Source organism: Brachycentrus maculatus, unplaced genomic scaffold, assembly GCF_059751285.1.
Source record: "Brachycentrus maculatus isolate JH-2025_06_01 unplaced genomic scaffold, ASM5975128v1 h1tg000495l, whole genome shotgun sequence".
In the NCBI taxonomy this organism is placed as follows: domain Eukaryota; kingdom Metazoa; phylum Arthropoda; class Insecta; order Trichoptera; family Brachycentridae; genus Brachycentrus; species Brachycentrus maculatus.
In genome coordinates, this window is record NW_028281242.1 from 378420 (window position 1) to 444781 (window position 66362).

Genomic DNA, 66362 nt, shown 5'->3' on the forward strand with positions numbered 1-66362 from the left:
TTTTTTATACTTTTAATTAAATTTTTTTTTCAAATACTTATACTAAATATTTTTCAAATGGAGAAAAAATATTCAGGTTTTACCTAAAAAGATTTGTTGCACAGTAAAAAGTTCAATAATTGGCTTGATATTTATTTTTAATACATTTCATTATATTTTTAAACCTTAAAAATGATCTGCAAAATCAAGTTTTTTGATTTATGACGTTGTTGAAAGGAGTGAGCGAAATGTGATAATTTCAACTAACAATCTTAATACCAAAAATGCAGTTCTCTCCAATGAAGAGACAGAGCTCTTATGCTTGGAGAGGGACTTACACTTGTTAGTTATGTTTGTTAGTAATACAATTTATTTTTCATTTACTTTTTTAAAAAAAAATAATTACAATATAAAACTGGTTCTAAGATATTACTTTTTAGCAATCCGCTAATGTACTTATTTATTTTCTTTACATGAAGTTTAATTTAAATAAATAAATAAAACAAAGCCATAGGGCGTTTGTCCACTACACGGAATTACATTCCGTCTGGCACGTCAGTTAGCGTTTTAAAACGACGATTGGCTTGGATTGGCATGTGCTTTTGTCCATATTTTTTCGGATCGGTGCTCTTGATCGATGCGTGAACACGTTGCATGTAAATTCGATCACGCTAAACTGTCGTAGTCGCAGTCATTTTTCAAAACCGGACTGCCGGATGGTCAAATTCCGGGTAGTAATCGTTTTTACCTAGTGCTGTCCACACGTGGTTTCTCAGTATGTGTACGTGTGCAATACAAGGCACTACTTGTTTCCATACAATTTCAAACCCTCATCGCGCCCAATGGTGCACAGGGCACTGCATCATATCGTATGCATCATAGCACATATTTATTTATATAGATCAATTAAAACATACGCATATTCAAATGCGTAACGTTGTGTCGAAATTTCAAATCAATCAGCGAAATCTTTAGGAGATTCAAGATTTTGAACAAATGACATTTTCATTTTTATTCAATATATGGTAATATTCACCAAATATGGACATGTGTGTTTTGGGTTTTTAAATTGTTGTTTCTCATTTAAGATTAACATTGAATTGACGAAGGTCCTTGACAATTTGCATAAAATACCTACCCATCTCAACCATAAACATAAAGATAAATATTTTTTATTATCCATGATTGCTTTAACATATCTCTCGAATCAATTAATACATATACTAAAAGTATTTTCCAAATTCTTTGTAATGAAAGTAATTTTATTATCACTGACTTAATTTTACACAATATTTTTTTATATAGCTACCAGTCAAGTTATTTGCATAAGTATTATGTTTCTTTAAACTCGTTAAATTTGATGACAAGGTCTTAAAATATAATTTGTATTTAAATTACAATATAATATTGACATTTAAAATTTTATTTGTCAACATTTTTATTTTATTCAAATCTCTTGAAGGCCCAGTATTCGTTAACCTTTCCGGGAGTACAAAAATTGGTCTCCGACTTTCTCTGGGGAGTGGGTTTTTTTACATAAAAATTTTTTTTTTCTTTAATCCGATGTATTATGAAAATAGAAATTATGTAAAAATAATTAAAAAAACACCTATTGGAAATATTTTTCAATTATGATAAAATTACACACAAATATCCACAGATGTCATTCCTATACAAGTTACATCATACTAACTGACAGATGGACTTCAACGTTCATTAACGTCGATACTACTTTAAGGAAAATTCGCACTGACGTTCATTTACGTGCATACTCCCGGACAGGTTAAGTCGCAACTTAATTTTCTCTAAATCCAGGTAACATTGTACGTAATTGATTTTTTTCTTAAAATAAAATATTCATATTAAAACATTAAATGATTCCTTCTTTCTGACTTTAAAATTAGCCCATCGCAGAAGGTAATAATACATTTCCCGTCCTTAAGCATCAATCGACCGAACGGGTAGAAATATCTTTCCCGTCCTTAGTGTGTTAATAACTATGTCATATTTTTTCTCTGCATTTTAATTTAACTTATCAGAAAAAAATCATTGTCAGACAACTTAGACCAATAGAAGAAATACTAGATTTTTTAAATAAGCTTCATTTAAATTATTGTCATTTTTCTTATTTTATGTATTGAATGTCAAATGAATAACTGATTTTTTGAGTCTACTAAGTTGTATTTTATTGTTAAAAAAAATTGCTAATAAAATATTTGCATTGATCATTCGACATTCGTTTGAAAATGCCCTAACTAGGCGAAAGATAGTCACAAAATTGAACAATGAAATACGACTTAGTATACTCAAAAATCAGTGTTTGATTTAAAATTTAACACATAAATTAAAATGGAGTTCTACAAATTAAATGCCAAATCTATAAATAAGTCATTTTTCTTTCTCAATAGAAGAGGATTCCGATGGTGACTTGCGAGAGACTGCAATGGGCGCGGCGGGCGGAGCGGCTCCAGTGGAAAACCCCACTATTGGTTCTCTAATCATCATGTTTATCCTTTACACCGTTCACAATACACTTCTACAGTAATGCCAATTTTGTGTGATTTAATTCAACTTGGGGACGCTACCAACCTAACAGAAATTCATCGTCTCATAAGATTTTCTCCATATGGTAACACAGGGTCACTGTAAATTTGAAAGTCTAAATGGATATGGAAATCCAAGGGCTTACCACTTTTTTCTTTAAAATCATCTGTTAAGTGATTTCTCAGTAGTATCATTCTGTTTGTAGAGGGCCATCAGCGTAAGAGGTCTAATGCTATGAAACAGGGTAAAGGGAATGGTGTTTTTAAAAATTAAAACATATAGGTGCCTCAAATATTTTTATTTTTATTTAAAAATTTTAATATTTTGTGTCGGGTTGTGGTCCGGTGGTTAGTGTTGCAGACTCTTGAGTCAGAATTTCTCGGTTCAAACCCACTCTACCACAATTTGATACCTATTTTCAATAATGAGCCGCTTAGGCTCACAGAAATAGTATAAAGTTGAAGTATTTTTGTAAATGATAAAATCACAAATACTTTTCTATTTTAAAAAAAAGTACGGTATTAAAAATATGATATAATATTTTGATAAAATTAAGAAAAGTATGTTGAGATGGTTTGGGCATGTGGAACGAATGAGTGAAGAAAGAATGGCAATACAAATTTAGTAGGCGAATTTAGTTGTAAATACATTGAATGATGAAGGATAATGATAGTGTTATATCGCTCACTCCTTTCAAGAACGTCATAAATCGAAAATCGTCAATTTTCAGTTGTGCGTGTTTTCGGAATGCCCAGAAAATGTACTATATCCCAGCAAAAGAGGCATATTTTAACTTAATATTTACTCGCTACAGGGCAGAAAGTGTTGTTTTTGCATTTTGAATAAAATGTATTGTTTAGTTATTTTTTTAAATATACTAAATATTTTTCAAATGGAGAAAAAACCTTCAGATTTTATCTAAAAAGATCTGTTGCACAGTAAAAAGTTCAAAAAGTGGCTTGATATTTATTTTTAATACGTTGTATTATATTTTTAAACTTTAAAAACGTTCTCCTGAAAAATCAAGTATTTTGATTTATGACGTTCTTGAAAGGAGTGCACGATATAACCATACCACAATGTTAACACATTTCGGACGGGTGTTTTTTACGCTTGCGGACTGCTGGCGATGGGATTTGATAACTACGATTTGATACCTTAAAGACATTGGTACGTAATGTTAATATATAAAAACATTAAATATGTAATTTCATATTTTCTGACTATGAAATGAGGCTGGTGCAGAAGGTAAAAATACCCTTCCCATTCTTAAACATCAATTGACTGAACGGGTAGAAATACCTTTCCCGTCTGAAGTGTGTTAACAATGCTTTTAATATAAAAAATATAACACAAATTACATATATGGGACACTAAACTAGAAGGTAATTACACCTCCTTCCTCGTTTGTCATAGATAAATTCTTATCCTGGTGGAACTCTATCATATATACATATTTATTTCCGGTATAATTAAAACATTCACGTTTGTACAGACATTTTTAATGAGGTATCATACTTAAATGTTCATAAAAACATCACACAATATTTGCAGTATCCAAATATATTCCATAAGAAGCATGTTTAAAAAAATTTATTACTTATTTTATCAGACTCTGATTTATTTACCCTACGGATGATATGTCAAAATATATTATTTTATCTGATAAAATAAATAATAAAGAATTCTCAATGATCAAACGGTATAATGGAAATATCTAAAATTGGAATATGATTTCAGACTCTCTCTTAAAAAATATATGTGAACTTATTTTGCATGAATTTCACTTATGTTCGATTGAAGTAAGTTATATACTTCACAAAACTCTTAACTGAAAGCGCCACATTAGCCTAAATTTAAATATCTACTAAATTACAATTAACATACGAAAGCAATCCAACAACGGTGCATACATCTTTGAAAAATTATTAAATCAATATTATAGCTGTCTCAACTGATGATGCCACAATTATCCATACTTCCAAATCTACTGAAATGGTACTAACATATGAATGGGATTCAAGACCACTGCATGTATGCAAGTTCCAAAAATCAATCATGGGCGGAATGGTGAATGTTACACAATCGTATAAAGTGATCATTCAATCCAGCCAAACGCCAGGTCGTAAGCCCTGGGATGCTGAGACATTATCTTCTTTCATTTCAAAATGATAGATGCTTCATATCAAGTTGAGACACCTGTAATATAAAAACATGTTTTCATTGTCATTTCTGAGAAATATAGATACATTTTTACTATTATTTTTATTTTTATTTTATTTACATAAATAATATACATTATTTAAAGAACAATTAAACATTATTTAAAGAACAATTAAAAACAAATTTAAAATATTTTTGTGCTGAGACCCACCAAGCCCGCTTGTGTGTTTTGTCGATGGAGTTCTTTATACATACATTTTTTATTGTTTTTATTGATTTTAACCTAATATGTACACACACAAAAAAGAGAGAGAAAATTAAGAATATAAACTATTTTACAATTTTCATAGAATTAACTCTTGATCATTTACCAAATCCATTCACTCTATACTTATTATTATTCCTTATTCGTATAAAATTCATCTTTCATAATTTAGACCAGTGGTTCTTAACCGTGTTAGAGGTACCGAACCCCACCAGTTTCATATGCGTGATCACCAAACCCTTTATTGGAAAAAAATATTACTAGATTGATATATTCCTTTCAAATAATATACTAGATCTATTGGATAAATGAATATATCGTATGTCATGTTGATATATTCCTTTCAAATAATATACACTTGGGTCTCTTTTTATGCGATAGATACGTTCCACGGGAAATCGCATAAAAAAAACTTGAAGTACATACAAAACTGGGAAAGGTTCCATTATTTTTAAAAACTGCATTACTTCAAATCAAAATGATAAAATGTATTAAAAATCGCATAAAAAAGTTTATAAAAAAAATCATAAAAATTAAAACAGAAGAGCTTTTAATTAAATATCCACATATGGGAAATCAATTTAGAGATAAATCTTCAATCCAAATTACAAGTGCTTTTTCTTTTTTTTTTCCAATAAAGCATCTTTTGAATACGATGTAAAATTTGAGCTTAACTTTGTGCCGGTGACTAATCACGTTTTAACGGTTGTAACCTGCACTAGTCTAAATTTCAGATTTTTTAAATGCGAATTCGCATAAAAAAGACTTGAACTACATACAAAAATAAGGGATAGGTTCTATAACATTTGAAAATCGCATAACATCAAAATCGCATAAAAAAGATCCGCATAAAAACAGACCCAAGTGTACTAGATCTATTGGATAAATTAATATATCGTATGTCATATTATTTTTCATAATATTTTATATATTCCTTTCAAATAATATACGAGATCTATCGGATAAATGAATATATCATATGTTGTATCATTTTTCGTAATATTGTACAGTAAATCGTGTATGTTTTGACCTCCGCCGAACCCAGTAGACAGACTCACCGAACCCCTGGGGTTCGATCAAACCGAGGTTAAGAACCACTGTTTTAGACACTCATCCTTAATTTTTTCTTTAAATTTAATATGGTTATTTTATGATCTTCAATGTGTGCAAATTTGCTTTAGACTATGTATGTATATATTAATTATTATTATTATTAGAGCTAATCCAATCTTCCTACCTCAGGTGTGGCATGGAATCTGTGAAGCACGGCATGAAATTGACTTTTTTTACTTACTCCTTTAGCCCTACCTTTGGGATTCAATAATTTGTTAAAAAATCCTCATTCTAAATGGTCTAAAGAACTGTTTGATATGAAATAAAGTTGTTCAACCATTATCGATAAAGTCATTAAAAAATAAACTAATTATATAAGTTCTATTCATAAATGGATAATGAAGTGGGCAGATTTGAAATTGATGGTATCATTTGGCCATGCCGTATTGGATTGCATGTCATAAACAATTTTCTTTAAAATAAATTCGTAAATAAGTTTTTAATTATGTATTACTTAGTAAATACCACTTTTTCTTAAAATCTACTGGGACATGTGTTTCGATGCATTCTGCATCATTTTCAAACACCGTGTTTATCATCATTTTCAATTACGGTGTTTGAAAATGATGCGGAATGCATCGAAACACATGCCAAATGAGATTTTAAGAAAAAGTGGTATTTCCTAAGTAATACATACATTAATTAAAAATGGAATGATTTTACCACAGAATGACTGCCGAATCAATGAATGAAATTGTAAATAAGTATTGTGTATTGTGCCCTCAGCATGGGAAAACTGAGTGAGGGGACATTATTATAATTTTTGATGATGTGTATGATGTAATATTTATATAAATATAATATAAACAAATTGGTCTATTTCATGCCCATGTGGTTTTATAATGAGAAATTATATGTTTTTAGGTGTAAATCGTCCTGCCTATATTTCTAACGGGGAATTCATTGGCGCTGAAGACTCTCATTTCTTTCTTTACTTCCTGTTTGCTTCTGCTGTCCTGATACTTGGTTACATCATATTTCACAATAAAAATAAGGTAAACTCATTTTAATTTCAATTTATTTACTTATGAAACGTGAAACATTAAATATCATGTCATTTGATATTTCACTCAATCTCTAATGCACAACGGAGTCCTGGTTCTAACTCTAATGTATGGAAGTGAAACATGGAGTTGTGCAAAAGAAGGATGAAAGTAGACTGAATGCGGTCAAAATGCGATCTCTCAGAAGAATGTGCGACAAAACGATGTATGATAGATGTTCGGATAGTGAAATAAGGAAGGAATGCAAAGCTGAGATAAGCATTATCGATAAAATTAAGAAAGGTATGTTGAGATGGTTTGGACATGTGGAACGAATGAGTGAGGAAAGAACTGAGAAATGAGGTGAATGTAATTGGAAAAAGGAGCAGAGGAAGACCTAGAAAAACATGGCACGATCAGATATGCCAAATACTTGAAAGTGGTCAGGTTAGGAGTCGTAATAATTGGCAGGTACGTATGAGGAGATGCATGAAGAATTTTTAGCAAAATACAGAGTGGTGTGGCGTTCTATTCTCTCTGCCTACCCCTGTCGTCGGAACAACTAATGGCGCTCAGGGTTGTCCAATAATCCCCGAGTTGCCATCACTGCCGAATCCGATGACAGTGATTTTAGTGTCGATTCTGATGATTTTTAATTTTTAATTTTTTTAAATCAAAGTGTGTCATTGTGTATACTTTTAATATTAAACTAACATAAACAATTACTTTTGACAAATAAATTTAGTTTTCATATTTTCTATGACAAATTTTGTGACAACTCTGCACCATGAACAATTAATTTTATGATTATGGATAAATGACTGAACGACTGGCGCGCTCTTCATTTATTTGACAAGTTTTATAAATAAACGTTAAAACACTTTTAATAGCAATATGTTTAGAAAGTTTTATTTTTGTCGTAAAATTCGCGGCGTGCTGGGTACCGCCATACATGTACCTGCCGGCAGTTAACCGGTTAATTTGTGTTTTTAATAATAAAATACAATTCAGTAGACTCTAAAAATCAGCGCTTGATTTTAACCGGATCCACGCGGCTCGCATAACCGTATGTGTTTTCACAAAACATTCCCTGTACGCGGCTGACATAACCGTTTGTGTTTTTACTTTGCTCCAAGTTTCGAACCTCAGTTCAACTTGGAGGGATTTTTTCATGGTGTGGAACTTTGGATAAAATAATACGTCAATCCTTGGCCTTATGACATCTGTTGAAATATTTGACTAATAATTTGTAACATCACAAGGATAAATAAAAGAACAGATCCCTGATTTTTCTTGCCGGTAATTAGTTCGCGCCATAATCATACCCTATATCTGTCTCACTCTCGACGCTACGCATCGCCAGTGGGTAAGAGTGACACACGATGCGTGCTTTGATTTATTTATGTTACGATCTTATTTGTTTATATTACGATATATTTCAAGAATAATGTGACACTAGTGTATTATAGAGTACCAAAAAGGCACAATGAATCCCATTGAACGTTTTTGTTTAAGAAAATAAATAGTTTCTTAACTAAATACATGATAAAAGTAATCATTTAAAAAACGGCGAAATAGCGCCGCGCACGGGCGTCTCTCAGGAACAAAGTTAACACGGTTAAAAGGTTAATATATATTCCGTAATTTTTTTTGATTTTTAGGTTCTGGGTCTACTGTTGGAAGGCAGGAAGGGTGAGGGGCGCAGGAGGTGTCCCGGGGGCGGACCGGCCTACAGGAAGTTGGACTGCACCCTGGAGGAAGCTGTCAACTCCGCGCCGCCTTCGCACACCCCCCATATCGTCTACTGATCGCCCAAGCTCCGCCGTTGCAATATTCGTGTTATATAAGAACATCGTCACACCGTGTTGATAAGCGAAGGTCTGTAATGAATTAAACCCCACTGGAAGCCAAACCCGGAACCTCGTGTCTAGTGTCCACACTTGCCAACCTCTACATTATGAGACAACACATTAAAATTAACTTTTTGGAATATCTTCCCTTGTTCCCTTCTAACCCTTATCCGCTTTCTCTCCCAAATAATGCATACCCGAAAGCACTAAAGCAAAAGTGCAAGAATCCCGTACCCGTAACATGACCTTGCATATATAAGCAGGGTGCAAAAAAATGTGACGGAAAAAAAAAATAAAAACCCTTATCCGCACCCAATGGTGCATAGGGCACCGCATCGTATAGGAGCAGTGCTATCTGGATCATTAAATACACGAAGGAAAGGTGATCAGCCTTCCGCTTCAGGTACCAGTTCAGGGTCATATTCAATAAATATTAGACTTAAAAATCACTAATATTTATTTTGACCCTCTTGGGAATCGAACCCGGGACCTCCAGCATGGTAGCCTAGCGCACTAACCACTACACTGTGGAGGTGAACTGATTTGGAATATCATGATGATTTAAATATTAAAATAAAACTTTTGTATAAGACGTCCGCCTCCGTACTGTAATGGTCAGTACGCTCGGCTACCGTTCTGGAGGTCCCGGGTTCGATTCCCAGGGGGGGTCAAATAAATATAAGTGATTTGTTTTCACTATAATATTTATTTAATAATACCCTGGACTGGTACCTGAAGCGGAGGGCTGATCACCTTTCCTTCATATGTAAACGATCAAGATAGCCCTGCGTTTATATGAAGCAGTGCCCTATGCACCGTTGGGGTGCAGATAAGGGTTTTTTGTATAAGACTACTTTTGATTTTGTTAAAGTAAACACATCTATTTTCGAGAACTACAAATACAGTTAAAAACCCTATTTTACGTTTCTTAAGGGACTGAAAAAACTAAACCTAAATGGAGGGAATGTATAATTTTGGGGTAGTGAAGAACACATTTTAAATTTGTTTTTTGCAAAAATTGTAATGACTTAAGGAATAATACAAATAAAAAACTAAAAAAACTATGTCAAAAAAAATAAGCATTATAAAACTAAAAAAAAAACTAACTAACTAACCATCACGCCGCTTCCCCGCAGGGGTAGGCAGAGAGAATAGAGCGCCACACCACTCTGTCCTTGCAAACATTCTTCGCCTCTTCCACGTTCATGCATCTCCTCATACATACCCGCCAATTGTTACGACTCCTAACCTGACCACTTTCAAGTATTTGGCATACCTGATCGTGCCATGTTTTTCTCGGTCTTCCTCTGCTTCTTTTCCCACTAACATTCGCCTCATAAATTTGTTTTACCGTTCTTTCGTCACTCATTCGTTCCACATGTCCAAACCATCTCAACACACCTTTCTTAATTTTATCGATAATGCTTATCTCAGCTTTGCATTCCTTCCTTATTTCACTATTCGCACATCTATCATACATCGTTTTGTCGCACATTCTTCTGAGAGATTGCATTTCGACTGCATTCAGTCTACTTTCATCCTTCTTTTGCCAACTCCATGTTTCACTTCCATACATTAGAGTTAGAACCAGGACTCCGTTGTGCATTAGAGATTGAGTGAAATATCAAATGACATGATATTTTCGACGTAAACTGGGGAAAAATGTTGTAAACGCTGCTAATAAATGTAAGAAAATATATCGGGACTGAAATAATAATATGCAATTGGCGGGAAAATTAAACAGCGATGTAAAATCCGGGTTTCATTGTATTATCATAATCAGGTGAGTTTGTATTTTCACCTGTTTATGAGAACATTTATAGTTCTCGAAACTAGTTGTGTTTACATTAATAAACTCACATGTGATCTTGTACAAGTGTTTTACTTGTAAGTTAAAATTATTATAATGGCATATTACTTATATTTACTCTACGGACCCAGACAGAAGGCAGACAACTTAATATAATTTATTACAGACCTTCAAATATTACACACATCGCTCACTCCTTTCAACAACGTCATATTTCAAAATACTTGATTTTTCAGGATATCGTTTTTTAAGTTTAAAAATATAATAAAATGTATTAAAAATAAATATCAAACTACTTATTGAATTTTTTACTGTGCAACAGATCTTTTTAGGTAAAACATTAATGTTTTTTCTACATTTGAAAAATATTTAGGATATTAAAAAAAAAAATTAAACAATACCTTTTCTTCAAAATGCAAAAACAATAGTTTCTGCCCTGTAGCGGGTAAATATTAAGTTAAAAATATGCCACTTTTGCTGGGATATAGTACATTTTCTGGGCATTCGGAAAACGTGCACAACTGAAAATTTACAATTTTTGATATATGATGTTGTTGAAAGGAGTGAGCGACTATTTAGTCGTGGAAAGTTGGACAAATGAAATTTTAAATGGGGAGTCAATAAGCGAGAGACATTGATGAAGAGTTTTCAGTGATTATAAGTGTGATATGTCAATGATATAAGAAAATATTGTTCTTTTCTAGGTTGTGTCACTTGTCACAATTTTTTCGTTTTGTTGCGGTGCAAAATAGACTTGGACATTATTAATAATTAAGTATGCAATCAATATCACAATATACATAAGATTGTTTTTCATTAGTTTGTACTTGAATATTTATTAAATAAACTATCTGTAAAGATGAAAAACTAGTTTTATTTGTTTTATTCAACATTGAAATAACCATCTCCTTATCATTAATCGTTCACTTTGTGTAATAGCACTTCAAATAGCAACTTTGTGTAATACCTCTTAATAGTATGAACGATTCATGATAAGGAGAGTGTTATATTACCATACCATAAAGTTAACAATGCTTTTAATATACAAAATATATTTAACATTGAGTTTCGAGCTAGGCGGACCGCGTTAAAAGAATGCGAGGTCACCATAACCTCTAAATAACCCAAAATATACTGGATGCATTAATAGCATCGTACCCATAATTTCTTACAGTATGAATTAATGGAAATTGATTAGCAAAATAAATATTTCATTTTATTGAGAGATATTCTTCAATTAAAGTCTACATAACCATTTTCTAATCCTGAAATGATAAAATGATCAACAAATGCAAAGAGAAGCAATGCATAAAATCAACTTTTTTTGGGGAATGGAAACGTCCATTATCAATGCAAATATGCACTCATATGCTGTATAAAGAGCGAGCATCTCAAGAAGAAAGAAAAGCAACGGCACATAAAATAAATTTAAGAAGATTTTTTGGTGAGTCTAGTTAGCTATTTTCACAACATTTGGAGTGTGTCCAAATACTTGTTCACAAAATCTGGATTATCTCATATTATTTTTTGACATCTCATTAAAGATGAAGAAGAATATGGAAGTCTGGGCATTTACAGTTATTTTCAGGCTACTTATACACCAGGATGAGTGATTAGGAGAAAAGTATTGAAAAAAAAACATTTCCTTTACCCCAATCCACAATGATCTCCAATAGAAAAATTCCCAACAGTAGAATAGAAACTTGATAAATTTTAATAACTTCAAGAAAACCTGGGCTCTGTATTGGTGAATGCTTTCACCATTATAATACTATGGAAAATTATGAAATATAGATAATTCGGCCATTACAATATATGTTACAGTAAAAGTATTGTTAGGGAGAGTTAACTCTGCCTAGGAAGAGTAAAATCTTATTAAGTATCAGTAGAGTTTATTGAAAATTAACAGATCCACTTTTTCTAGATGAAGTAAACTATGCCTGCTGTAGTTTAGTAAAAGTTGATTCAAAAGACATCAACAAAGGTTGGGTGAAGTCTTCTTAGTTGCTCTCCACATGAACCTGCGCGTGGTTAGGTTAGGTCATGGGTCGACATAATGTTCTTTGACTCATGAAGCATGATCCTAATTAAAAACAATATGAGAAATTGTATTATTAATGAGAACCTAAAAATGTGCTAAAAGTAACATATGACTTGACCAAACTTTCAATGGAGATTCAAAGATTGGCAATAAGTAGTGTTCTTATAAGTAATATTCATATTTAGCTCTTCGTCTTATAATGCTGACTACTGGGTTAGGTTAGTAATACAAAAAAGTATTCTTTTACTAACTCTAGCCAGTAATAGTACCGTAGAACAAGGCTACTTGAACTTTGATGTATTACTTGAGCCCAGTATAAAAAAATTTTTTAGATCTGTATTTGGTTTACAATAATGAACATATCGACATGTTCATTGTTTCCCTGACAGGTGACACTTATGCGTTCATTATTGTAGACCAAATATAGATTTCTTTTTTTTTTGTACTTGGCTCAAGTAACACATCAAAGTTCAAGTAGTTTCCCCAGGTCTAGTCATCTGACTAGAAAATGTTGATCAAAATTCATCACTTTTTGCTTCCAATTAATTTTTACCTAAGCAGATTCAACATTTACTTTAGTATCTAATTTTCCTGTAACAAGCATTTCAAAAATAAGTTTTTAGTTCACTTCAACAGGAGTTTGTATTTTTTTTTAAATAAAATAAAATACTGATTTATCTGTAAATTATACTGTAAATCTATTGCGGACCTGGTGGTTGTTTTTTTGTGGTCCAGAAAGAGTTATAAATATATTGTGTTGAATTTTTACTAATGCAGCGACACACTTATCTGAATACAAAAAGCAGCAAATAGATTATTTAAACAATTAATATCCAGGCATCAATAAACAATACATGCTTTAATATAACTTATAATTAACAATAGATGCTTCAATAAACAATAGATGAACAATAGATGTTTAGATAATATGTTCATTGTAACAACGGGAAAAATAAAATGCTTAGCGCTTATAAATACTTGAAATTTATTTTAACTATTCTGTTAGTTATACACTTTTAATGAGAAGTTACTGAAATTGTAATATTATAAATTTTAATTATATCGAAACGATTTTTTGGAAAATTTGAAAGTGAATAAAGTGATTTTTTTCTGTTTAATTTTTTTCCCAAGGAGAGTGTAAAAAAAAAAACAATGTCATACCGATTGATGAAGAAGGAAGATTTAGAAATTATTCCTAAAGACGAATTAGAAAGCACTCTAAGTGTAAAAATACATGAATTTAAAAATCAAAATAGTAGTCTTAAACATACCATTACTAAGGATGAAAATGATGTCAATGCGGATAAGAATATCTCCTCTGTAGACCCTTTTAAAAACTGTGGCACCGATCCAAATTTCAAAAGGGAAATCGTATGGAAAAATGTAATAGGTTTCTTGATATTGCACTTAGCTGCTGTTTACGGAATTTATTTGGCATTTTTCCAAGCCAAATTGTTAACTTTGGCTTGCGGTAAGTATGTTTTTATATATCATGTTTGAAAATAATTCAATGCTGTCATACCCTTGTTTTGATAGGCTCTGTAGCGGTCTGGGTGTGTTTGATATATTTTTTATAACTTCCATACCTATTCTTTCTTTGCAGAAAAACCTTTATATTAGAGATTACAGATCGCTCAAATAAATAAATAACAGATCTTTAAGTAATTTATTTTAAATAATTATATATTTTTTTTAACCCTTATCCGCACACAATGGTCCATAGGGCACTGAATCATAGCGACACAGTGTTATTTTGATTGTTATTTGCACGTAGGCAAGGTAATCGGCCCTGTGCTTCTTGTACCAGTAAAGAGTGATATTCAATAAATATGAGAGCAAAAATCACCCATATTTATTTTCACCCCCCTGGGAAGCGAACCCGGGACATCCAGCATGGTAGCCAAATGCGTTGACCACTACGCTACGGAGGTGGAATATTAGCACAACATGTATTTATTTTGACTACCATAGGAATCGAACCTCGGATCACCAGTGCTAACTACTATACCATAATGGTCACACAAAAATTTACAAATATAATTGTTTTTACAAATCAAAGTCGCAACGTTAATGGTTGAAACGTAAATCCCATAATAGGTTTAAATGAATTATAAAGGTACCGTAAAGTGGGTATACATTGCACCAGAATACTGCATTTCTTCAAAAAATTGTCTATTCAGATCAGGTTTTTTACTTTTTCTGAGGTTTCAACTATTGCAATGTAATAACACATATACCTGTAACATGTCTGATACATTTAAAATTTTTATGTATTTTGCCTGTATTTTTTAACTTATCTCAACTTCAAATGAAACAGCATTCTTCATTTATCTTATCATTTTTCCCTTTTTTATGAAAAAAGATGGATGCTGAGCATCCCAGGGTTTACAACCTGGCATTTGGCTGTCATAAGTGATCACTTTATACACTTGTGTAACATTCACCATTCTGCCCATTACTGAACATCCAGATTGCATTAATTCTTGAAACCTGTATATATGCAATGGTGTTAGATCCTTTCGTATACCAGTAAGGTTGACATCTTATCCGTAGGGTGAATAACCCAGTGTCCGATATAATAAATAATATTAACATTGTAAATAACACCCTGGACTGCTTCATTAAATAAAGGGTCTCTTGCATAAGTAATAATTAAGATCATTCTGTGTTTATGTGATGCAGTGCCTTATGCTTTATTTTTTTTATTTTTTTGTATTATTATTTTTTTTTATTATTATTTTTTTTTACATTTATTATACGTATTACGGCTCTTTAGGCATGGCCTGTGTTGAGCCGAATACTAACATGGTAATACATAGTTTATATATATATATTTTTTAAATTTTTAATATATATATTTTCTTTAATGATTAGATTATAAACATAACATACAGGAGATACAAAAATAATTTATAGTTTAAGGTTTTTCAATGTGATAATTACACCTGGACTTTAATTAATTCACTTTCTACCTTGTCCCTTCCAATGTTAAGTAACCATCGACGGACACTGTTCTTAAAGACCTGATCACTCCTGGAAATTTTAATGGTTTCAGGCAGCAAATTAAATATTTTTGGAGCAAGGAATGAAAATTTTTTTTGGGCAAAACTTGCTTTAATGGCTGGGCCAATGTAGTTTTTATTTAATGCCACCCGAGTTCGAATAGTTTGTTGCGTTCTAACCTTTGGGTGCTGATTCTGCTTTTCTATTGGGTGCTGATGAGGGGTAGTAGATGAACAATAAATTATAATAAAATATTACAAATTACATATTATTGAATATGAGATGTAGTTCCTAACATAAATTTTTAAAAAGGAGAATATGGGCTCATTGCATCGCCATGAATCATTGTTTACAGTAATAGAAGGATATTATATAATCATTATTTATTTATTTCTTCTTTATCTCATTAAGTATTTATGTGTATGTGTGTTTATTTTTAGCTTTAGGTCTCATGTTCATATCAGGTAAGGGAATGACAATCGGAGCCCATAGATATTTTACACACAAAAGTTTCAAAGCCAATCGTCAGTTGCATGCTTTTCTGCTCGCTCTTTCAACGGTGGCCGGAGAGGTAAACTTTATATTTAAACAATATTCATTGACAACATTTTGAGTGTGTCCAAATACTTGTTCACAAATCCTTTCACACGACCGGTTTCGAGAATTATAGATATTCTCATCAACAGTTGAATATAACTAATACCTTTGTAATTTGATGTATAGAGGTTCCATAGTATAATTGTGGAGGTCCTCATCAAAAAGTAAATTTCCAATATTCCACAAAAAATACTTTAAATACATATCTGTTCTGTTTACTGTATTCTACCAAAATCTTAATTAAAGTTGGGACTAAACGTGATCAATCCTGTGTCAAACCAATACGAAATCATTAATTTGCACGAAAATGTATCAATTTGACAAGCTAGAATTTTCGAATGAAATGTAACCTTTTGGTGAGGACATACACAATTGTTTTGTATTAATGCAAGTGTTCCCATATTCCCAGAACTCCCTTTGGGTGTGGGTAAGGGACCACCGGCAGCACCACAGATATTCCGACACTGATGCCGATCCTCACAATGCAAACCGAGGGTTCTTTTTCGCTCACATTGGCTGGCTGATGAGCAAAAGGCATCCACTGGTCATACAAGCAAGAAAGACGATAGACATGTCAGACTTGGATGCTGATCCCCTTGTTATGATGCAGAAAAAGTAAGACTTAAGTTATAAATTCTTCATTCTTGTTGGGTTACAATCTGTGTGATGATTGGTTTGCTTCTTTTATGGTCAGTCTCCACCCTATTCTATCTTTCACTTGTTTCTTAAACTCGGCGTACCTGCTACAGCACATGTCAGAGATAATTTGATCCACGTTGTTTAAGCGGGCTTGTCTTCTGTAGTTTGTGTCTTTCTCACATGCCCTCTACAATCGTAAGAAGCGGGCTTGGGTGTCTTATTGTACGGCCTATCCATTTGGCTCGCTGTCATCTTACTTTATTTAGTAAGTATCTAGACTCCCCAGCCCTGCTTTATACCTTGTTGCTCCCTACATGTTCCGACCAGTGAATCCCCAACATGCGCCTGTAGCACTACATCTCTAACGCCTCCAACCACCCTAATAGTCCATGTTTCACTTCCATACACCAGTATGTTCCAGACTAGTTTAATTTAAGGTAAAATATGTACATATTATGTAACTGATTAGTAACTAATAAATAAAATAAATAATCAGGGTGAAAAATTTGTCTCGGGTTGTGGTCTCGGGGTTAGTGTCGTGGACTCTTAAGTCAGAGTTTCTCGGTTCAAACCCACTCTACCACAATTTGATACCTATTTCCAATAATGAGCCGCTTAGGCTCACAGAAATACATAGTATAAAATTGAAATATTTGTGTAAATAATAAAAATACAAGTATTTTTTTTTAAGTAAAAAAAAATGTAGTAAAAGGGAAGAAGGACCAGTCTGATGATGTCGGTAACGACGAAACCCGGTCGCTGGTCAAATAAAAAAGTTGAAAAGCTAAAAATATTGGTTTTAATCTAATAATAAATTAAAAGGGGAAATTTTTAAACAGGTTGATGATTTTGTACCTTTGGGAAGTTTGTTTTCTAGGAATGGGAAGATTGATATGTAGAAAGGAGAATGAATGCTAGGAACAGAGTGAACGACCCGCTGAAATATGTAACTATAAATACTTATATAAAAATGTATAATCCCATACTTAAATAAAAATAAAAAATACCCATGTACTCATATTATATATGTGGTTTCTTAGAGATTCAAAGACAGTACAATCAGTTTTAATGTCTTAGGAAAAGACTTTTCTCTACTGTTCGTGTCATAACTTCAATCCATAATTTGTCTGCATCTAATTATAAATTTTCGGTTCCAGATATTACAAGACATGGTATTTTGTGCTGGTTTTATTTTTGCCTACGTGTATCCCGGTCCTATTGTGGAATGAGTCTGTTTGGATATCTTTTATGGTCTGTTTTATCGCGAGAACAGTATTGGTACTCAATTTCACATGGGCTGTTAATAGCATCGCACACTTTTATGGGAATAAGCCTTACGACAAGTAAGTTAGTTGAAATATATAAATAAAACACTTGTATAAGACCGCTTAAGAGTTTATTTATATCAACACTGCTAGATTTAAAAAAAAACAGATTTTCTCATCAAAAGGTGATGATTTAATACTGTATTATGTCACGCGATAAAACACATTGTACTATTTGTCTTTAATCATGTTATTATTTATTCGGCATTTACATTGTGGAATGATATGATAATTTAAATATAAAAAAACACACTTCGCTCACTCCTTTCAACAATGTCAAATATCAAAAAACTTGATTTTTCAGGAGATCGTTTTTAAGAATATAATATAATATATTGAAAATAAATATCAAGCCACTTATTGATCTTTTTAGTGTGCAACAGATATTTTTAGGTAAAACCTGAATATTTTTTCTCCATTTGAAAAATATTTAGTTTATTTTAAAAAATAATTAAAAAATACCTTTTCTTCAAATGCAAAAACAACACTTTCTGCTCTGTAGCGGGTAAATATTTAGTTAAAAATATGCCGCTTTTGCTGGGATATAGTACATTTTCTGAGATTTCAGAAAACATGCACAGCTGAAAATTGACGATTTTTGATATATGACGTTGTTGAAAGGAGTGAGCGACTTGTTTAAGACCACTTTTGAGTTTGTAAACGTAATCACAACTAGTTAATAAAAATACAGATGTTCCATCAACAGGTGAAAATAAAAACTCTTTATAAAATTTAAGTTTTTGTATAGATATTTCTTGGTGGAACTGCATTTTACATAATAAAACAACAACTATATGGTTTTTCAACATTTATTTTATTTGACCAGTGACTAGGTCTCTTCATCGCTGACATCATCGGACTGGTCGGGTGGTGTCGGTAATGATGAAAACCGGTTGATGGTCAAATAAAATAAATGTGGAAAAAACTTTATGGTTTTTGCTTTATAAAATGTTTGTATTTTGACCTGTCGATGAGACCATTTTTAGATCTGATAACTAATCGTTCTTACATTCACCACCCTACACATACGAACGTACGTGATACGCGCGGTTTTTCTTCACCGTTTTTCGAGAAAAGATATCTGTTCCAAAAATATTTGATGCGTACCGGATACTCTGTCAAATTTATGTCAGGTTTCATACCTGACAATATTTTGCGACAACAAACGTTGTGATTTTTTTGCTTGTTTATAAAAAATATACCTGATAACCCGAAGGTAGAGTGGTTAATAATCACAATACTGATCCAATACAAGTGTTAAATTTATCATATTTTACTCCTCTCTACTTCAAATCAAAAAACATTAACCTATTTTTGGGCACAATGGACCAATTAAGTTAATTCTTTCCATTCTGACCATTTTTTCTCATAACTAATCAGCTACTCTGATCAAAAAAATGCGTTCTTCTACCATTAAAATAAATATTTTGGTTCCCTAATTTTGGGACACTCTGTCTGGCAATTCATATCACCATGTTAATTAAGATTAACTGTATTTATCTGAAATATTTTTTGGTAGAATATACTTGGGTGATAGAGAAATCATCACCATCAAGTGATTAAAGTTGCATCTGCGCCGGGCCAGACATTGTGGCCCACGGAGCGGCCTACTAGAATCATACGGGCCAGAATGTCTGGCCTACAGAGTAGTAAGAGTTAAAACAGCAGAGGGTACCTCGGTAGTTAGAGCGCTACATGCAGCGCAGTCTAGGGATAACTGGAGAAGAGCCGAGTCAAGGGGCTCAACCCTCAGTAATGAGGAGTAAGAGAGAAGAAGAATTTTTGAACTGAAAAATACTTTTTTTTCCAGAAATATAGTTCCAGTTGAATCTCTATTTGTATCAGTGATAACTTTTGGGGAAGGTTGGCACAATTACCATCACTGTTTCCCATGGGATTACAAAGCTTCGGAGTTTGGCATTAGTTTCAATTTATCCTCATCCATCATCAGGTGGTTCGTAAGGAAAGGCTGGGCTTCTGATCTCAAAGAGGTTACCCAAGAAATGGTAAGAAAAACACATCCACAATATTTTAGGATTTTTTGTTTCTTAACCTGTTAACCGGGCGGTCCGCTGTCCAATTACGCAACTTTTAACGGGCGCGAATACTGTTTCACTCCGTGTCTTAAATTTATGTCGAGACATGTATGGATGACAAATACCTTTGTTGTTCAAAAAGTATACGTCCATATAAATATATAATATAATATACATTTATTTCAAGGACGTATTTATATGTCCTACCCGTACCCGATATTGTTTATGTTTGACGTATTTATGCGTCCCGTTCGGTTAACAGGTTAAATAGCAACATAATTTTCTTTATGAGTGAATGAGTGAGGAAAGAACGGTAGAACAAATTTATGAGGCGAATGTTAGTGGGAAGACCGAAAAAAACATGGCACGATCAGGTATGCCTAATACTTGAAAGTGGTCAGGTTAGGAGTCGTAACAATCGGCGGGTATGTATGAGGAGATGCATGAACGTGGAAGAGGCGAAGAATGTTTTCAAGGACAGAGTAGTGTGGCGCTCTATTCTCTCTGCCTACCCCTGCGGGGAAGCGGCGTGATGGTTAGTTAGTTAGTTAGTTAATTTTCTTTAAACCCAGGTAACATTAGTCGAATTTGTTTTTTTTTTTAAACATACTTTTTGCATTGAAAAAATAAGGTGTTCTTCGAAACAAGAATATGATTTTGAAAAGAAAAGAGTAATTCAAATATAAGGAGTTTTAGTAAAGGAGAAAAATTTTTAACAATACGTATTCTAAAAAACAATATGTATTCTTTAAAAAAAAATTGGGCGTGTCCTGACGATCATCCCTATACGCTGCCAGAAGCTAACTGAGTTTTGTTTTTACGAGTTGTACCTTAAATACTCCCTTTGGAATTGTTTATATCGACATTTTATTGATGGATCTACTACTAGTGCTAAAGTGCAAAGCCAAATAGCCGCAAGTTAAAAACAGTAGTTTTGAGTTAAACGAGTTTATAGTTAACTTAAAAGATTTTTTTTGCTAAAACATGTATCAAATAATTACAATTAGTCGGCTATTTGAAGGTAAGAGATGGAGCAAAATCTGTGATATGATGGAGGCCAGTTATAAGAATGCTTTGAGCCGTGTTAAGCCAAACAGCCGCAACTTGAGTTACACTGGTTGCCTTTACACATTAGAGTACTACTACTACCATTATGCCGTTTCCCTGCAGGGGTAGGTAGAGAAGATGGAACACCACACTCTTCTGTCCTAACATATGCTCCTAGCTTCCTTCACGTCCGTACATCTAGTCATATATGCCTTCTAATTAAGTAGACTTTTGAAGCCACCAGATTTTAGGTTCTGATTGATCTGGTTTTGCAAAGTCCAGATCAATCAGAACCTCGTTCTATTCTTCCGTTCATATTTTCCAAATATACTTTCTTAGTCATTCTCTCGTTATCCTTCGCTCCATATGCCTATACCACCTCAAAGAATTTTTATTTTATCTTTTCAATTATCTCTAGCTTAGCCTTACAATTCTTTGTAATATCTTCTTTGTAATATCTTATGTGTGTGTGTGTGTTATTATTATGCAATATTTTGTTTTAGGCATACACCCGTGCAATAAGAACGGGAGATGGAAGCCATTTTATGAATTCCCTCGTAGAAAATGCAAAAATGTCGAAATCTTCTTGAAAATTCTTTAAAAAAACGTATGATCCTGGAATGGGAATCGGGGTATTTAATGGATTTAATATTACTCAAGATAACCAACAATATAAGATATTTTTTGAGGCGAGATTAATTTGAGGAAAAGGAGATTGTGGAATTTTTCAAATTTAGAAAAGAAATACAATTTTTGTCAACGTCATCTCACTTTCACTGTTCCTAACTGTTGGTAGAAAAGCATTTCATACCATCAGTGCTGCAACAGCAAAGACATGCTCACCGAATTTAGTGCACTGGTAAGATCTCGAAGAGTAAGATGTCTATCAACCAATTCATCTGGAATGCATAGTTCTTTTAGATACTCTGAAGCCATATTATGCATTAATTTTTACATTAGTAGACACAGTTTATACTCTACCATTTTGAGAAAGCGTAACCAGTGCAGTTGGTAAAGTATATAAAGTGATAGAACTTCTAAAAATCAGTCTCGTTGCAACATTCAATACTGATTGGAGTCCAGTTTATTTTATTTTTAAGCATGTATGATTTTACCATCAAATAAATAAAAATGCTATTTTAATAAGACTATTTTAATTTTATTATAATCCTTTTCCCATTGTATTCACTTAAAATAAAAATGTACCCACCCGCCACCAAAAACATTAAAATTATTATTAAATTTTGATGCACATTTGACCTCCAATGGTGCTGTCCAGAATCCAGGAGAGGTGGTCGTAAACCCTTACGAAGATAGAACTATCCGAAGTACCGCAAACTTTTGTATGAGACACAATACCAGTGACCTCACTGGACCCATCCTTGGAAAGGTGATGGACTCCTGTTCCCGGGAGAGCCTTAAAATACAAATCATTCTTGAATTGATTCAACGGTCATTATATTTTCTACCAATATTTTTATGACTATCTCTATAACATAGTACAGTAGAACATCTATTATTGGAACTCTTTTGCAGTAATACCATGTTTTTTTTTTAAATTACCTAACGTCCAAGTGACTCTGAAATCTAGCTACGGCTTATGCAATACCGTTTATCATGTCCCTACTCAGGTTTCAACTTTATAAGTTTCATAGCCTATGCCTACTCGTGAGTGGATTTAGTCTTTATGTTTGAAGTTACTATAATTTCATGTAATTCATGAGTGAAGATTCTAGGCAAAAACACTCGCTATCTTGCTAGAGGCATGAGTTTATACATTTAATTGATTCTAAGTTAGCAGTGAAGTTACTTAGGTGTATGATTTTAATTCTTGATTTTACTCAGGTAGTGATAGTTATACCTTACCTAATGCCACCACTATTTATGCTATTTCGCATTAACGCTGTTTGAATAGCGTGGTTCAGTGATTCACTGAGGAACGGAAAGATGCAATATTAAACTCCAGGATTTTCTAATATTTATTTGGACGCTTGTATGACATGTCAACTCTCAATCATTTTAATCAAATGAATAATATTTTTTGTTAAAATAAAAAATTCAAATAAAAACATTAAATAATTCCTTCTTTCTGTCTTTGAAATAAGGCCGGCGTAGAAGGTAATAATATAGTTCCTGTCCTTAAGCATCAATCGACCGAACGGGTAAAAAAATACTTTTCCCGTCCTAAGTGTGTCTATGTCATATTTTTTGTCTGCATTATAATCAAACTCATCGGAAAAAATCATTATATCACAGACAACTTTGACCAATAGAAAAAATACTAGATTTTTAAAATTAGCTCCTTTTAAATTATTGTCATTTTCCGTTTTTTTTTTTTAAATGTTAAATCAAACAATTATTTTTGAGTCTACATAGACGTATTTTATTGTTAAAAAAAAAACCATTAAAATTAATTGTTTCGCCTAGTTATGTCATTTTCAAATGAATGCTTTGAATATTTGACATTCATTTGAAAATGCTATAACTAGGCGAAACAACTGTAAGAAAACTGATTTTTATGTGTTTTTTTAACAATAAAATACAATTTTGTAGACTCGAAAAATCAGTGTTTGATTTAATATTTATTACATAAGTTAAAATCAAGTGCTACAAAATAAACGCCAAATCTATAAATAAGTCATACATCTTTCTCAATAGAAGAGGATTCCGATGGTGACTTGCAAGACGCTGCGAAAACCCCACTTTTGGTTCTCTATTTTGAAAAAATTGTCTCTTGTCACAATTTTTTCTTTTAATATTTATTACTGTTTTTATTATTATTTATGTTTTTCACTGTAAAATTTATTCAATTATACCCTGGACTGGTGAAGCGGAGGGCTGATCACCTTTCCCTCATGTGTAAACGATCAAGATAACATTGCGTTTAAATGAAGCAGTGCCCTATGCACCACTGGGGTGCGGATAAGGGTTTTATTATTATTATATTAATATTTATTAAATAAATTATCTGTAAAGATGAAAAACTAGTTTTATTTGATTTTTTTAACATTGAAAAAAACCCTCACCTCATCATTCATCTTACTTTGTATAATACAACTTGAAATAGTTACTTTGTGTAATACCACTCAATTCATAGTATGAATGATGAATGATAAGGATAGTCTTATATTATCATGCCACAAAGTTAACAAAGCTGTTAATATACAAAATATATTCCAAATTGAGTATCGAATTATGAGCTAGGTGGACTGCATTAACCTTCCCCTCCCAGTGATATGTATTCACTACAACTTAACTTTAAAAATGAGAATATCAATATAAATTATAACAGATACGGGCTCAGAATTTTTGTATTGCTCCGTAATACCTTTACTTGTTACATAAAAGTATTATAAAATAAAGTTATTCATTTACAGCGATGGAAATAAATAAATATTTTAAAAAAATCGGGGATAGAATCACCAATTAACAAACATTTTTCGGAGTATGCATGCGTGCCTCACTTTACGTACATGAGCACACGGCTTCATACTGTTTCCGACGATCTCATTTTAGTACCGCACAAGTCGTCGTTTAGGGTGGTTGTGTCGCTGCGTTAGCTACGGCGGCAATTGTGATGTATTTTTTTTTCTCTTTTTTAGGTATTTACCAGAGCTAACATTACTAAATTGATGCGTTTCAACTTCAACTATGCTCAATAAAAGCAACATTTAGAAATATTAACATTTTTCCCATTTTCATATGGTATACAAAATACATATCACTGGTGCACGCGGAAGTTTTTAGCACTGTATGGGAAGGGTTGAAGGAATACAAGGGGCGACATAACCTCTAAGCATTCTGTTTGTTTAGGTAAATATACTGGATGCTTTGTTAGCATCGTACCCATAATTTTTTTTTTATAGTATGAATTAATGGAAATTAATGGATAAAAGAAGTATTTCATTTTATTGATGGAGATTTTCTCCAATTAAATTCTTCATAACAATTTTCTAATCCTGAAATAATAAAATGGTCGACAAATACAAAGAGAGAAATGCATAAAATCAACTGTTTCTAGAACCTAAAAACTTTCACTCTTAATGCGTGAGAGTTTCACGCATATTTTGTTTTAAGGAATGGAAACATATATTCTGTATAGAGAGCGAGCATCTCTAGAAGGAAGAAGAGCAATGGCACATGAAGAGGAATTATTGGTGAATTTAGTCGGTTATTTTCGGGCTACTCATAAACCATGATGAGTCTCCACAAGTGGTTGAAACTTGACCCAATCTACAAAGAAAACACAAAGACTGCAATGTTCTCCGATAGAAAAATTCCAAACTGTAGAAAGGAAACTCAATAAATTTGTATGACTTGTAAGAGAAAACTTGTGGCCCTGCATTGCCTTGTGAATGCCTCCACCGTTATTCTTCTTCTTCTTTTTGTAGATCCTAAGGATCTGTTTGTGCCTCCGCTTGTAGCTCTTAGGATGTTGACTCCCAGCTGTCTTACCACCTTTTTGGAGGTCTGCCTGGGAGGCTGCATCCTTCAGGGATTCCTTGAAGGGCGATCTGTCATCTGACACTCTGTTTACATGATCATTCCAGTATCGCCTTCGTTGTCGTCCCCACCTCACGACATCCTCCGTCTTACACATGCTCCGGATGTCGGTATTTCTTACTCGGTTTCGCAATGTGTTTCCGGCTATGGATCGGAGAGTCTTCATCTCGGAGGTTCGAAGTCGAGATTTTGTTCTAGAAGTATCTGGTCTTGCCCCAATCCCATAAGTGGCTATTGGTCGAACACATGTTTTGTATATTTTCATTTTACTTATTAACTATGGTAAATAGGTGTATTCAACTGACTAGTAAATATTGATCAAAATTCATCACTTTTTGCTTCCAATCAACTTTTACTGAAAAGATCATTAACCTTTCCACGAGTATAATAATTGATTTCCGGCTTTCTCTGGGGAGTGGTTTTTTTACATTAAATATATATTTTTTTTAAATAAAATTTTTGTATTATGAAGATAGAAATTATGTAAAAATAATTTAAATAAAAAATTAAGCTCACCATCTTTAGGTTTTACTTTATGACAAAGTTAAATACACAGATGTCATTACTATACAAATTACACCATACCAACTGACAGATTCGACGTTCATTAACGTCGATACTCCTTTGAGGAAAATTCGCACAGAGGTTCATTTACGTCCATACTCCCGGAAAGGTTAAGAGTCGATTTTACCTAGGTAAAGTCAATTATTATTTGAGTACCTACTCTTTCTGTAATAAGCATTTAAAAAATATCAAGATCGCTTCAAATGGAGTTTATATTTAAAAAAATAGTAAAAATAATAATTTCTTTTCAAATACTGTATATCTATTGTGGAACTGGTGTGTTTTTTTATGTGGTCCGGAAAGTGTTAAAAATATTATTGTGTTGAATTTTTACTAATGCAGTGACACACTTATCTAAATACAAAATGCAGCAAATAGATTATTTAAACAATCAATATCCATACATCAATAAACAATAGCTGCTCTAGTTTAGATATTTTGTTCATTTTAACAATGGGAAAAATAAAATGCTTAGCAGTTATAAATACTTGGAATTTATTTTGAATATTCAGTTAGTTATGCACTTATAATAAGAAGTTACTTTAATTGTTAATATTCAAATTTTAATTAAATAAAAATAATTTTGGGAAAATTTGAAAGTGAATAAAGTGTTTTTTTTTTTGTTAAATTTCTTTCCCAAGGAGAGTATAAAAAAAAACAATGGCATTCCGATTTATTGAGAAGGAAGATGTAGAAATTATTACAAAAAATGAATTAGAAAGCACTCTAAGTGTAAAAATGAACGAATTTAAAAATAAAAAAAATAAGCCCAAAGTTACCATTACTAAGGATGAAAATGATGTCAACGTTGACAAGAATTTCACCTCGGTAGACCCTTTTAAAAACTGTGGCACAGATCCAAATTTCAAAAGGGAAATCGTATGGAAAAACGCAATAGGTTTTTTGATATTGCACTTAGCTGCTGTTTACGGACTTTATTTGGCATTTTTCCAAGCCAAATTGATTACATCGGCATTCGGTAAGTATGTTTTTATACAGTGGAACCTCTCATTCTTAATAATTAATATTGTAAGTTAAAAAATAAACTTTTTCTTCTAATAATAAATAAATATTTTATTGTTCATTATTGAAACGCTTTATTTTAAGTTTTTTTTAAGGAAAGTTGCTCCTTTTTTTGCCTATTGCTTATTGATTTAGAGATTAGTGATTTAGATTTATTGATTTAGAGATATTAAGGGCAAGTCCCTCATTCACGACATTCACTTGTAAGCCGGGAACTTCCATCCCAATCAAAACAAAAAATGTTCCCCTTAACGAGCAAGACTCTGGAACGAATAATGATCATTATGAGAGGTTCCACAGTACCTATATTTAAAAAAGATTTTGATTCAGTTTTACCCTTGTTTTGATAGGCTATGTAGCGGTCTGGGTGTGTGTGATATATTTTTCATAACTTCCATACCTACCTGATGAAAAAGTTAACCTACCTGCAGAAAAACCTTAATAAAAAAGATATAACAGATTGATTAAATAAATAAAATAAACATTTTGAGTGTGTCCATATACTTGTTCACAAAATCGGGATTATTTCCAATTATAGGAGTTATTTTCATATTATTTTTTGACATCTCATCAAAGATGAAGAAGAATATGGATGTCTGGGCATTTACGGGGCTGACAACCATCATAGGCTGGTTTAAGCCTTCACCTTAACCAATAGATTTTTTTTTTTTTTTTTTAGATGGGAATTGCATTTATTATTTACCTTGCTTATTATGTACAAGGTTTATAGATCATTTAGTGGATTTTTGTTTCTTCTAGCTAATTAAATATGTTTTTATTTGAATCTGTGTTGGGAACAGGAGGGATCATCTAGTGTGGGTCAAATAGGAACTTCTCTGCATTTGCTCATTGCTGGGAGGAAACCACGTAAAACTCCTCAGGAGAAGGCGGACTGTTGACTGTCATCAGCAGACCTTCCATTCCACTAGAAGAGGGTTCGGCATTTTGTGTCCTACTTTGGTTTATGTTACCAATGTCCTTCACTATTTTTATCATGTATGATACTACCTCTTGTGACAATTCCTTATGAACTATCACGGATTCGATGTTGGATAGATCCTCACCCAGGCTCCTGCAACGCGCCTCCAGCTGTTGTCTTTCAAAGCTGAAAAGGGGGCAAAGCATCAACAGGTGAGGGACATCTTGAGGTGTCTCATCATCACACGTACAGCTGTCGATCTCGGAGATCTTGAAACGATGTAGGTAGCTCATGAACCCACCGTGACCCGTAAGGATTTGAGTGAGCTCAAAGCCAGGTTTCTGCAGTCTCCTGAAATCAAAGGCATGGAAAATGGTTGGTAAGAACATTTTGGTTACCTTTCCGGTGGTTTCGTTCAAATAACGATCGTTCCAGAGTTGGAGGGTCCTGCTTCTAATTTTCCTTTTGGCAAAACTTAGCGGGAAGTTGGCATAGTCAGGGGCAGTCTTCTTGAGTGTTGCCTCCCGGGCCTTTTCATCCGCCTTTTCGTTCCCTAGGATACCGCAGTGACCCCTTATCCAGCCGATATACACATTCTGGTGTCTGCATCTTAACTTTTGAATATCTGTTCTGATGTCCATGACAATAGGGTTGATCGAATTTCGGTCCGCTATTGCGTGGACGCCAGATTTACAGTCTGTCAGGATCGTTATCTGCTTCCATCTGTTGGGGGGTTTTTTCAAAACATAAAACAAGGCTTCTTTGATCGCATAAAGTTCCGCCTGGAACACAGAACAGAAGTCGTCGAGTTTCAACTTCCTCGAAGGCAGCTCTCTCACGCCATCGAAGGGTACAAAAGCTGCACCTACTTTGCCGTTCAAGAGACTACCATCGGTGAAGATCCTCAACTCTTCCTGCAATGTCCCAGGTAGAGTCTGGTCATCGTACCCGTGATCTATGGAAAGTCGTTCAGCTGGATGAGGGAGGGAGAAGTAGTCTCCGACTCCCTGGTAGAATCTGTCTTCCGGCAGGTCCTGCAAGATAAGGCTTTTCTTGACTGCGTATGCCTCAGCAAGCTCCCTAATCCTCAGATCGAGTGGCATAAATCCACTTAAAACCTGAGCTGAAACAAGGGAGATTGTCCTGTATCCTTTGCATGACCTGATAGCAATATGTCTTTGCATGGAGTCCAGTTTCTTTCTGATGACTTTCTTGCGAACCGCTTCCACCCACACGCTTGAGGCATATGTTATCAGAGGTTCTACAGCGCCTATATATATTTGCTGCATAACTTCCGGTGACGCTCCCCATGTCGGTTTGGCGGCTCTCAAGAGTTTGTTCGTGATGCCAGCTGCTTTTTTGCAAACGTTGTCAACGTGTTTAGACCAATTTAGGTTGCGGTCTATGGTGAGGCCCAAAACCTTGAAATGGTCTACGAATTGCAACCGGACTCCGTTCATGTATATTTCCGGCTGGCGGTCCTTTCGTCTGGTAATAAACATCGCGTTCGTTTTATCTTCTGCAAAATGGAGTTTGGCCTTAATTCCCCATGTAGTGATGGTTTTCAGGGCGTTATCCATCATTATCTCGAGATCCGTCGTGCTGTCGGCCACAGCCGTCAAGAGAAGGTCGTCCGCGAATGCCCTCAGTTCTACCCCCTGGCCCAAGTCTTTCTGGAGTACATCATCCAAGATGTAGTTCCAGAAGCTCGGTCCGCAGGAAGATCCCTGAACGCATCCTTTGGTCGTGACCTTCTCGAGAGTTGCATCAAAATGTGACAACACGACTTTCCTCTGTTGATGATAACTTTTTACCAGCAAGAACAAGTTCCTAGGACACTTTTTACTGCTAAGTTGGCACATTAAAAATGGCCACCAGGCATTATCGAAAGCTCCCCGTATGTCAAGCGATTAACCAATAGATGTCTAGTGTGACCTGTGCTTAACCAATAGATGTCTCTAGTGAAGTTCTAGTGATTCAAGAACAATGTTTCAAAATTGAATCATATACATAGAATTTACAAGAATTTGGGTAGGGTTGTCAATTATGGGTAAAATTGGTGAATGTTACACTGTGTAAAGTGATCACTGTGTAAACCAGCCTATGACGGTCGTCAGCCCTGTAAATGCCCAGACTTCCATATTCTTCTTCATCTTTGATGAGATATAAAAAAAAAAGAAAATAAATAACAGATCTTAAAATAATTTCTTTTAACAATATTAATATTATTTATTATATCGGACACTGGATTATTCACCCTATGGATGAGATGTCAACCTTACCGGTGCATACATATTCTTCCGCATGGAAAGATCTTACACCATTGCATATATACAGGTTTCAAGACCTAACACATTGACCGCCAACTACAATATAACTCGTAGATTGCGTTCTTTGCTAGGACACCGACTAGGAATCGTCTCGTACTGTGTTTACTAACCATATTCCTGTAGCTATGATAAAATTTGTTGTATATCAGTGCTAATATGGATAGATGGCTTCTGGGAAATTAAGATCGTTCTGTGTTTATGTGATGCAGTGCTTTATGATCCATAGGGTGCTGATGAGGGGTAGTAGAAGAATAATAAGTTAAAATAAAACATTACATATTCCACGTTATTGAATATAAGATGTATTTCCTAATATAAAATTTAAATAAGAGAATATCTCATTGCATCGCCATGAATCATTGTTTACAGTAACAGAAGAATATTATATCTTCATTTTTAATCTTTAATAATAAGGAAATAAGGAATGCAAGGCTGAGATAAGCATTATTGATAAAATTAAGAAAGGTGTGTTGAGATGGTTTGGACATGTGGAACGTATGAGTGAAGAAAAAACGGTTAAACAAATTTATGAGGCGAATGTAATTGGAAAAAGAATCAGAGGAAGACCGAGGAAAACTTGGCAAAATCAAGTATGTCAATACTTAAAAGCAGCCGGGTCAGGAGTCGTAATAATCGTCGGGTATGTATGAGGAGATTCATGAATGTGGAACAGGCGAAGAATGTTTACAAAGACAGAGTGATGTGGCGTTCGATTTTCTCTGCCTATCCCTGCAGAGAAGGGACGTGATGGTTAGTTAGTTTTACTTAGTGAAATTGAAATTTTCAATCAAACGAAAGGTTGTATGTATAGTACAAAATTAGTTTAAAAACTTTTGTTAATGGATTCATTATAAAGAGGGTCCGTCGATTACCAAGGGTAGATAATTCGTTTTCTAAGTAGTCTTTTGTAACTGGCATGAAAATACCTGATCTTTATGCACTTTGCATAGCTGAATTCTAAAACGAAAGCAAAAAAATGTGTTTTTTATTTATGGCTTATTTATCTTTAAAAAAAATATATTTCTCCTTTATCACATTGAGTATTTATGTGTATGTGTGTATGTTTTTAGGTGCATTTCTAGTATTCGCAACAGGAAAGGGAATTACAATTGGAGCCCATAGATATTTTACACACAAAAGTTTCAAAGCCAATCGTCAGTTGCATGCTTTACTGCTCGCTCTTTCAACGGTGGCCGGAGAGGTAAACTATACATTTAAACAATATTTATTCACAATATTTTGAGTATGTCCAAATACTTGTTCACAAATCTGGATTATCTCCAATTACTGGAGTTATGTTCATATTATTGTATTTCATATATCGCTCACTCCTTTCCACAACGTCATTTATCAAAAATTGTCATTAAATATTTTTGAAATGGAGAAAAAATACTCAGATTTTACCTAAAAAGATCTGTTGCACAGTAAAAAGTTCAATAACTGGCTTGATATTTATTTTTTAATATATTTGATTATATTTTAAAACTTTAAAAACGATCTCCTGAAAAATCAAGTTTTTTGATAGATGATGTTGTTGAAAGGAGTGAGCGATATGTGATAATAATCCAGGATTCGCAGGACTCACATACAAATGAAAGAGTTTCTGCTCAATAAAAAGCTTCTTTCATCTCACCATTAGATGTCTCTAGTGAAATTATAGTGTTTAAAGCACTATGATTCAATATTGAACCATATATGTATATTTACAGTTCCGAGAATATGAGTAGTGTGTTTGTCAATCATGGGTAGATTTGGTAAATGTTACATGTAAGTGAAGTGATCACTTAAACCAGGCTATGACAGTCATAAGCTCCATAAATGCCCAGACTTCCATATTCTTCTTCATCTATCTTGAGATGTCAAAAAATAATATCAAAAATATTTATTTACAAATATCGTAGTCGTACAGGAGAAAGTGACCAACTACCAAAACATAAAATGTTCAAGAGGGCCATTTAAGTCACTATTGCTTGGCATGAAAATAAACACCAATGCAGTTAGTCATTTTTAACTAGTCAATATATTATACTTCCAAGTTTAAAATTCTTTGGAATTTTTTCAGGGCAATATTAAGCTAGTAAGATATTAAATAGTCAATGATCACGTTTTTGTAAAACAATGCACTTGGTCACTTTCTCCTGTATGACTACGATATGTATGTGTATATAAGATGCTTAGGTAGGTCAGACTGGGGTACTGTCAGGGCTGGCAATACTGCGCTGCTACTGACTGGCAACTCATACCTTGGCAGTTTAAAGCTCTTTCACACTGGCTCTCTTGTAGGGCAGTCTCATAATTGCATCGCAAATTAAAATAAAGAACATTAACTGAACTAGATGATGGTGTGGTTTAAAAATATCTTTACCATAACAGTATTTAGTATGTGTATTAGAGTAGAAATGAAATAAATTGATCAGGCCATATTTGTCATTATGTATTATAGATATAATACAGTGAAACCTGGATGTAGCAAACCTCTATATAATCAATTCCTTAAATTAACATTTTTTATTGAACTAGCCATTGCATTCAATGAAAAATATACCACTACGAGCAAAAACCTTCATATAACCAAAGAAAGTTTATGTTTTTGTCAAATGCAATTTTAGTATTTAAATAATGTATACCTACAGTAGTAATATAAAACTGAACATACTACTTAGTAGTTTGTATATAAATATTTCAATTACGATATGTTTTCTCTATCACAGAATTTGTTTTATAAAGGTCAGCAATTTTTTATTTGGTTCAATCTTTAACGGCAAAGTGAAACTCAATATAAATACAACAAATCCCTCAATAAACCAAATTTTTCAAAACCCTTCGATATTCAAATATAAAAATAAAACCACTTTATGTGTTTAGTAATGTAAATATGACTAGTTTTAAGAATTACAGATATTCTCATCAGCATTTGAAAATAACTTATACCCTTATGGTTTGGTATATTGAGGTTGCAAAGTATAATTGTGGAGGTCCTCCTGCAATATTGCACAAAAAATCATTTTAATGCAAATCTGTTCTGCAAATGTTAAATGCAATGCTGTTTACTGTATTCTTTCAAAATCTTAATTAAAGATGCGACAAAACGTGACCAATCATGTGTTAAACCAATACGAAATCATTTAATCTCACCAAAATGTATAAATTTTACAAGCTAGAATTCCTGATTACTTAAAACCATTTAAAATGGAAATGTAACGTCTTAGTGAGGACCTCCACAATTGTTTTGTATGTAGCAAGTCTTCCCATATTCCCAGAACTGCCTCTGGGTGTGGGTGAGGGACCACCGACAGCACCACAGATATTCCGACACTGATGCCGACCCTCACAATGCCAACCGAGGGTTCTTCTTCGCTCACATCGGCTGGCTGATGAGCAAAAAGCATCCACTGGTCATACAAGCAGGAAAGACGATAGACATGTCAGACTTGGAGGCTGATCCCCTTATTATGATGCAGAAGAAGTAAGATATAATATATTCTTCATTCTTCGTGAATCTTTTAAAAAATATTTATTAGTTGCCTTAGAAAATTATCCTTGCCTATTGTGTACCTTGCCAATTGTGTAAGTATCTAGTCTGCCTCCGTGGTGTAGTGGTTAGTGTGTTTAGCTACCGTTTTGGAGGTCCAAGGGATTCGATAGTGAAAATAAGTATTAGTGATTTTTACATTCTTATATATATTTTAGTCCGCCTTGGTAATGTAATGATCACCACGCTCGGCTACCGTTCTGGAGGTCCCGGGTTCAATTCCCAAAGTGGATAAAATAAACATAACTGCTTTTTTCACTGTAGTATTTATTCAATATTACCATGGAGCGGAGGGCTGATCACCTTTCCTTCATTTTTAAACGATCAAGATAACACTGCGGTTATATGACGCAAACTATATTTGGGAAGTAGGTTTTCTAGGAATGGAAAGATTGATAAAGATATATAGAGGAGAATGAACACTAGGAATAGAGTGAATGGCACACTGAAATAAGTACCATAATAAAATACTATGATAAAAAATATATAATTCCGTACTTAAATAAAAATACAAAATACGCATGTACACATATTACATATCGCTCACTCCTTTCAAGAACGTCATAAATCAAAAACCGTCAATTTTCAGTTATGTATGTTTTCGAAATGCCCAGAAAATGAACTATATCCCAGCAAAAGAGGCATATTTTAAACTTAATATTTACCCGCTACGACACAGAAAGTGTTGTTTTTGCATTTTGAAGAAAAGGTATTGTTTAATTATTTTTTTAAATATACTAAATATTTTTCAAATGGAGAAAAAACCTTCAGGTTCTACCAAAAAAGATCTATTGCACAGTAAAAAGTTTAATAAGTGGCTTGATATTTATTTTTAACACATTGTATTATATTTTTAAACATTAAAAACGTTCTCCTGAATAATCAAGTTTTTTTATTTATGACGTTCTTGAAAGGAGTGCGCGATATGTGTTTTTTTATATTAAAAAACAGTACCATCAGTTTTAGTTTTTATGTGTTAAGAAAAGACTTAAAATTCCTCTACTGTTCGTGTCATAACTTCAATCTATAATTTGTCTGCATCTAATTATAAATTTTCTGTTCCAGATATTACAAGACATGGTATTTGGTACTAGCCTTATTTCTGCCGACGTATATCCCGGTCCTACTGTGGAATGAGTCAGTTTGGATATCCTTTATGGTCTGTTATATTACAAGAACAGTATTAGTACTTAATATCACATGGACGGTTAATAGCATCGCACACTTTTTTGGGAACAAACCTTACGACAAGTAAGTTAATTGAAATATATAAATAAAACACTTGTATATTACTTACAGTTTATTAATATCAACACTACTAGTTTTGAGGACTCTAAAGTAACTATATCGCTCACTCCTATCAACAACGTCAAATATCAAAAATCTTGATTTTTTAGGAGATCGTTTTTACAGTTTAAAAATATAATGAAATGTATTAAAAATAAATACTAAGCCACTTATTGAACTTTTTATTATGCAACAGATCTTTTTAGGTAAAACCTGAAGGTTTTTCTCCATTCGGAAAATATTTAGTTTATTTAAAAAAATAATTAAACAATACCTTTTCTTCAAAATGCAAAAACCACACTTTTTGCCCTGTAGCGGGTGAATATAGTAAATTTTCTGGGCATTCGGAAAACATATACAACTTAAAATTGTCGATTTTTGATATATGACGTTGTTGAAAGAAGTGAGCGATATGTTCTCATCAAAAGGTGATGATTCAAACTATTTGCATCAACAGGTTTACACGTCTTTGTCATGCGATAAAATACTACTTTTAACAAGTGTTTAGTCGTGTTTTTATTGATTCGGCATTAACTTGGAAAAACATGATGATTTGAATATTAAAATAAAATACTTGTTTATGACCACTTTTGAGTTACTTACCTTTCGTGTGGCTTGAGTTTTAGTTGGAATTTTGAGTTTATTTATGTAAATACAACTAATTTTAGGATCTATAGATTTTATAATTAACAGGTGAAAATAAAACCTCTGTTTGTACTGATATTTTGTGGTGGAACTGCATTTTACATAATAAAACAACAACTCTTTTCCACATGTGTTTCATTTGACAAGACTAGTCTGATGATGCCGGTAACAACAAACCTAGTTATTGGTCAAAAAATAAATGTGGAAAAAATAATTTATTTGTTGTTTTAATATGTTTACAAATTGTTTGTATTCAAACCTGTCAATGAGAACATTTTTAGTTCTCAAAACTAGTCATGTTTACATTAATAATCACAATACTGGTCTAATACAAGTATTAAATTAATATTATTTTACTTCTCCCAACATCATATAACAAAAAAATTTAACCTATTTTTGGAAACAATGGACTGATCAAGTTAAGGCTGCAGCAGGCACCTCGGTGGTTGGAGCTCTGCATGCAGCACAGTCAAGGGATAACTGGAGAAGAGCCGAGTCAAGGTCACAACCCTCAGTAATGAGGAGTAAGAGAGAAGAATAATTTTTTAACTGAAAAATACTTTTTTTCCAGAAATATAGTTCCAGTTGAATCTCTATTTGTGTCAGCGATAACTGTTGGGGAAGGTTGGCACAATTACCATCACTGTTTTCCGTGGGATTACAAAGCTGCGGAGCTTGGGATTAGTTTCAATTTTTCCGCATCTATCATCCGGTGGTTTGTAAGGAACGGCTGGGCTTCTAATCTCAAAGAGGCTACCCAAGAAATGGTAAGGATAATATATCCACAATATTTTATTCATTAAATACTGAAAGAAAGGTCTTCTTCTGTTCGTGTCATGTCCCCCTGACGTCGACTATCATTTGAGAGTAATTGTGTTGCCTAGTTTCAAAATCCGCCAGATCCTTGTAAGTAGATTTTACAAAAGATGCTAAATTCTCTGGGTTATCTTTAGATAAAATATTATGAAATTCAGAATTTTCTCATTTGCTAAAAAAATCATTCAGTATTTAAAAAAAAACACAAGATGACAATGACGTCATCTTAATTTTTGACCTATCCCCGCTCTCTGATTGACTGATATGGGTCAGAAGGCAAGTTCCATGAATATAGCGGAATTTGAAATACAACGCTGTTTTTAATTATTTTTTAGCAAGGTTTTTTTTAAGTATATAATTATTTTAAACAATAAAATCCACAATTGGCATTCCGATAGAGTATATATTTGAAAATCTTATGAATTGGATCTGGCGGATTTCGAAAGTAGGCGACATATTTGTCCTTGTTCTGGGCACCTCGAAACAGCGTCTCAACGGTCCTGATCCCCGACTAATGTCATATATTCCGGAGCCAGGAGATCTTTCTTCTGCCCACACCTCGTTGAACCTCTATTTCGCCTTTAATACTCCCTTTAGAATTATTTGTATCAAGATTTTATTGATATCTCATCATGGATCTTCTACTAGTACTACATACTACTTCTATCACACCGTTTCCCTACAGGGGTAGCTAGAGAAGATGGAACACTACACTCTTCTGTCTTAACGTAAGCTCCTAGCTTCTTTCAAGTCCATACATCTAGTCATACATGCCTTCCGATTAAGTAAACTCTTAACACCTCCATATTTTAGGTTCTGATTGATCTGGTCATGTAAAATTTTTTCAGCCCTCTTCGTTCTGTTCTCCCGTTCACATTTTCTAAATACTTTCTTAGTCATTTACTCGTTTTCCATTTGCATCATATGTCCAAACCACATTAAAGAATTTATCTTTTATCTTTTATTTTTTTTCAATTATCTCTTGTTCAGCCTTACATTCCTTTCTAATATCTTCATTTTTAATTTTGTCATATAACAATTTTCCGTACTATCATCTGAGGGAGTGTATTTAAATAACATTCACTCTGCTTTCATCCTTCCTTTGCGCTCGTGTGTGTGTGTTATTATTGTGCAATATTTTGTTTTAGGTATACACCCGTGCAATAAGAACGGGAGATGGAAGCCATTATATGAATTCCGTCGTAGAAAATGCAAAGAAGTCGAAATCTTCTTGAAAATTTTACAAGAAAAAGTATCATCCTGGAATGGGAATTGGGGTATTTAATGGATTTAATATTACTCGAGACAACCTAAATTTGAGAGAAGGGAGAAACTGTTAGTAGAAGAGCATTTCACACCATCGGTCCTGCAACAGCAAAGACATGCTAGCCAAATTTAGTGCGCTGGTAAAATCACTTTACCCATGGCATATTGTTGTAGCCGATCTACCGAATCTATCAACTAATTTGTCTGGAATGCACAGTTCTTTTAGATACTCTGAAGCCACAGTATGCATTCATTTATACATTAGTAGACACAGTTTATACTCTACCCTTTCGAGAAAGCATAACCAGTGCAGTTGGTAAAGTAGTGAAGTAATATGACTGATTTTAGAACTTCCAAAAATCAATTCTCGCAACATTCAATACTGATTAGAGTCGAGTCATTTTATTTTATTTTTAAGCATGTATGATTTTACCATCAATTAAATAAAAATGCCATTTTAAAAAGACTTTTTTTATTTTATTATAATCCTTTTTCAATTGTATTTACTTAAAATAAAAATGTACCCACCCGCCACCAAAAACATTAAAATTATTAATTAGATTTTGATGCACATTTGACCTCCAATGGTGCTGTCCAGAATCCAGGGGAGGTGGTCGTAAACCCTTACGAAGAGAGAACTATCCGAAGTACCGCAAACTTTTGTATGAGATACGATACCAATGACCTCACTGGACCCATCCTTGGAAAGGTGATGGACTCCTGTTCCGGGGAGAGCCTGAAAAATACAAATCATTATCGAACTGAATCAGCGGACATAATATTTTCTATCAATATTTTTACGACTATCTCTGTAACATAGTACCTCCATTATTGGGAACTCTATTACAGTAAAACCCTGCTTAACGCCACCCCTATTTATGATGTTTCACTATAACGCTGTTTAAATAGCGCGGACAGTGAATTATCCAAGAAATAAAAAATGGATTGGGGTATTTCCTAATATTTTTTTGGAGTGTCGACTCCCTATCCGATTATACCGTTTTGGTCATATGCAAGGTGTGTGCATTAACCCTTATCTTCACCCAACAGTGCATAGGGCACTGTATTATATTGACATAATATTATATTGTATATAGTATTATATTGTTATCTTGATCGTTACGTACATGAAGGCAAAGTGATAACTTTTGCGCTTTGGGCATCAGTCCATGGTAATATTAAATGAATATTAGAGTGTAAATCGAGTGTAAAGTGTCTGTGTAATCGGAGCGCATGTATGACTAGATGTATGGATGTGAAGGAGGCAATGAGTGTATGTCAGGAAAGAAGAGTATGGCGCTCCATCTTATGTATTTATTTTCACCCCCCTTGAGAATTGAACCCGGGACCTCCACCACGGTATCTAAACATGCTCACCATTACACCACGGAAGCAGACAGAATAATAAGTATATATATATATATATATATATATATAGTACTATATTACTGTTTTGTTGTTTGAAACGCATAAGGTTTTGTATATAAAATTTCAATAATTGAACACTGCGTATAAAAATATCTGAAAATGCAAGGGAGTATGTCAAAGGAGTGCAAAAAAGACAATGTATTTCAAGTATTGTATCTGGAAAATAAACCCCATTAGCGCTGATTCGTTTAGCGCAAGGGTGGCCAACCCGAGGCCCGCAGTCAAATATGACAAATATTGTTTTTTTAAATATCGGGTCCTTTAAAATGTATTTAAAATCATATTTAAGTTATTAAAACCAATAATTTTTCTGTAATTGCACGAAATGCATAAACATACTCTGGTGATTTATATTTCCCGTGCATAACTTGTGGTTCGTTGCTTTGGAGAACTCGCAGTCTGCTTGCAGCGAAATAGATTTAGAAAGTTAATAATAATAATAAAACCCTTATCCGCACCCCAATGGTGCATAGGGCACTGTGGCATATAAACGCAGTGTTATCTTGATCGTTTACACATGAAGGATAGGTGATCAGCCCTCCGCTTCAGGTACCAGTCCAGGGTAATATTGAATAAATATGACAGTGAAAAAATCACTTATATTTATATTACACCACGGAGGCGGACAGAAAGTTAAGTAATTAAAATAGAACCTCAAATCTCGCACTGAGTGGCCATTAAAAAATAGGTTTTATTCAAAATAAAAGTGGTAATATTGTTTCATTTATGTGTCCTAATTTAAAAATTATTGTTAAAATTGATAAAAATGTTTATTACTATACAATTTTTTTTTGATGGTTCAATATGTGTTTTCTTCTCACATCTAGTTGTAGCAACGTTTTTTTTTCACAATTATCCTGCTTGTACTTTCTGATTACCTCTGCATTCAAATTATTAATAATATTTACAAAAAAATCAATAAGTATGAAATTCATTATAATTTTTTTTTAATTATTTATGTCTATACGCCCTACGGCCCTTAAGAAAATTTTAGGTCATCGATCAATTTGGGTTGGCCAGGCCTTGTTTTGCGCATCATTTTGCTGGCACAGATTATCGCACTAAGCAAAATATTACTGTAGTTTGTTCATTTATTTTTCTAATGCAGTCAATGTTTCTTACCCCGCACACGTCTTTAGATCCTTGCACATCCAAGCATGTTTTGTCTTCGGTGACCAAGTTAGGTGATGTAATGGACTTGGTACAAGTTTCAAAGGACTGGAGGGGCAGAACCACTTCTTTTGGCGTACAAAGAGGTCCTGATGTACGATCGCCTTCGTAGGAAGCTACTGTAGCCTCTAGAAGAGCAACAGCGCTTGGAATTACTGAAAATAAATGTAATTTGGCATTTGCACATTGAAAGCTCCCAGAAGCATCTTGGCTTCCTGACAGACCTGTCTTGCAAAGCAATTTTATTTTACGAACTAAGTTGGGAAAATTATTTTTAAAATTATTCAGATTTTATTCTGAATAATTGATAAGCTTACAATGTCCCAATAAATACAAATTATAATTTATATTTGAAGCACTAACTTTGTGATTTTCCATTTTATAATTAAAATGTAACTTTGTTTTAAAATCTCTATAAATATTTTATTATAACTTAATTATAATGTCTACCGGTTTTGAAGCTAACAGCTTCTCTATCAAGACTGATTAATACTATCATTATGTATTAATCAGTGATTATAGTATGTACATATCGCTCACTCCTTTCAAGAAGGTCATAAATCAAAAATCGTCGATTTTGAGTTGTGCATGTTTTCGTAATGCCCAGAAAATGTACTACATCCCAGCAAAAGAGGCAAATTTTTAACTTAATATTTACCCGCTACAGGGCAGAAAGTGTTATTTTTGCATTTTGAAGAAAAGGTATTGTTTAATTATTTTTTAAATTTACTAAATATTTTTCAATTGGAGAAAAAATATTCAGGTTTTACCTAAAAAGATCTGTTGCACAGTAAAAAGTTAAATAAGTGGCTTGATATTTATTTTTAATGCTTTGTATTTTATGTTTGAACTTTGAAAACGTTCTCCTGAAAAATCAAGTATTTTGATTTATGACGTTCTTGAAAGGAGCGAGCGATATTACATGTTAATCAGTCTTGATAAAGTAGCTTTTAGCTTCGAAACCGGTAGACATTATAATTAAGTTTTAATAAATGAGTATAGGGATTTTAAAACAAAGTTACATTTTAATTATAAAATACAAATTAGTTACACCATCATCAAGTTTCTAGAAGTACCCCAGTGTAGACAGCGAAAGGGATTTGTAGTTAGTTGACCGATACACAGACGCCTCGACAGCCGTGACCAGCAGACAGGTATGGTACAGTGCCAAGGCATTTGGCAGCTGGTCAAAGAATTTATTCAATTTATTAGATTTATGTTTACCATTAACATTTCTTGGTGGAACTGCATTTATAAACATATAATACAAAGCAATAAAATACAAACTATTTATGTATTGAGTAAAATAATTTACAACATTTTGAGTGTGTCCAAATACTTGTTCACAAAATCTGGATTATCTCCAATTACAGGAGTTATTTTCATATTATTTTTTAACATCTCATCAAAGATGAAGAAGAATATGGAAGTCTGGGCATTTATCTAATATAAGAGTTTCTGCTTAATAAAGCTTCTTTACATCTCACCAATAGATGTCTCTATTGAAGTTCTAGTGATTCAAGAACAAGGTTTCTAAATTGGTTCATATATATAGAGCTTCCAAGAATTTGAGTAGTGTGGTTGTCAATAATGGGTAGAATTGGTGAATGTTACACGTGTGTAAAGTGATCACTTAAACCAGCCTATGACGGTCGTCAGCCCCGTAAATGCCCAGACTTCCATATTCTTCTTCATCTTTGATGAGATGTTAAAAAATAATATCAGTAAAATAATAACTAGGTACTTTTCTCCACATGAATTTAATTTTGACTGGGTTTCGTCATAACCGACATCATCAGACTCGTGATGATGTCGGTTACAACGAAGCCCAGTTGCTGGTCAAAATAAAATTCTTATGGAAAAAATTACATGGTTGTTATTTTTTTCTATAAAATGCAGTTCCACCGAGCAATATCAGTATAAAACTTAAAACAAACTATTTAAAAAAAATGATGAAACATAAATTCTTACACAGCGGGGGGAGGCAAGCAGGAAGCAGGTCTTTTCCAATCATGACGTTATTTGAGAGGGTGAGAATCGCCAGGTCGTGAGCTTGAGTCTCAGGATCAAACTGTGGGTTTTTCAGGATTTGTGAGACTGTCATATTCAAGCCTTTAGAATCAGCGGAACAGCGGTCTTTTTGCCCTATCGTTACCAGGACATCGGATCCAGAAACTCTAAAAACAAAAATTAAAAAACACATTTTAAACTTAATGTGTGTTTTGTATGTACTACTACTACTACCATCACGCCGCTTCCCCGCAGGGGATGGGCAGAGAGGATGGAATGCCACACTCTTATGTCCTGACATACACTCCTCATTCCTTCACATTCATACAGATGTATTATTAGGGCATGTATGACTAGATGTCATACATGCCCTCATATGACTAGATGTCATACATGCCCTCCGATTACGCAGGCTTTTGACACCGCCAGATTTTAGGTTCTGATTGATCTGATTGTGCCAAATCTTATTCGGTCGTCCTCGTTCTGTTTTCCCTCTCACATTCGCCACATTTATTTTCTTAGTCATTCTCTCGTTATCCATTCGCTACACATGTCCATACCACCGCAAAGAACTCTTCCTAATCTTTTCAATTATTCCTCGTTCAGCCTTACATTCCTTTCTTATATCTTCGTTTTTAATTCTGTCAAACAATGATTTTCCACACAATCGTCTGAGGGAGCGCATTTCAACAGCATTCACTCTGCTTTCATCTTTCCTTTGCCAGCTCCTTCAGATGTCAAAATTATAACTTATGATAGTCAAAATTACGATAAAACAATCCGTCATATATAATTAAGAATCATCTCACATATCACAAGGGAGCAAAGCACACAAATCACTATTGGCATACTTGTTGGAAATTTATATAGAACTAAAATATCCAAAACACAGAACCACATCAAACAAAACCTATCACATGCCGCTTTTGGTCAAAAGAACTCTGATTAGTATGTAAAGTTGAACAACCTGCCTCCATTATCTATAAAATCATTAAAAATAGAAACTTAATATAAAAGAACCATTGGAAGTAGGTTGATATGAAATAGCATCATTCGGCTATGTCGTATTTTATTGCATATTATAAACGTTTTTTCTTCATATTTATAATAATTTTAAAAATAAATATTGTAAAATGTGCCCTCAGCACGAAAAAACTCTGTAAAGGCACATTATTGTAATTTGTAATTATGTGAATGATGAAATAAAAATAATTATATAAACAAATATGTATAAAATTATGTAAACATTAGTTAGGAGTATTATTTGAAGTAGGCTAGAATAAATTATTTGGGATGACTGCACTTCACAACCGATGGAAATTCACATTTGATGGAAAACCCAAATTGCCAAAAAAATATGTTTTTAATATAGAATTAGAACAATAAACACTTTTAACATTATATACACCATAATCACTATATTTTTCTCAAAAAATGTAAAAATTTTTTGCAATAATGGATTGGTTACCTCAAAAATGGTGTTGCTGCTGTTAAAACATGTCGGTCAGATATCAACACACCATCAGCAACTGGAGCTCCATCCACAAAAATATTGACAAGCGAGGGAAACTTGTTAATGTCAGCTTTCTCATCACGAGCATAATATCTTCTAAAACTCCCCTCCATATTTCTACCTTTGTTTCCACTAAGTATGTTACTGAGCAGTCCTAAAAGTCCACTCACTGAGGATACTCCAAACATGTGTGTATTCCCAATAGTGTTGGTCATTCCCAAATTAGCCAAGAGCCCGGGAAGTCCACCGATGGGTCCTGCCGGGATCCCTCCACCGATTCCCAGATTTCCCAAAATTCCAGCCAGACCTCCGGTGTTTGTAGTCAGGATAGGAATACCAGTTCCAAGGCCGAGGTTTCCCAGTAATGATGAGATAGGATTTGTCCCGCTTCCAAAGTTCAGACCGCTCAAAAGGTTTGTGCCAAAAATGCCCGTTCCGCTGCCTTTGTTCGGGAGTAGACTGCTCAAAAAATTGCTACCGGTATTTGTGCCTGTTCCAGATCCTAATAAGATACTCAAAAGACCTCCGTTGCCCCCAAGGCTACCTAAATTGAATCCGTTCAACGGGATTAATCCGAGAATCCCTGATCCGGGAGTTCCTGAACTGGAACCACTGTTTATCAAGTTTCCTAGTAAACCGTTCCCTAGCAGGCCTCCTCCGAGTAGGGTCCCTCCTCCGTACAAGTTGCTTCCTGACTCGCTTGTAACACCTCCGGTCCCGAGAACTGATCCGATTTGGCCACTGCTTAGTATTCCTCCACTCAAGAGATCGCCTCCCCTATCTGAGTTGGCTAGAGCCTCCTCATGCGCTACTTGTTGGTTTATGGTGTTGATCAGCTGGTTCCTCAACAGCAGTTCTTGCAAATTAATCGGTATGATTCCAACCGGGGCAACATTACTAAACCCGTCACTTTTTCCTTCTACCGCGTGCTCCTGAGATTCTAAAATAAAGAAAATATTTATTGGCATTACTATAACAGCTGATATGATAACATTATTATGCATACTATTAACACACTAAGGACGGGAAAGATAATTCCCGTTCGTTCGATTGATGCTTAAGGACGGGAAGGGTATTTTTACCTTCTGCGCCAGCCTCATTTCAAAGTCAGAAAAGAAAGATTTTTGTTTTTGTTTTTTTATGAATATTATCCAGAAATGTCTTTGTTAAAGTCTAAACTATATGTACACAACTATCAAATCCCATGGCCAGCGGTCCGCAGGCTTAAAAAACACTGTCTTAAAACATTGTTGTCGGAAAGTGTTTTTGATCAACCCCGACCCTAGTTAGTATACTAATTAGGGTCGTATACTAATCACAAGTAACCACAAACCCATCCACGATCTGTACAATGTTTTTTTGGCATGTTGCGCTGTACTAAAAGTAAGCAAATAGAACGCTTATAAGCGTCTGCCACTCTCTACCAACAGTATGCAAAAGACGCTTTTAATCATTTCCCACAAACAATGTGTTAATAAAGTAACTATCACACCACTTTTCCGCAGGGGTAGGCAGAGAAAATAGAATGCCATACCACACTGTCTTTGCAAACATTCTTCTACTCTCACACATTTATATATCTCCTCATACAAACAAGGCGATTATTCCAACTTATGACCAGTCTATGTCTAAGTAATTAAAGTATTTGATCATGCCATGCTTACTCAGTCTTCACCTGCTTCTATTTCCAACTTAATCTCTTGTTTGAATAAAAAAAAAGATATTTCAATTAGTTACATTCAAATTTGTTTTTATTTTTAAATAATATTTCTCAGTCTTTATGCACATATTATTTTATTTTGCATCTGAAATCTCTAAATTTTGAAGCCTTTATTATAATTTTGATATTTAAAATTATGACATATTAAAACCTGACTTGGAAATGAAGCAAATTTAATAAACTTTATAAAATAAAACAACTTTGTTTTAACCACTTTTAACAGTGGTTAAAACAAAGTTGTTTTATTATAAAAAAAAATTCAAATGTGCCACAAAGTATCTGCGAAAAACATTCAAGAAATGAATTTTAATAAATTGTAATTTTATTACTTTGGTTTTTCAGAAGTCAGAATTTTGAACAGCTTCCATAATATTGATCTATTTATTTACTTGACTCTTAAGTATTATTCAATATGTAGTAAGAAGGCACATCTTTTTTAAATAAATTAAATAATAAAAATTAATTTAAAAAGTAATTATAGTTGTATTTACGGCAAGGAGCAGCCACAACGAGAATAAGCGCCGGTTGTTGCGGATTGACTCCATTTTGTCCAATGAGACTTCCACCTTGAGCTTGGAGATTCAATTGGTTCAGGTTGGTGAGTGGAATGCTCTTAGCATTCAAGTTGGCTGATGAAGGTAGTGGTGGTATGGGATCACCCTGAAATTAATAAAATTTAAATAAATAAAAATATTAAACAAAAAAAATATATTTTATTTATTGTTTCGGCATTAACTTTGTGGTACGACATGTTACAATGATTAAAGAAAACACTTCGTTTTTTACCACTTGTGTTTTATTATAGACTACATGTTTCAGAAGTTAAACTTCCATCATTCAGGTCTGTATAATAACTAAAATATAAAATATAAAATTGTTCTATAAATAAGGAGAGGGGAAAGTAAGGGGAAGGGGTTAGTCAAGGGATGGAGTTTGAAAACAAAGGAAAAATGGAAAGCAATATTAAATCTTATTTATAGAACAATTTTATATTTTATATTTTAGTTATTATACAGACCTGAATGATGGAAGTTCAACTTCTGAAACATGTAGTCTATAATAAAACTCAAGTGGTAAAAAACGAAGTGTTTTCTTTAATCATTTAAAAAAATATATATTTGAGAATTGGGTTATTTTATATTTTTATTTATTTATTCACTATTTTATTTAAGTTTTATAAATTGAACACTCTCCTTATCGTTCATCATTCACTTTTTATTTTGAATTTTTTTATTTTATTATTTATTATTATTTTATTTTGTATATTGCTCTTCTCAACTTGTACATCTTATAACTGTTTATGTTTTTTCCTTTTTATTTTTTACTTTGGCTCTTAATTAAGTCTGCCTATTAATCTTCTTAACTTTCGCTATATTTTATTCTTGCTTTTTACTTTTAACTCATTTACCATTTCGCTCACTCCTTTCAAGAACGTCATAAATCAAAAAACTTGATCAGGAGAACGTTTTTAAAGTTAAAAATATAATACAATTTATTAAAAATAAATATCAAGCCACTTATTGAACTTTTTACTGTGCAACAGATCTTTTAAGGTAAAACCTGAATGTTTTTTCTCCTTTTGAAAAATATTTAGAATATTAAAAAAAATTATTAAACAATACCTTTTCTTCAAAATTCAAAAACAACACTTTCTGCCCTGTAGCAGGTAAATATTAAGTTAAAAATATGCCTCTTTTGCTGGGATATAGTACATTTTCTGGGCATTCTGAAAACATGCACAACTGAAAATTGACGATTTTTGATTTATGACGTTCTTGAAAGGAGTGAGCGATTTGTGGAATTTTGTAATTGGAATGTTACAATTACCTGTTTTATTTGTTATTTATTATTGTAAATGTATAATATTTATGTTAATGTTCTGTTAAATTTCTAGATAAATAAATATTTTTATTTTTATTTTTAAGAAACAACACGCAAAGCCCTTACTTTAAGGGGCTTGTCTGCAGGTAGGATAATAAGGTTAGGGAAGGTTGTGAAAAATACATCACAAACACCCAGACCAATTGGAAATAAATATTTTTTTAATTCAATTTTTTAATTCATTTAAATTGGCGGAAAATTATCCCGCGACGCCATTTTCGCAGTCGAGTATCTACCCAACTACGCCACGGCGCCTGTAATACCACTTAAAAGAGTGTTATTACCATACAACAAAGTCAATAATGTAATTTTTTGACATCTCATCAAAGATGAAGAAGAATATGGAAGTCTGGGCATTTACGGGGCTGACGACCGTCATAGGCTGGTTTAAGTGATCACTTTACACACGTGTAACCTTCACCAATTCTACCCATTATTGACAGCCACACTACTCAAATTCTTGGAAGTTCTATATATATGAACCAATTTAGAAACCTTGTTCTTGAATCACTAGAACTTCACTAGAGACATCTATCGGTGAGATGTAAAGAAGCTTTTTACTAAGCATAAACTCTTATATTAGTATGTGAGATCCGAATCCTGGATTATAATCACACACATGAGAAACGCCAGAAAATACCATTTTCATTTTTATTATTAAGCTTATAATTTGACAAAATCTGTAGTGATTCAAGAACAAGGTTTCTAAATTGGTTCATATATATAGAACTTCCAAGAATTTGAGTAGTGTGGTTGTCAATAATGGGTAGAATTGGTGAATGTTACACGTGTGTAAAGTGATCACTTAAACCAGCCTATGACGGTCGTCAGCCCCGTAAATGCCCAGACTTCCATATTCTTCTTCATCTTTGATGAGATGTCAAAAAATTATATGAAAATAACTCTTGTATTTGGAGATAATCCAGATTTTGTGAACAAGTATTTGGACACACTCAAAATGTTGTAAGTCAATAATGGTTTTAATATACAAAATGTATTTTATATTGTTTTAAAGATGCACGTAAGTTGGCGATAATTAAGACATTTTTAATTTTAAATACATTTGTTATATGGAAATATGATACTTAAACATTTTTCTGTCTTATAACGGTCATAATTTATTCAAATTAAACCATAAATGAATTATTCTAATACCGTTATTTCGCGGTGCGCCTAATAAATAGCAATCTGCTTAGCAATTTACGGTATCATCAACAGAGCAGCAGTGATTGATATGCAGAACTTTATAATTTTAAAATATCTAATGTATTTAATTGATTTAACAATATGTATAGTAAAATTATAATAAAAAATAAACGAATTTATAAGACAAGTTTATTGATATAGGTATGTCAAATACTTGAAAGCGGCCGGGTCAGGAGTCGTAATAATCGTCGGGTATGTATGAGGAGATGCATGAATGTAGAAGAGGCAAAGAATGTTTGCAAAGACAGAGTGGTGTGGCGTTCGATTCTCTCTGCCTACCCCTGCGGGGAAGCGGCGTGATGGTTAGTTAGTTAGTTAGTTAGGAAAACTGCACATAAAAATTGATCAGCTTGTATTTTTTTCTTTAGTTCTCAAAATTAGTAATACAGGTACCAGGTGTTTAAAAAATCAATAAATATTATAATTATTAATCAATTTATAAAAACTCGTTATTTTTTATTATTATTTAAATTGGAGTATGATATTAACAATTTTCATTATTTCAAAATGACATATAGATAAAAAAACATTAAGACTCATGCGATAAATCGCAACTTAATTTTCTCCAAACTGTAATATTTGGCGTAATTTTTTTTAAATCACCGTTTTTGGAAAGGAAAAAATTGTTTTTCTTCGAAATAATTATAAAGTTTTGAAAAGAAAATATTTATTGAAAGGCTGGAAGTAAAAAAAAACGTAAAAAGATATTTTTAAATACATGTATATTCTAAAAAATCTAAAAAAATATTCTATAAAAAATCAAGCGCAGAGAGACATCTAGCCCTCAGCGTGGCCGAATGCCTTCTATTATAATTTATCAACCCCTGCCTGCGATCAAAATGGTGTAAAGAGCACCGCATCGAATCAACCCAGTGTTTGGCGTACTTGATCAAAAGTAATAATAATAAAACCCTTATCCGCACCCCAATGGTGCATAGGGCACTGCGTCATATAAACGCAGTGTTATCTTGATCGTTTACACATGAAGGAAAGGTGATCAGCCCTCCGCTTCAGGTACCAGTCCAGGGTAATATTGAATAAATATGACAGTCATCAATCAATCAATCACTTATATTTATTTTACCCCCCTTGGGAATCGAACCCGGGACCTCCAGAACGTTAGCCGAGCGTGCTGACCATTACACTACGGAGGCGGACAAAAGTAATGTAATTTAATTTACGACTATTTCTGAATCGTAAAAAACTAGCTTTAAACTGTATTTAAATGATACACGCAAATATAAGTACTTCCAAATCTACTCACATAGGCCATTTGAAGTGCTGCAAGGACGAAGAAAGCTTTTCCCATCATTTTGCGTTCCATGGTACTTGGAAGGAGAATGGAAGAGAACTGATCCTTGGAGGAGAAATTGAGGGCCACGAACCACGAAAGGGTCCTTCCGAAAACTGGTTTGCACTTTGCCCAGGCGAGTGCAAATAAAAATACAACTGCATTTGATTGAGTATGTAGATTTGATTACATTTCACGTTCAGGTACATACAAATACAACTGGTTGAAAATTCATTTGAACTGTGTGTTGATCGTAAATAATGTTTCGTGGTCGGCAACACGAGGTTACATACATTATCTTTTTAACAAAATTTCCTCATATTATATTTATTACAATTCGTACGCATTTTTCTTAGTCATGATAAATCATTTAAATGTTTTTTGACATCTCATCAAAGATGAAGAAGAATATGGAAGTTTGGGCATTTACGGGGCTTACGACCGTCATAGGCTGGTTTGAGTGATCACTTTACACACGTGTAACATTCACCAATTCTACCCATTATTGACAACCACACTACTCAAATTCTTGGAAGTTCTATATATATGAACCAATTTAGAAACTTTGTTCTTGAATCACTAGAACTTCACTAGAGACATCTATTGGTGAGATGTAAAGAAGCTTTTTTATTAAGCAGAAACTCTTATATTAGTATGTGAGATCCGAATCCTGGATTATAATCACACACATGAGAAACGCCAGAAAATACCATTTTCATTTTTATTATTAAGCTTATAAGCTTAATAATAAAAATGAAAATGGTATTTTCTGGCGTTTCTCATGTGTGTGATTATAATCCAGGATTCGGATCTCACATACTAATATAAGAGTTTCTGCTTAATAAAAAAGCTTCTTTACATCTCACCAATAGATGTCTCTAGTGAAGTTCTAGTGATTCAAGAACAAAGTTTCCATAAGCTTAATAATAAAAATGAAAATGGTATTTTCTGGCGTTCCTCATGTGTGTGATTATAATCCAGGATTCGGATCTCACATACTAATATAAGAGTTTCTGCTTAATAAAAAAGCTTCTTTACATCTCACCAATAGATGTCTCTAGTGAAGTTCTAGTGATTCAAGAACAAAGTTTCTAAATTGGTTCATATATATAGAACTTCCAAGAATTTGAGTAGTGTGGTTGTCAATAATGGGTAGAATTGGTGAATGTTACACGTGTGTAAAGTGATCACTCAAACCAGCCTATGACGGTCGTAAGCCCCGTAAATGCCCAAACTTCCATATTCTTCTTCATCTTTGATGAGATGTCAAAAAATAATATGAAAATAACTCCTGTAATTGGAGATAATCCAGATTTTGTGAACAAGTATTTGGACACACTCAAAATGTTGTCATTTAAATGTACTAACGATTTCATTAATTGATTCGGCAGTAACTTTATTATAATATCTATCCATTTTCTAATTTAAGACCCAGTATTCTCGATAAGTCACAACATAATTTTCTCTAAATCCAGGTAACATTTTACGTACGTAGAACGGGGCTACTTGAACTTTGATATATAACTTGAGGCCAGTACAAAAAAGAGATTTAAATCTGTATTTGGTCTATCGTCTCGTGACAATAAGTGTCACCTGTCAGGGAAACAATGAATCATGTCGATACGTTCATTATTGTAGACCAAATACAGATCTCAATATTATTTTTTTGTACTGGGTTCAAGTAACACATCAAAGTTTAAGTTTAGTTCTACGGTAATTGATTTTTTGAAAAGTTTTTTCTTCGAAATAATCATATGGTTTTGAAAAGAAAAGAGTTATTGAAAGGTTGAGGAGTTAAGAAAAAATATATAAATATTTTTTTATATTCATATATTCTAAAAAATAAAAAAATATTCAATATATATATTTTTAAAATCTCAATGATTTTTTAATAAAAACATTACTTTTGTATGTACATGGCAATTCTGATTTATTGTGTGTCGAAAAGGAATATGTATAGGAAATAAAAATAGTAATAAAAACACCGAAAATTGATTATAACTCAATTTGTTTTTTTTTTTCAACAAAATAAATTAAAACAAATACTTAACAACACGAATAAATAAGTTTATAAATAATATTGTATCGACAAAAAAGTAGGAGATTTAATAATGCAAATTCAATATCAGGACTCTTATAGTCTGCAGGAGCACCCTGTGCTGATGATCTTGGTAATCCAGGACATGTGGTCCCAAACCCTGACGAAGAGGGCGGGGTTGACGACGTCGCAGACGTTGATATCAGTCATGATTCCCAGGAGTTCATAACGCCCATAGTTGTTCAGGAACTGGACTGGTGCACCGACGTCACCCTTGGAACAAAATAAAACAAATGGTTACAAAATATCACAAAACAAGTCATATTTAAAAATAAAATAAACTATATCAGAAGAAAAATGAGTAATTTAATCTTTTTTGTTATTATTCATATTAGACACTGGATTATTCACGCTACAATTGATATCGCTCACTCCTTTCAACAACGTCATATATAAAAAATCCTCGATTTTCAGCTGTGCATGTTTTCGGAATGCCCAGAAAATGTACTATATCCCAGCAAAAAGCGGCATATTTTTAACTTAATATTTACCCGCTACAGGGCAGAAAGTGTTGCTTTTGCATTTTGCACCTTCAGGCTTTGTTATTATTTCGAGAAATAAAAATACTTTGTGGTCCTTAAAAAGCAATTTCTAAGGCTTCAATTACTATAATATGTTTTGGCCACATCAACTCTTGGTTTAATTAGATTGTTCAAAACGTTTTTTGTGTCATTTGTACAGAAGTACCTTTCTTGGCATCTATTTGCATAAAACATCTTAGCATCCTCTTTGAGTGATGGATTACTTACGGGGCAGAACACTCCCCTGGCTCCAAACACCCCCAAGCAGGACTTGTCTGCAGTGTAGTAGGTGCTGCTCGTCAGGGCGCGCGTACACTCGTCCCTGGTCATCACGGGCTGGCTCACCCGGCGGGGGAGGCACCCGGGCGGCGGGAAGGGTACTAGTACGTTGGGGGCGGTCGGAGACAACCAGGATATCACAGAGGCGACCTCCCCATTGTACGAGCTCGCTAAAAACAAAATTGAATACAAAATATAGTAATCACATGTTGGTCTTGGTTCGTTTATCCACAGCCAAGAGCAAACAAAATCATAATATAATACATTTTGTCATCTCAACATAGATGAAGTAAAATATGGAAGTCTAGGTGATTACAGGGCTAGCGACCTGTCTTAGGCTGGGCATTTACAGGGCTTACGACCGTCATAGGCTTGGTTAGTTGAACACTTTACGCATGTGTAACATAGACCAATTCTACCCTTGATTGACAACCACACTACTCAAATTCTTGAAACTTCTCGATGTATTGATCAAACTCGTAACACAGTATGCATGAGTTCACAATAGCCATATATGGTGGGATGAGGAAAGCTTTTATTAAGCAGAGGCTAATTCCATTTGTCCGCCTCCGTTGTGTTATGGTCAGCACGCTCGGCTATCGTACTGGAGGTCCCGGGTTCGATTCCCAATGGGGGTCAAATAAATATAAGTGATTTTTTCACTCCAATATTTATTCAATATTACCCTGGACTGGTGCCAGAAGCGGAGGGCTGATCACCTTTCCTTCATGTGTCAACTAACGATCAAGATAACACTGCATTTATATGATGCAGTGCCCTATGCACCATCGGGTGCGGATAAGGGTTAGAAGAAGAATTTCCATTTGTATGTGAGGTCCGAATCCTGGATTACATTCAAATACTTGAGAAACGCTTAAAAACATGAAATTCTATTTATTTATGCTTGTAATTTGACCTGTTAATTTATTCACAACATTTTGAGTGTAATTGTGATAGATTTCTTTAAGTATTTTTAATATGTATAGAGTACATACCAGAAGATGGGAGGCAAATTGGATGAATCATCGGATTGAAAAACAGCTGAGTTTTCAGAGTCAAGATCGCTATATCGTGAGAACGGTCAGTCATTCTGTAGGAATCGTGAATGTTGATGGTCTCAACACTAGTGTTGGTAGAAGTCAAGTCAGCTACGCATCGGTCGTGCACACCGAGTGATACTTTCACATCCAGTGCTTGAATGCTGAAAAAAATATTAAATAAAACTTATGAAACTTGTGTTAAAAATATATAAAACTTGTGTGCGACCCATCGTGACAGGAAAAAAAATTGCTAGAAAAAAACGCTAAAAAGATTTTTCTTTCTCGTATATTACATTTCAAATTATTAACACTCATTGTACATATTACTCACTCCTTTCAACAACGACATATATAAAAAAAATCATAAATTTTCAGTTGTGCATGTTTTCGGAATGCCCAGAAAATGTACTATATCCCAGCAAAAGCGGCATATTTTTAACTTAATATTTACCCGCTGCAGGGCAGAAAGTGTTGTTTTTGCATTTTGAAGAAAAGGTATTGTTTAATTATTTTTTTAAATATAATAAATGTTTTTCAAATGGAGAAAAAACATTCAGATTTTACTTTAAAAGATCTGTTGCACAGTAAAAAGTTCTATAAGTGGCTTGATATTTATTTTTATTACATTTCAATATATTTTTAAACTTTAAAAACGATCTCCTGAATTTTTTTTTTATACATGACGTTGTTGAAAGGAGTGAGCGATATGGGATCCAATGCAGAGCGGACACCGGTGTCTCTTAGAGATAAAATAAAGATTTCACCTATTCGTGGAACCCTGGCTGTAAATGATATCAATAGTAAGATAGAGGAAAGGCGATTATGATGGTATGGACACATAGGACTTAGAACACCTGAACATATTGTAAACCAGGCATCGCCATGGATATTCCTTGAAAGACATGTAGAGGAAGACTAAAAAATTCATGGATCCTACAGAAAGATAACATGATTCGGAGGCATGATCTAGATGACGTTGTAACATATATTATAGAAGGACCTACAACCTGAGGATAAGGAGAGCTGACCCTAACAGTCTACAAATACGATAAGTTGGGATGGAGCAAGGAAGAAGAAGCAGAGTGGACACTGCAGTAATAAAACGCGCTAAGAGTGTCGGAAATGAAGACTCTAAGGAGCATATCTGGCAAGAGTCTACGAGATAGAATAAGGAACACCAGGATAAGAGAAATATGCGAGATTGAAGATATCGTTAGGCGAGGAAGGCAACGAGAAGAATGAAACCATCCAGACTTCCCACATTGCATTGCACAATCAACTATCAACAATGAAAGGTAGATGACTACTAGGCAGACCATCAAAGAGATGGATTGACTGCTAACAAATTGACATCGCAAGAGGCTCTTAAAAACAGGATACAAGGCCTTCACCGAGAAGAATAAGAAAATGAAGATTTACTTGATCAATGGAGAAGCTGCCGTAATAATGTGTTGGTCAGTCAAAATAGCTCCCCCGGCAGCAGGTCTTGACTTGATCATCACTATGGCCTGCCAATTATATTCGTTTGGTGGGGACAAATCTCCTCCAAGCAACCTCTGTTTTCTGTTACCATCAACCAATCCCTCTGTCGGTTTCTTAACTTTGATCTTCTCCGGTCCTTTAGTTATAACAGCTTGGCCTTTCAGCTTATCAGCGATTACAGCCGCGATCGGTTTTTCACCTTTTACGAAAGACACCGGATCAATTTTATCAGTACCATTTTTGTTAATGACGTCATTGATTGTCGATCTATCAGTGTTGTTGAAATTGTCAGCTGTTAGAATGGTCTCGGCTGGAACGCGATCGTCTTCGATTTCGCAGATGGTATTTTTGACTGAATACTTTTTATCCCCAACCTGAATGACTCTGGTTCCATTGGTTTTGCATTTCTCTCCTTCTGCGTTGATGAATTCGTCGGAAACGTTTCTTAGACTCTGTTCATACGACAAAACTTCATCAAGAGTTGGGTCACTACTTAGTTTATTGTTATTATTACTTTTACCGTCATCTCCGAAATAGTTAGTTCTGGTCATGGGATTTGGTACCATCCCGCATTCTGAAAAAGAGAAAAATATACTAATTCATATATTTCTTCATGTAAGACACTTTTTCAATATTATTTTTATTTAAACATTATTACTTACTGCAAAAACATCTAGTTTGTACAATTATCATGTCAAAAAGACCACGTCCACTTGCAAAACTCTGGAAAAAAACACAATATAAAAAAAAAATCTATGTACCTGCTAAACATTGTTGATTTTTATATTATTTCGAGAAATAAAAATACTTTATGTTCTGATCCACTCACATTTTTATCAACCAACTAGTTTCGGCAACAACCTGTTGCCCTCTTCAGGGTTTCATTTATTACTAACTAGTTGGTCAATAAAAATGTTAGTGGATCAGAACACAAAGTATTTTTATTTCTAGAAATAATATATCAATATGATCCACAAAGTTAATGCTTTCAATATTCAAAGCATTGTTGATTTTTTTTAAAATTTTGACATCTCAGTACATTAAAGATGAAAAAGGATATTAAAGTCTTGGTATTTACAGGGTTTACGATTTGTTGGTTTTAGTAACATTCACCATTCTACCCTTGATTGACAACCACACTATTAAAAATTTTTGAACCCCTAGAGATCTCATGACTACATAGAGTTCACAACAGCCATCTTGTTGGATGGAGAAAGCTTTTATTTAGCAGAAATTCTTAATTTTGTTGGGGTTTCAGATATTGCATAAAAATAAAATTGATATTTTTGGAATAAAAGTAGGAATTTTTTGTTCATTGAAGCTAATAAAACTTTTTAAATTTTGTGCTGAAATGTGTACGTTAAAATTTGCAATATTCCGTTTGAAATTAAAAAATGGTACAAGATTTTTTATAATCAAAATTTTTATAAAAACATAATAATAAAATACGCTAATAATAATTTAAGTTTAGTCTATTTGTATAACTATATTATTAAGTAGAATATAAAATTATGAATTATTTATTTATTTATTTTTATTCTTAATGCAATATAAAATAAAAAGTTATTTGTCATTTTAAATGTTATAATTACTTTAAATTGTAAACCGCCCTTGAGGTGATTTCTTGCCAAAACAGCGCTGTATGTCCAATAAATAATAATAAATCAATTATAACTAATTTAACATAAATTAAATTTAACTTACATGAAATTTAAAGTTATTTTGATAATAATTTATGATAATAAGATAAAAAATACGCAATATTTGTAAATCAAAAAAATCGATTACAATTTTTTTTAAATTCTCCCAAAAATCATATTTTTCGAGGTACTCACACTTTTCTTTGCGGGCAATGTCAGCGACGGTGGCACAGTCACCGCCAAAATTAACATAACCAAGAATTTAGACATTTTTCAAACACAAATTATTCGCAATGTCCTTCCCTGCCCGCTACTTTCGGCACAATGACAGCAGCATGACCATCACTAACCCGACTTTCCTAAACTAGAAGACCACCATTAAAATAATAATAATATTCGAAATAACTTGTTTTATTTAGGTCACGTATATATCGTTGGGACTCAAATTATGATCGACTCCCTAATCAAGCTCGGATGTAAATCTTCGTTTTTTCTTTTTTTTCCACGGCCAAGAGTCAAAAGAAAGAAACATAATTTATATTATTTTTTGACATCTCATCAAAGATGAAGAAGAATATGGAAGTCTAGGCAATTACGGGGCTGACGACCGTCATAGGCTGGTTTAAGTGAACACTTTACACACGTGTAACATTCACTAATTCTACCCATTATTGACAACCACATGAACTTATTCTGAAACATTGTTCTTGAATCACTAGAACTTCACTAGAGACATCTATTGGTGAGATAAAAATAAGCTTTTCAAGAACAATGTTTCCGAATTGGTTCATATATATATAGAACTTCCAAGAATTTGAGTAGTGTGGTTGTCAATAATGGGTAGAATAGGTGCATGTTACACGTGTGTAAAGTGATCACTTAAACTAGCCTACGACGGTCGTCAGCCCCGTAATTGCCCAGACTTTTATATTCTTCTTCATATTTGATAAGATGTCGAAAAATAATATGAAAAATACACCTGTAATTGGAGATAATCCAGATTTGTGAACAAGTATTTGGACACACTCAAAATGTTGTAACATAATTTATCGTTTTATCATTATTATTATTTATCCTTATTTTGCAGAAAAGAAGATTCTGCAAAATAAGGAGATTCAGACCCGTCTAAAAAAGTGTACGAATCCTGCACACTGCCAGTGAACACATATGCACTAGAGACTATGGCTCTGACAAAGAGAAATGCAGAGAAACTCAATTTCACACAACGATCCATGGAAAGATCCATGCTTGGTTTAAGTCTGATGGATAAAATAAAAAATGGAGATACCAGGAAAACAACCAAAGTAGACGATGTCATGGATCTTGTGGCAAAACTCAAAAGGCAATGGGCAGGACATATTGCAAGACGTATTTTTATTATTAAGTTTTTTTTTCTTCATAATTTTCTGTGCTAGGTACTATGTACTACTACTACTACTACTACTGCCATCACGCCGTTTCACTGGAGAGGTAGTCAAAGATAATCGAACGCCACACTCTTCTGTCCTAACAAGCACTCCTAGCTTCCTTCACATTCATACACCTAGTCATAAATGCCCTCCGATTATGTAGACTTTTGACACCACCAGACAGTAGGTTCTGATTGATCTAGGAACTAAGTTCTTTAAAAAAACTGACAGTAAGCATAAAGCTTCTGTATTGGATCTGCAAGTATGGTGGGAAGCTTTCAAATTGGGTACAATATAATTTTCACCAATTAAAGAAAACACTTGTTTTATACCACTTAAGTTTATTATACAGACCTGAATGATGGAAGTTTAACTTCTGAAACATGTAGTCAATTATTGTAACATGTCTCCACAAAGTCAATGCCGAAACAATAAATAAAATGATTTTCACCAGTTCGCAAAATTTTGTTGCAAATTTTAAACGAATCCTTTTTATCCGGAGCCACCTCCCGTGATTGAAATAAAGTATAATGTTTTCGAATCTCTCACAGAACCGCAAATAAGATTCGTTAACAGTAATTTTACGCTACACACTATCAATCTTTTCTATTCGCCAAATGATTTTTGATTGGCTCCTAGGGGTACGTTTCTCCAACGAGAAAGTTCACTGAGCGCCAGTCGTTCTTAGGCGCATACATAGTAAAAATCAAATTGGAAAACGAAAATGAAGATTTATTTTTATTGTATAATAGAGAATCTTATTCGTAGTATAGTGGACCAAAATTAACTACTATATATAATTTACAGTAGAACCTCGATTATCCGGACTAATTGGGTAGTCCAGATGAATAGAAAAAAAGCATAATTGACAGGCAAAGAAAAGTACGTTCAGTATTTATCAAAAGTCAACATTTTTTGAAGCTTCTGTTCTAATGCTTCAATTTTTATTCTAGACTCTAAAAAACACTTCTATTTCTATTTTTAGCAATTATTTTTTTTGCTTTTACTGATTTACGTCGATAAGCAAGTTTTAAAGATCTCAATTGATTTTATGAGCAACAGATGGTAGCACTTTGATCAACCCGATAGAAAATTGCATATTATTTGTGAAGGACATATGTAGTAGAGAGTGTTAACTTATCTACTATAGTTGTAACAACTACTCTTGTGTGTTACTAAGTTAGAAAATGGCATCAAGACAGTGTAAATAGGAAGTTGGTTTATTCTGTTTTATTTGGGGTAAATTTGATGTAGAGTCCTATGCACCATTTGTTGAGAATAATTTATGTGGTGCGAATATAAAAGGATCGATTAAAATTATGATATAAAACGAAAGTTATAAATAAATAAAAATAATCGCAAGAACTGTCATAGAATGTAATAAATGGAAATGAGATATTAGTACAGTAAAAAATAAAACAGATATTTCGAAATCAAATATCAAAAAAATAAAAATTAAAAATTGGCAAAAACTACACTAGAAAATAATTTATTAGTTAATTTATAAAGCTAATCTTTACTACAAAACTAACAAGGAATTCCTTTTAATGATTATCCATTAATATTTATGTGCCAATTACCGTATAAAAATCGTAATCAAATCGCAATCTTCTAAGTTATTATCACTGTTTCCAATAAATATAAGCCTGCATGCAAATTTAAGTGTTCTTCCTAATATTTGCACGTTGGTGAAATTGGAAAAACCACCGTAATAATTGTACAGGATGCACCGAAAATAGAGATACCCACCATACATGTATTTATTATGATTTATACGTATTTATTACGTATGATTTATAAGTTATTTTTTTACGCTGTTGATATTCAACCTTGTGTAGAAATGAAACTCGAAGTCTATCTACTGATACTGGATGGACTATTGTCCAGGATAATATGTTGAAAACAATATGTACCTTTTAGATCATGGTCGATCACTTCGTTTTTCTCAGGAATACATAAGTGTTAGGTTCCTTTCAAGAATTAATTATGGTAGGCAGTAGAGGCAGGTAGTAAGGTAAGCTAGGCACTACCTTACTAAGGTAGGCAGTAGAGGTAGGTAGTAAGGTAAACTAGGTACGACTAAGTAAGGTAGGGCAGGTACTGGTTGCGTTTTATATGTCACGAGGGTAAATTAGGATAGACACTGCATTTCTGCCTATATGGAATGCTCATATGCTATGTAAACTCACAAGTCAAATCAAAGAGCTAAATTTTATACCTAAGTAACTTCATTGCTAACTTAAAATCATTAAATTGTTTAGAATCATGCCTTTAACGAGATAGCCAATGATTTTGCCTAGAAATTTCACTCATGAATAACATGAAATGTTAGTAACTTTAAACATACAGAGTAAATCCATTCAAAAGTAGGTATATGGGCTATAAAACTGATTGAGTTCACACATAAGTACGGCCACGATAAAGGGAGTAAAAGCAGTAGCTTGATTTTAGAGCCGCTTAGACATCGCTCACTCCTTTCAAGAACGTCGTAAATCAAAAATCGTCAATTTTTAGTTGTTCATGTTTTCGGAATGCCCAGAAAATGTACTATATCCCAGCAAAAGAGGCATATTTTTAACTTAATATTTACCCGCTACAGGGCAGAAAGTGTTGTTTTTGCATTTTAAACAAAAGGTATTCTTTAATTATTTGTTTAAATATACTAAATATTTTTCAAATGGAGATTTTTCAACAGATCTTTTTAGGTAAACCTTCAGGTCTACCTAAATACATCAAATTAAAACTAACTATCACTCATATCGTAGTCATACAGGAGAAAGTGGCCAAGTGCATTGGTTTACAAAAACGTGATCATTAATTATTTTATATCTTACTAGCTTAATATTACCCTGAAAAAATCCCAAAAGATTTAAAACTTGGAAGTATAATATATTGACTTGTTAAAAATGACTAACTGCATTGATGTTTATTTTCTTGCCAAGCAAAAGTGACTTAAATGGGCCTCCTGAACATTTTACGTTTTGTTAGTTAGTCACTTTCTCTCGTACGACTACGATATCATTCCTTCTTGTTTGGTTTCCTTTATTTCTCCACCCTCAGCTCTTTGCCAGATCATACTTCCTTTGCTCTTTATTACATATTAATTTTTCATCATACACATTTTTAGTATTTGAATTTTCAATAATGTGTCCTCACTGGGTTTTTCATCCAATAGATTTTTGTCACGATGTTGGTTTATTGGCTAATAAATTAATATGAAAAATCACAAGACTATCGGTAACATACTTATTGAAATCGGTAGAGAACTAAGGGAGATATTAAGGTTTAAACTTTAGGTAATTGAATAAAACGAAAAACGTGCGTTTTCATGCGTCATCAAATTTCCGTGATCGAACATTTTATGACGTCATATGGTTTATTGTTTATGGTTTAAAGAGCTGTAATAGTAGTAGTGTGGATTGTTTGTTTACCACTACACTACTATTTGTATTTTTCAAATATGAGGGAGGGGTGAGAGGGTGGACAATAGACATCAACAAATAGAGCCGCCAATAATTTAGCAATGTTACCAATATTAAATTAAGTCCATCGTTTCTGTGACGCCAGTCATTACCAACTTACGAAAACAACGTATTTTCGATCACGAATTTTCTAAAAGAAAATGATTTATTAAAATATTGATTATATCGGCTGTTATAAACACAAAACGAGTCTAATACAATCCTTTATAATTTGATTATGTTAAATTAGATATTCTTCACGTCTGCAAATGATCCATTATTTTACATGCTAAGAGACGCCAAAAAATGTGATTTTAATTTTTATTTAACTTATAATTTAGCCAGTTGTGTTAATCACGATATTTTTACTCAAAATAACCTCCTTTATTCAATTATTAATGTCTGTTTTTAATGTTATTAAATGACTCTATGGTCAATCGAAGCAGGTCAAACGCCATTATTGCATAATACTCAGTAATACTTCCTTTGATCACACGCGGTATATACATTATTATGTTTTGTTTCACGTGTTTCAGTGTTTTGATATCTTGTGGTTATGTGTATGTTATCATATAGTGTGTTATTTGTAAAATGTGTGTTGTTTTGCTGGGAGGTGCTTCCTTGTAACACATGTAAGTAATTCTTAAATGCATATTAGGACGGCCACTTTTGTATGGAGAAAAAAATGTATGTTTTCTATCGGGCACAGGAAGAAAACGGTGCCAAATAATGTTTTTACCATACATACAAAATTTTATACACATCGGAAATCATCCTGTATCTCCGGATCGACTTTGAAATATTGTTTTTTTTTTGTTTTTTAGCTGAATTTTTGCAGTAAGGCTAATAAATCTAATTAAGGCTAATGTATTGCATACGTTAGGGTTGTTTTAGCGTATAGTTGTTTATCTGGCACGAGTCGTAATTTACTGAATATTTTCGAACTTATTATTAGTATTATTTTCACTACGGATTTTTGTGCCACCTAAACACTTTAAATATCGTGTCCCTCGTACCACCCCATACAATAATCCTTTATTTTATATAAAAAATACACGATGGCTATACATAAATAAGAAAACATAAAAATAAGTTATATTGTATCAAACATTATAAAATAAAACAACTTAACAACTTTTTATTGGTACCTTTTTTCTAACCGGTTTCGACAAGAACATTGTCATCATCAAGGTTTATGTACTAATTCTTAAACATTGATATACTCATAGTTAGGTAATAGTTAATTACCCTTCCCTTACGATACCAAAAACTTCCACGCACTCCGTACACCATATGAAAATGTGATTTAAAGAAATGTGATTTAAAAAACGGGAAAAAGCATTCGAGAAAATAATATATACTTAGTATGTATTACTTACTTATGTGCGAGTGCGTTCAAAAGAAAAAAATATAGAAGAATTTGTATTTTTTTTTAAATGTTATGTCGCGCAATCTCGCGACTAATGCATCGTTCTACATGTACAAATTTCAACATTTTCTGAATTCGCTTTTATTTTTTTAGTATACTCATAAAACCCTGCATATTATGAAAGAGTGAAGAATGAATAGTAAAATAAATTTGTGAGACGAATGAGCTTGGTAATAGAACCAAAGGAAGACCGAGGAAAACTTGGTATGATCAAGAATTTAAAATTTAGTCAGGTCTGGAGTCGAGTAATCGGTGGGTATGAGAAGGAGATGCATGAATGTGGAAGAGGCGAAGATTGTTTGCAAAGACAGATTAATCGCGTGTTTCATTTTCTCTGCCTACCCTTGCGGAGAAGCAGCGTGATGATAGTTAGTTAGTTAACAAAAAATCAAATAAGGTAAGTTACATTAATACATATTATGATTTTACCGAAAAATTATGTATCGAAATTTCCCATATTAATATAATCAACATTTTCGAAAAATATTTTTTTTTACAATTTATAAAATATCAAAAACGTGCTCGTATTTTGGTCCACCGTGTAGATATGATTGATCAATTCCTATCCCATCATAGAAGTACACGATTAGATTTTTTATACGACCAAATTATTCTTAAGTATGTACTTACAAGAAAAAAACAAGATTGTTATACACAAAATAACTTTAAAACGCAACGGTAATTTGTTTTTTACTTGTGTTATACAAGTTGTTTATTATTTGTTTATTATTGCCAATAGCGCAAATAAATATATCTTATTTTTGATCAGGTAACATTCGATCACTTTAAAAAAAAAATATGGCGGTCAGTGCATTTAGCGAACAGACAAGTCATTATTTATTTGTTAGATCTCTACAGAGTAAAAAATAAAAGAGAGAATATACCATAATTATTCCAACTTGTGGTCCGCCTCCGTAGTGTAATGGTCAGCACACTCGACTACCGTTCTGGAGGTGTAGGGTTCGATTCCCAGGGGGGGGGGGTCAAATAAATATGTGTAATTTTTCACTCTAATATTTATTCAATATTACCCTGGACTCGTTACCTGAAGCGCTGGGCTGATCATCTTTCCTTCGTGTGTTAACGATTAAGATAACACTGCTTTTATATGACGCAGTGCCCTATGCACCATTGGGGCGCGGATAAGGGTTTAAAGTTAAGTAAAGTATTCTAACCTGTACCTGGCCAAGCGTTGCTGTGGGTCACGCATATAAAAATTAATGCATATTAGAATGCAACGCTGTGTTAAAATCGGTGAAAGAGGAAGACCGAGAAAAACTTGGCATGAGCCAAGTATGCCAAGTAGGTCGGGAGTAATAATCAGGTCTTCAGCCTTCAAAAGGAACTGGGAGTGCGATTAGGACTCGCAGGGTCCGCGTTTAACAGTATGAAGGCTGTCTGGAGGTCGGATTTATACTCGGTGAAGACCAAATGCCGCCTATACAATGCCTGCATTGCTCCTGTTCTCTTATACGGCTGTGAAATATGGCACCTTACAAAGGCCCAGAGCAGCCGTGTACTGAGCTTTGAGAATAGGTGTCTGCGGAGAATTTTAGGAGTGCGGTGGTTTGACTTTGTGAGGAATGAAGAGATGAAGCGTAGGACGCAGCAAATCTAAGTCACAACTGTCGTTAAGAAAAGGCGATTCAGTTGGCTTGGCCATGTACTCCGCATGCCTCTTGAGAGCCTTAATCAAGCTTGCCTCTTTTACAAGGCATCAGGTTCGCGCCCAGGAAGACCACTGCTGACAATTCGTCGGCAGTTCTCGTCTAAACTTCGAGACGCCGACCTGACTTGGGAGGATGGAAAAAAATTTGGCTGCCAACAGAAAAGCCTGGAGACAGTTTGTGGACACCATATGCTCCACAAAGGGAGCGGATATGGTTTGTTCAAAAATAATAATAATCAGGTCAGGAGTTGGAATAATCTGAATAATATGCGATGATGCATGAATGTGGAAGAGGATAAGATTATTTGTAAAGGCAGATACTTTGCAGCTCTGCCAGTTAGTCAGTTCCAGTCTGCAGAGTTCACGCAAACACAGAAGGGCGTTGAACCCGCTTAATTAAGAATGAATTTCACGAAATATTTTGCATAAATTCAATTTCAATAAATATATATCATCCCTTCTCCATTACAGCACGACGAATTACATTAATGTTTCTTCTGGTCATATATTAAAGGTGACAAGGCGGGATATTTAAAGTAACGCGATTTTGTTAACACGTTGCGGCCCTGATTTAAAAAAACAACATAACAGAAACTGTTCCTTCCAAATTTGTGTATTTTTTATAAGAATTTGTGTTTTAAACTGTATTTTTTTTATTACATGGAAAAAAACAGTTTCAATACATGAAAAAAACAGAATACAAAAAAAATCATAAATACCAATTACAGTTTTTCACATTTATACATAGGAAAAGTAAGAGAGAAAAAATCTATATAAAACAAGACATATGAGATAAGGATGGGATAAAGAGAAAAGGAGATGACAGTGATAGGAA

The 66362-nt window shown here is 33.4% G+C and overlaps 5 protein-coding genes across 7 annotated transcripts in view; 3 read left to right on the forward strand and 2 right to left on the reverse strand.

The window, feature by feature from the left end:
• Positions 1-9196, forward strand: part of LOC148301981 (uncharacterized) — a 13129-nt gene extending 3933 nt beyond the window's left edge. The window contains exons 3-5 of one of the 2 annotated variants that reach the window (XR_015838717.1): positions 2388-2520; positions 6929-7059; positions 8709-9196. Coding sequence is in view for 1 of the 2 variants with exons in the window: in XM_088272367.1 (XP_088128493.1) it covers positions 2388-2468; positions 6929-7059; positions 8709-8855 (359 nt within the window). In the remaining variant the exon portion in view is untranslated. The remainder of the gene's footprint in view (positions 1-2387; positions 2521-6928; positions 7060-8708) is intronic. The other variant, XM_088272367.1, reaches the window with a different exon arrangement.
• Positions 9197-11622: 2426 nt separating this feature from the next.
• Positions 11623-22543, forward strand: LOC148301982 (acyl-CoA Delta-9 desaturase-like). Of its 2 annotated transcripts, XM_088272369.1 has the most exons (7): positions 11623-12151; positions 13880-14219; positions 16192-16322; positions 16758-16963; positions 18145-18330; positions 20123-20318; positions 21899-22543. In XM_088272369.1, exons 2-7 carry the CDS (start codon positions 13901-13903, stop codon positions 21983-21985), a joined length of 1125 nt encoding a protein of 374 aa, XP_088128495.1. In that variant the 5' UTR covers positions 11623-12151; positions 13880-13900; the 3' UTR covers positions 21986-22543. The 2 variants fall into 2 exon arrangements, with proteins under 2 accessions (XP_088128495.1, XP_088128496.1); XM_088272370.1 differs by lacking the exon at positions 13880-14219.
• Positions 22544-27200: 4657 nt separating this feature from the next.
• LOC148301983 (acyl-CoA Delta-9 desaturase-like) lies at positions 27201-38596 on the forward strand. Its single transcript, XM_088272350.1, has 6 exons — positions 27201-27441; positions 31805-31935; positions 33995-34200; positions 35332-35517; positions 36770-36965; positions 38163-38596. The coding sequence occupies exons 1-6, from the start codon at positions 27201-27203 to the stop codon at positions 38247-38249; spliced, it is 1047 nt and encodes a 348-aa protein (XP_088128476.1). The 3' UTR covers positions 38250-38596.
• Positions 38597-38744: 148 nt separating this feature from the next.
• LOC148301984 (uncharacterized) lies at positions 38745-50616 on the reverse strand. Its single transcript, XM_088272368.1, has 6 exons — positions 50473-50616; positions 46613-46781; positions 44357-45341; positions 42850-43055; positions 40831-41033; positions 38745-39016 (listed from the first exon to the last, which is right to left on the reverse strand). The coding sequence occupies exons 1-6, from the start codon at positions 50530-50532 to the stop codon at positions 38837-38839; spliced, it is 1803 nt and encodes a 600-aa protein (XP_088128494.1). The 5' UTR covers positions 50533-50616; the 3' UTR covers positions 38745-38836.
• A 1995-nt stretch (positions 50617-52611) lies between these two features.
• Positions 52612-57865, reverse strand: LOC148301985 (chymotrypsin-like elastase family member 2B). The gene is made up of 6 exons (XM_088272374.1): positions 57755-57865; positions 56582-56642; positions 55857-56493; positions 54393-54598; positions 53347-53567; positions 52612-52810 (listed from the first exon to the last, which is right to left on the reverse strand). The coding sequence occupies exons 1-6, from the start codon at positions 57827-57829 to the stop codon at positions 52634-52636; spliced, it is 1377 nt and encodes a 458-aa protein (XP_088128500.1). The 5' UTR covers positions 57830-57865; the 3' UTR covers positions 52612-52633.
• Positions 57866-66362: the final 8497 nt, after the last annotated feature.

Bases quoted from the DNA above. Each gene is read 5' to 3' on its own strand.
- LOC148301984 (XM_088272368.1), bottom strand. From the start codon at position 50,532: ATGGAACGCAAAATGATGGGAAAAGCTTTCTTCGTCCTTGCAGCACTT. The intron at 43,056-44,356 runs GTAACCAATCCA...TTTTGTTTTTAG, and splicing joins GCAGCAACACCATTTTTGAG to AGTTTCTGGATCCGATGTCC. The intron at 41,034-42,849 runs GTAAGAATTTAT...ATTTATTTTCAG, and splicing joins TGCTTGCCTCCCCCCGCTGT to TAATTCCAAGCGCTGTTGCT.
- LOC148301983 (XM_088272350.1), top strand. From the start codon at position 27,201: ATGAACGAATTTAAAAATAAAAAAAATAAGCCCAAAGTTACCATTACT. The intron at 27,442-31,804 runs GTAAGTATGTTT...GTATGTTTTTAG, and splicing joins ATTGATTACATCGGCATTCG to GTGCATTTCTAGTATTCGCA. The intron at 35,518-36,769 runs GTAAGTTAATTG...CTTTTTTTCCAG, and splicing joins GGGAACAAACCTTACGACAA to AAATATAGTTCCAGTTGAAT.
- LOC148301982 (XM_088272369.1), top strand. From the start codon at position 13,901: ATGTCATACCGATTGATGAAGAAGGAAGATTTAGAAATTATTCCTAAA. The intron at 14,220-16,191 runs GTAAGTATGTTT...GTTTATTTTTAG, and splicing joins ATTGTTAACTTTGGCTTGCG to CTTTAGGTCTCATGTTCATA. The intron at 20,319-21,898 runs GTAAGAAAAACA...ATTTTGTTTTAG, and splicing joins AAGAGGTTACCCAAGAAATG to GCATACACCCGTGCAATAAG.
- LOC148301985 (XM_088272374.1), bottom strand. From the start codon at position 57,829: ATGTCTAAATTCTTGGTTATGTTAATTTTGGCGGTGACTGTGCCACCG. The intron at 54,599-55,856 runs GTAAATCTTCAT...TATTTTTTTCAG, and splicing joins GCAGCTTCTCCATTGATCAA to CATTCAAGCACTGGATGTGA. The intron at 52,811-53,346 runs GTAAGTAATCCA...TTTTGTTCCAAG, and splicing joins CCAGGGGAGTGTTCTGCCCC to GGTGACGTCGGTGCACCAGT.